General features: G+C 36.6%; 8 protein-coding genes across 11 annotated transcripts; 5 read left to right on the top strand and 3 right to left on the bottom strand.

Moving 5' to 3' along the window:
• Nucleotides 1–9,976: 9,976 nt before the first annotated feature.
• Nucleotides 9,977–11,383, bottom strand: LOC133791312 (uncharacterized). The gene has a single exon (XM_062229236.1). It carries the CDS (start codon nt 11,381–11,383, stop codon nt 9,977–9,979), a length of 1,407 nt encoding a protein of 468 aa, XP_062085220.1.
• A 2,281-nt stretch (nt 11,384–13,664) lies between these two features.
• LOC133790550 (probable U3 small nucleolar RNA-associated protein 11) lies at nt 13,665–17,136 on the top strand. Of its 2 annotated transcripts, none has more exons than XM_062228214.1 (9): nt 13,665–13,882; nt 15,272–15,357; nt 15,442–15,532; nt 15,646–15,737; nt 15,848–15,941; nt 16,025–16,104; nt 16,430–16,513; nt 16,665–16,764; nt 16,860–17,136. In XM_062228214.1, the coding sequence occupies exons 2-9, from the start codon at nt 15,302–15,304 to the stop codon at nt 16,950–16,952; spliced, it is 690 nt and encodes a 229-aa protein (XP_062084198.1). In that variant the 5' UTR covers nt 13,665–13,882; nt 15,272–15,301; the 3' UTR covers nt 16,953–17,136. The 2 variants fall into 2 exon arrangements, with proteins under 2 accessions (XP_062084198.1, XP_062084197.1); XM_062228213.1 differs by having other exon boundaries at nt 15,267–15,357.
• Nucleotides 17,137–25,276: 8,140 nt separating this feature from the next.
• Nucleotides 25,277–28,972, top strand: LOC133790548 (probable glycosyltransferase At5g20260). 2 transcript variants are annotated; one of them, XM_062228212.1, is made up of 4 exons: nt 25,277–25,653; nt 25,783–25,928; nt 26,743–27,097; nt 28,120–28,972. In XM_062228212.1, the coding sequence occupies exons 1-4, from the start codon at nt 25,363–25,365 to the stop codon at nt 28,786–28,788; spliced, it is 1,461 nt and encodes a 486-aa protein (XP_062084196.1). In that variant the 5' UTR covers nt 25,277–25,362; the 3' UTR covers nt 28,789–28,972. The 2 variants fall into 2 exon arrangements, with proteins under 2 accessions (XP_062084196.1, XP_062084195.1); XM_062228211.1 differs by having other exon boundaries at nt 25,281–25,653; nt 25,777–25,928.
• A 2,911-nt stretch (nt 28,973–31,883) lies between these two features.
• Nucleotides 31,884–33,941, top strand: LOC133789405 (probable glycosyltransferase At3g42180). Its single transcript, XM_062227245.1, has 2 exons — nt 31,884–32,250; nt 33,248–33,941. Exons 1-2 carry the CDS (start codon nt 31,897–31,899, stop codon nt 33,908–33,910), a joined length of 1,017 nt encoding a protein of 338 aa, XP_062083229.1. The 5' UTR covers nt 31,884–31,896; the 3' UTR covers nt 33,911–33,941.
• A 1,835-nt stretch (nt 33,942–35,776) lies between these two features.
• Nucleotides 35,777–39,122, top strand: LOC133790547 (probable glycosyltransferase At5g20260). 2 transcript variants are annotated; one of them, XM_062228210.1, is made up of 4 exons: nt 35,777–36,091; nt 36,186–36,349; nt 37,242–37,602; nt 38,313–39,122. In XM_062228210.1, exons 1-4 carry the CDS (start codon nt 35,801–35,803, stop codon nt 38,976–38,978), a joined length of 1,482 nt encoding a protein of 493 aa, XP_062084194.1. In that variant the 5' UTR covers nt 35,777–35,800; the 3' UTR covers nt 38,979–39,122. The 2 variants fall into 2 exon arrangements, with proteins under 2 accessions (XP_062084194.1, XP_062084193.1); XM_062228209.1 differs by having other exon boundaries at nt 35,779–36,091; nt 36,183–36,349.
• Nucleotides 39,123–39,508: 386 nt separating this feature from the next.
• Nucleotides 39,509–41,545, bottom strand: LOC133790546 (uncharacterized). The gene is made up of 3 exons (XM_062228208.1): nt 41,315–41,545; nt 40,017–40,121; nt 39,509–39,932 (listed from the first exon to the last, which is right to left on the bottom strand). The coding sequence occupies exons 1-3, from the start codon at nt 41,357–41,359 to the stop codon at nt 39,834–39,836; spliced, it is 249 nt and encodes an 82-aa protein (XP_062084192.1). The 5' UTR covers nt 41,360–41,545; the 3' UTR covers nt 39,509–39,833.
• Nucleotides 41,546–41,673: 128 nt separating this feature from the next.
• LOC133790545 (protein TRIGALACTOSYLDIACYLGLYCEROL 3, chloroplastic) lies at nt 41,674–44,949 on the top strand. The gene is made up of 10 exons (XM_062228207.1): nt 41,674–42,155; nt 42,477–42,608; nt 42,730–42,825; nt 42,968–43,045; nt 43,143–43,204; nt 43,321–43,396; nt 43,570–43,677; nt 43,973–44,148; nt 44,244–44,328; nt 44,480–44,949. The coding sequence occupies exons 1-10, from the start codon at nt 41,964–41,966 to the stop codon at nt 44,516–44,518; spliced, it is 1,044 nt and encodes a 347-aa protein (XP_062084191.1). The 5' UTR covers nt 41,674–41,963; the 3' UTR covers nt 44,519–44,949.
• Nucleotides 44,926–47,854, bottom strand: LOC133790544 (receptor-like protein CLAVATA2). Its single transcript, XM_062228206.1, has one exon. It carries the CDS (start codon nt 47,403–47,405, stop codon nt 45,210–45,212), a length of 2,196 nt encoding a protein of 731 aa, XP_062084190.1. The 5' UTR covers nt 47,406–47,854; the 3' UTR covers nt 44,926–45,209.
• Nucleotides 47,855–63,627: the final 15,773 nt, after the last annotated feature.

The raw sequence follows: 63,627 nt of genomic DNA, 5'->3' as shown, positions 1-63,627 counted from the left end.
CATTGCCGACGATGGAAAGCCCTCAGGCAAGGATAAGAAGGCTTCTGAACCCGCCAAAGCTGCCAATGGGTCCAAACCTAATGGCAACGGCAAGGGCAACGGGAACGGTAACAGCAATGGCAAGAATGGTGGAAAACAGCTGTATAACGAGCCTTCCACCTCCGACAACAAACGAGCCAAGGGAAATCGTTATGAACCTTGGTTCACCAACTACACTACCCTCGTTGAGTCTCGGGGAGAGGTTTATCAGGCCACAAGTTCGAGTGTGCCTTACAAAAAACCTGGCCCCATTCGAAAGGATATTTTGAAAAGAGACACCACCAAGTTCTGTCGTTACCATAACGACTACGGACATGACACTAATGAATGCAACCAGTTGAAAGATGAAATCGAGTTCCTTATTAGACAATGACACTTGAGAAGGTACGTACGGGCCTCGGGAAATTCCCAACGAGAAGCTCCGGGAGGCAACGAGCAAGCGCCCACGCGCTAGCGCTCGCCACCCTTACAGCCTGCCCCCGTGACTGGAACACTCTTAACCATCTGTGGAGGACTACACCTCGCGGGAAATAGCGGAAAGGCCAGAGAACGATATGCTCGGACTCTCCGCCACGACCAGGACATCGAGATGATGACTGTGGAGGACCGCGCACCAAAGAAGGCTCGGTCAGAAGAAGGAGAGACAACCTTCTTTGATGGCGACGCCCAGCATGTCAGGTTCCCACATTCCGATCCGCTGGTCGTGGACATCCAGATGGCAAACATGATGGTGAAGAGAGTACTGGTCGATACAAGAAGTTCAGTGAATATCCTGTATAAATCAACACTGGAACGCATGAAATTGTCCGTTAAGGACTTAGAGCCCTGCAATCAAACGATATACGGCTTCTCTGGAGAAGGACTCGCCCCAGCCGGATTGATCAAACTCCCAGTAACAACGGGTATAGCGCCTGCAACAAGGACATTACTCGCCACTTTTGTAGTGGTCGATTGTCCTTCGGCTTACAACGCCATTATTGGAAGGCCCATACTGGTTGATCTACGAGCCGTCATCTCTATGTGGCACCTAGCCATGAAGTTCCCAACAGACGCGGGGGTAGGATGTGTGTTGGGGAACCAAAGGGAAGCCAGGGAGTGCTACAACACTCCAATCGCCAAGGCAAAGAGTGGAACGTCGAAGAGCACTACCCCAGATAGGTTGCAGATGGCAGTTGATACGCAAGCCCAATCCGGTGATGAAGTCACCAAATAAGGTGTTGCCCAAAGTGAGGATAGAGATTTAGATCCTCGCTTTGGGGATTTTGAAGAAATTGTTGGACCTGTCGAGGACCTGGAGGAGGTCCAACTCGACAAAGAAGACCCGACCAGAGTCATAAAGGTTGGGAAAAACTTAGAGCCTACCACGAAGCACACACTGGTAGAATTCTTGCGAAAAAACCAGGAGGTTTTCGCCTGGTCGCATAAAGACATGGTTGGGATAGATCCTGCGGTAATCAGCCATGTCCTGAATATAGACAAGACCTTTCCACCCGTGCAACAAAAGAGAAGGCTGCTCGATAAGGATAGGTCAAGAGCCTTAAAAGAAGAAGTCGAGAGGCTAAAGGAGAATGGGTTCATCCGGGTGGCATTTTATCCATCGTGGGTCTCCAATCCGGTACTAGTTCCCAAGCCTAACGGCAAGTGGTAGACCTGTGTGGATTTTACAGACCTCAATAAAGCCTGCCCAAAAGACTGCTTCCCACTCCCGAGGATCGACCAGCTGGTCGATGCAACTGCAGGACACGAGATCCTCTCGTTCATGGATGCATATTCAGGCTACAACCAGATTAGCACGCATCCCCCTGACGAGGATCACACCAGCTTTCGGACCGATACGGGCTTATATTGTTACAAGGTAATGCCCTTCGGACTGAAAAACGCAGGTGCAACTTACCAACGGCTAGTCAACCACATGTTTAAGGAGAAAATCGATGTAAACATGGAGGTATATGTGGATGACATGCTGGTAAAGTCTAAGAAAGCAGAAGGGCATGTAAAGGATTTACGAGAGTGCTTTAGTGTGCTAAACAAGTACCAAATGAAATTAAATCCCCTCAAATGTTCCTTTGGAGTTGGATCAGGGAAGTTTTTAGGGTTTATCGTAAATTCAAGAGGAATCGAAGCCAACCCCGACAAGATAAAAGCCCTGATCGACATGAAGTCGCCAGAAAGGATCAAAGATGTACAAAGTTTAACCGGGAGGGTCGCAGCCCTAAGTAGGTTCATTTCGAAATCAACAGACAAGTGTGTTCCTTTTTTCAATCTACTTAGGGGAAACAAGAAGTTTGAATGGACAGGAGACTACGAGCAGGCATTCCAAGCCTTGAAAGCCCATATGGCACAGCCTCCTATCTTATCAAAGCCAATTGAAGGAGAAACTTTGTTTATTTATCTGGCGATTACTGAAGTTGCTGCCAGCGCGGTGTTAGTACGAGAGGAGGAAGGTGTACAAAAAGCAGTCTACTATGTCAGCAAGAGACTGATCGGGGCAGAATTGAGATATCCGCCAATCGAGAGGTTAGCATATTGCTTGATCCTTGCCTCTAGAAAGCTACGCCCCTACTTTCAAGCCCATCCTATTACAGTTCTAACTGACCAACCCCTTCGGAAAGTCCTCCAAAAACCGGAAGCGGCTGGACGATTATTAAAATGGGTAGTCGAACTAGGACAGTTCGATATAACCTATTCACCGCGAGCAGCAGTCAAGGGACAAGTGTTGACCGACCTTATTGCGGAGTTCACCGAACTTCCAGACAACGAGCAGTGCAAACAGCCTGAAGCGCACGTGCCTCAAGACAAAACTCCTTCATGGAAACTATTCATGGATGGTTCATCCAACGAATCCCACGCTGGAGCGGGAGTGATATTGATAACACCGGAAGGGCATCGATTTCACTGCGCCATCAGGTTCGACTTTACTGCATCAAATAATGAAGCAGAATACGAAGCACTCCTCGCTGGATTGAGAATGGCAAAGGATATGAGCATAAAGACGCTTGATATCTACAGTGATTCACAGCTGGTGGTGAATCAGGTCCTGGGAGAGTACTAAGCGCGAGGCTTGAAAATGGCGGCCTACTTAAATAAGACGAAAGATTTGCTAGCCCAGTTCACGAAGTACACCCTCCAGCAAATCCCGCGGGATCAGAATTCAAACGCAGACGCCTTAGCCAAGCTCGCAAGTGCGAAAGATGCTGACACTTTGAACATTGTGCTAGTAGAGAGATTGAGTAAGCCGAGCATACAAGCAGCTGAGTCCAGTATGGAGATTCGAGTGGAGAATACGTGGATGGCGCCTTACTTGGAGTATCTGACAAATGGTACGCTGCCAACAGATAGAAACAAAGCCAGAACTCTACAAAGACGAGCTGCTAGATACCTACTGGTCGATGGTGTTATGTACCGAAGAGGATATTCAATGCCACTACTCAGGTGCGTTACACTAGAAAAAGCTAAGGAACTCATGAAAGAGGTGCATGAAGGCTTCTGCGGAGATCACGCTGGGGGGCAGAGTTTGGCAAAAAAGATCCTAAGGCATGGCTACTTCTAGCCAACGATGAACGAGGATTCCATGGAGTTTGTACGAAGATGCGACAAATGTCAAGGTTCTCCAAGATTCCACGAGCAGCTCCAAACGAATTGAAACAAATGCAAAGTCCATGGCCTTTTGCAGTATGGGGAATAGATTTGATTGGGTCCTTACCTACAGGGAAAGGCGGAGTAAAATACGCAGTTGTGGCAGTTGATTACTTCACCAAATGGGCCGAAGCTGAACCGCTCGCTACCATCACGACCAAAAAAGTTCTCGACTTTGTTATCAAGAACATCGTCTGTCGATATGGTTTGCATAGAAAGATAGTTTCAGACAATGGGACTCAGTTTGACAGCGACTTATTCACCGATTTCTGCGAAAGACATGGAGTCATTAAAAGTTTTTCTTCAGTTGCACACCCTCAGGAGAATGGGCAGGTCGAAGCCGTGAATAAAACTCTTAAGGACACCTTGAAGAAAAGGCTCGAAAAAGCTAAGGGAGTGTGGCCAGAGCAATTGCCTGAAGTCCTCTGGTCGTATAGAACGTCTCACCGAACTGCGACAGGACATACCCCATTTTCCTTAGCCTATGGATATGAGGCAATGTTACCTGTCGAGTTAGATCCTCCCTCACATCGACGTCTAACATACGACCAGGATCAGAACAGCCAATTAATGATGGAATCCCTGGACTCGATTGACGAGATACGGGAGAAGGCCCAACTCCGAGTTGCTGCATACCAACAAAAAGTCGCCCGGTACTTTAACTCCAAAGTTAAAGAAAGAAAATTCAACGTCGAAGATTTGGTGCTACAATGAGTTTTCTTAAATACCCGCGACCCTACTGCTGGAGTGCTCGGACCTAATTGGGAAGGACCTTACCAGATTGAAGGAGTCCTTCATCCAGACACCTACAAACTTGCACGCTTAAACGGAGATCTCGTTCCACGTTATTGGAATGGAGAACACCTGCGCAAGTATTATCAATAAACAGCCCTTTCTAAAGGACTGGCTTGTAATAATTTTTTTCTTTTTACAAGTTTAGCAAAGAGGGTTAGCCACGCTGTATGGCTAATCGCTCGTATATATAAGATTCTATTTCAGAATCACTCGTAAAGACATGTTTAGTCCATTTTTAATACGAGATTATAAGGGACTGTGCGCAGCCAGTCATTCTTGCCAACCTTTGTGAATTTACATTTACAAGTATTTGTTCATTACGTGTGTTGTTTTGCTGTATTAAAAGTATCATCTTTACACATGAACAGGAATGTTCGAACAGGTCATGGTCATGGCAAGTGACCAAGGACCTAAAGCTCCTCGATCACTTGGGGGGCATATAAGGCACATCGATAGCAAAGCGTACCATGAGGTATGTAAACACATGAACAAAATAAGTGAAAGCATGCTAGGGTACTTAGAGTATTTTTCAAAATTTATATTTTGTTAAATCATGCCAAAGTACTATGTTAAGTTCGGTCATACGGACAAGTGTTATAATAAATGAAAATATTATAGCATCATGCAATCTTTTACACTGCAAGCATCACTGCTTGGATGTAATTGTTCAAGTAAAAGAAAAAAGATTTACTGCCCGTGCAGCAAAGTTTAAAACAAAAAATATTGTCTTTACATCACGACCCGTGGGTCGTGTAGCCAAAAGGAAAGAAAAAATAAACGAAAGAGTTCAAGAGGCATTTGGGGCCGGAGGGTCCTCACAGGCATCTTGGGTAGCAGCATCCTCAGCAGCAACTTCTTCTTCTACGACAGCCAGGCTTGGGGAGTCAGGGATCCTTGCTCTTGCCTCCTCTTCGGCCAGTTGGGCAACACAGCGCGCCAGCTCAGCAGTCCTAACGTCTTCAGAAAGATAGCTGAAGTTGGCACCCTGATTGTGTTTCCAGAAGTTGTAGAAACATCGGAGCGTTGTCCTCTTGTACCTCTCCAGATTTTTGGAGTTATCAAGCTCCAGCTGCTTCACTTTGCCTTCAAGAGTGGCAGTGGCCTCGTCCTTAGACTTTAGCAGCCCTTCCAACCTTTTGATTTCGTGAAGATGGGTTATGCTGGAATCTCGATACTGCTGCCTCGACTTTATTGCAGCTTCCTTTGCGGCTTTAACTTCTGACAGCTTAGTCACTGTAGCGTCCCTCTCTCGAGCCATTGCCTCCAACTCCTTGGCGTGCCTAGCCTCTGCAGCCGAAAGCTCCTCGGCTGCCTTCACCTGATACCCCTCAATGGCCTTTGCCTTAGCCTGCTCGATGGAAGCCTGGGCACGGGTATGAGCAGTAGTAGCAGACAGCAAGGCCTGTAGATAAAACAAGAAGGAGTTAGAACTTGTCGTGAAGACTAAAAGACTAAGGCTTGAGAAACAAAGAAGTACTTACGCTGAAAATTTCATTAAAGGCCCTGTTCAGGATCATGTCAACCGACATGCTTTCAGCCTCAACCATTGCATCCTTGACATGGTCGTTTTTCCCAATGTGTACAAGGCGATCGTTAGCTGATCGCAGAGTGCGGCTCAAGATTTTGGCCCCGAGAGCTTCTTCCCGAGTAATCTGCTCTCTGGTGGGCGCAGCAGGAGGTTTTGGCATGGCAGAAGGAGTTTGTTTCTCTGTAGGAGTCGAGGGATGAGCAGAAGTTTGCCCAGTAGGTGCGTCCCTCGGAGGATCTTCAGTTTAACTCTTTTTGGTGGCCCCCTGACTGGTCTCGCCGGTGTGTTTCCTTGATGGCTTTCACCGGAGTTGAGGAATTTCCTCTTCCTCCTCGGCCTGATACATGTCAAAAATGTTGGGAGTGGCCATGTCTGCATACAAGTAAACACAATCAAATGATAAGACAAGAGGCAAATGAAAATTCCTTATACAATAGAAAAGAGGTAACAAAGTGAATACCCGAGCTACAACTACTGGTCGCTATACTATTGACTCTATTAGTCATACAGTCACTATCTGGCATGAAGAAGTTTGGCCCTAATTTAGGAGTATATGTAAAGTTGCCTTCCCCGTCAAACAAGTGACAGGGAATTGGCAAACTGTTCAAAAGTAAAATGGTGTTACCGTTCTCATCAGAAGACTCCCCCAAGTCCACAACTGGCTCTTTGGCCTTTTGTTTCCCCTTGCCTTGGGGAGCAAAAGGCCTTTCTGCGGAAGGATTGCCCGTGGGCTCCCTGATAGTAACCCCCGTTGGCCTCCTCCTCCGAGGGGACGCAGGAGGTTGCTGCTCGGGAACCCCCTCGGCAGTGGAATCGTCTACCACGGACCCTCTTGTTTCATGGCGAGGAGCCAGGAGGCCAGGCCGCCTCAGGTTTTCATCTGTGACCAGGATCTTGATGCTTTTTGCTGCGTCGGTCATCCTAGCCAAAGTGTTGGACCTCAACATCATGTCTGGTGTTGGGGTCGGACGTAACCATGGGCCTGAAAAACAGATTACAGTTTGAGAAAAATAAAAGGGAACACCTCGATGAAAAGTATTGACCAGTCGAAGACAAGCACTTACCTCCTTGGGCGAAGGCCAGGTTGTTGCTAGTTATGTCCGGGGTAAGGAAGTACTCCTTACTATATTGCCCCACATTTGAGATGTGCGTGGTGTCACTCAGGAACGTCCGGTTGGTCTCCTGGTGGCAAAAGTGGAAGAAACCCGTTCCATGCTGTTGCGGGTTGGATTTGAGGTCGAAAAGATAGTTGACCTCATGAGGCGAAGGTTCTGGCCATTTCTTAAGTTTATACAGGATATAGAGTGCGGCCAGCATTCTATATCCGTTTGGAGTTATTTGGAAGGGGGCGACACTGAAATAATTGGCCACCCCCTCATAAAAAGGATGAAGAGGGAGGTAAGCTCCCGCCTCAATGTGATATCGGGACTAGGCGCTGTTTATGCCTCCGGGAGGTTAGCTCTCTGGTCTGCGGCAGGACGTATAATGGAAACCCCTGTGAGAGGGTATTTCCTGAAGTAATTAGCAACCATTCTCATGGTCACTGAGCTAGCCGGGGAAGTGTACCACTCGACATCGGGCAGATTCTAATGGCGAGGGCGGGCCCTAGTTTGGATATTAGGGTCGGGAACAAGATTTTCTCGACCACTGGTCGAGGGAGCCCTAGCCTGCGAATCATGTTGGGCAGGAGAATTTAGGCTGTTCTCGGACTCAGGCCTTTTCTTGCCTAAAGATTTAGAGCGGGCCATTGAAGTAAAAAGGTGGGATCTGGAAGAGGATCGCGAGAAAGGAATCTCGGGGACACGGTCGGCCGGTTGTTCTTCTCCCTCGAGCAGCTGGGCGAGAAGGTCGTCGTCAATGGGCCGCTCACCTCCCCACAAATCTGGCATCAATGTCTGCAAACAGAAGAATGGGGAGGTGAGGATAAAGAATTTTCAAAAGCTTTTTAGAATAACGCTGGTCGAGTATAAAAGTTAAGCTTTTATACAACAACATTCTAACAAAAAGCTAAATTTTTCTACACGAACAGTTTGAAAAACGGATCAAATGGTGAAAACAAAAAGTTTTTCTGAGAAAGCTTTTTCAAGTCCCCTTAGGGCGGGAAAAACCTATTTTCCAACTAGCGTAAAGATCGAAATTTTACTTCAATTTTACGTCCTGAAAAGCATGATCCTGAATTTTAAACTAACTCGTAATTCTATTCTGCCTACAAGCGTCTCAAACCAGAAACAGATAAACTCAAACAGTCCACATTTAGAGGCATGCACCACAAAAATCTGAAGCATGAGAATTCGGAAACTTACCAAGAAAATGATCGTGGAGATGGAAGAAAGGTCTTCGGAGATCAAGGAACTCTCGGTCTGAGTCTTGGAAGTGCAGGAGAACGGACTCCGGAGAAGTTTAAAACTCTAGTTTTTAGGGTTTCTTGCAAAGACAGTGGCGTGCGTAAAAAGAAAAAGGAAGACCTCAAATATCTTATATAAGTTTGTCTCTGGCATTAAAAAGTGTAATCATTAGTTTCCCTTTTTCAAAGTATGGGGAAGCGGGATGGCCGTCGAGATCATTTTTGGGGAGCCGAAAGGACGTGATTAGACAGAAGTGGGTTACTTTTTCCAAGAACACACGAAGGGTTCTGACACGTAAGACGGGGTTATCGAAGAGTCGTTCGTCCAAAAGTTTATTTTACTGCTCGTGATAAATAAACTTGGGGGGCAAATGTTATCCAAAAAATTAGCATTGATGACGTGGCAAGTGATCCCTGGACACGTGGCTGATACTTGGAAACGTTCTGCTAGAGTATCGACCAGAAGACACATTAGAGGCAGTGCGGACCAGTCTTACCTGCGACCAGTCTGGTCGATAGTTCCGCGTACAAAGCAACATTTATGAGAAGATCTTTGTGAATCTCGAATTTATCTCACACAATCTCCTGGATATCCGATTATTCAGGAGAGAATATCTGTAACAATATTTTGTAACCCCCCTTGAGCCTATAAATAGCAAAAGATAGCTCAAGGAATGGACTTTTGGCTTTTGAATCATTTGAGACTATAGTAATTCTCCTAGCAATATTGTATTGTTCTTCAGAGGTAAGTGAAACTCATTGAACCCTTGTTCTTTGATCACTCCTTTGACCCTTAGATCAATATCAGTCTAAGTGGACGTAGGTCATTACCAGATCTTGGGGCCGAACCACTATAAAATACTGTGTCTTATTTTCTTTTGTCATTACGTTCTTCTCATTATATTCATTCATATCAAGCATATTCTGATTCCGTGTCAGTTGGCCAAATCTTGGGTCAACAAAACTAAAAAAATATATATATCTATAAAAATAAAAAAAAGGGATAAAACTTATATAATGTAATTAAATTGTTAATCAAACTTATATAATGTATATAAATGATGTCATCACTTATATATTGTAATTAATTATCAAAAAATTAATTAATCAACTATGGTCGCATAGGGTCGTACATGGTCACATAGACCAATATTAGGATATACTCTGAAATACACCATGGTCGCATATGGTCGCACAGGTCGTATAAACCAATATTATGATACACTTTGAAATACACTAAGGTCGTACAAGGTCGCACAAGATCCACATTAAGCACTTTAATTAGCATAAATTTGATAGATAGATCTAAATAAAGTTTGCATAGATCAAATACAAGAAACATTAAATATAGTATTTAGAGAACTAAATAATAATAAATCACACATGAGTTGTGCTTCTAACATCTGATGGCACTTGTCGACTAGGACATTTTTTTGAATTATGTCCTGATTGTCCACATGCTCCACAATTATATTTTTTCTTAGGGACTTCACCTTGGGAAGGTATGCGATTGATTTTTGGTCTTCCTTTAGTCTTGTCTTCAACAGGTGCTATCACTTGTACTGCAATAACATCTTCAGGAATGTCGGTCCATTGTGAGTTTGGAGGAACAGGATAAATAGTTTCAGCATATGTTAATAACCAATATTCTGACGTGTAGTATTTTGCACACATAGAATATATGAGTTCCCCAATATTTTGGGGTTGGCCTTTCCTGCTGCTGCTATTGCATGGATACATGGAAGGTTCTCAATATCGAAAACTTTGCACGTGCAACTCTTTGACCTTAAATTTACTATTGCATCGAGTTCTCCACACATCACATTGTACTCATTCTCGTTTAACTGGAGAGTTATCAATGAACCGACTTCATCCCATCTTTTACGTAATATTTCTTCCCTCCTCGGTGTCAATGGAGTTGTCACTGCATATGCTTCCCGTCGACGTTCAAGGAACCATTGTCCCATCGTGCTTATGATAAAATCGGTCATAGCACTAATAGGGTACTCTCTTGCCTTTCGCATCAAATTGTTCACTAACTCAACTATGTTAGTGGTCATGACTTCATATCGATTACCACCAAAATGTGCTCTAGACCACTTTCTGAACTTGACATCATTCTCAAGATACTTAGTGACACGTGGATATATTTTGTGAAGTTGGTCGAAGTGTTTATTAAACTCTTCAATATGGTACGCTATTGCAACTTTCTTATACAATTTAGTCCCTGCAGCACTTTTGAAATGGTGTTTTATATTCTGTTTTACATGCCAATAACATGCCCCATGAGAAGCCATAACATAAACATGACGAACTGCATGTTTGATACTTTGATGTCTATCAAAAATAAAACATAAGTCTGAGCTATCAGGCATCAACTCCTTCAACTTCTCTAAGTACCATATCCATGAAGCGTTATTCTCACTGTCAACCAAACCCCATGCAATGGGGTAAGTAGGATATTCACTATCTTGTGTAGTTGCTACTAATAACACACCCTTATGCTTAGTTTTGATCCAAGCCGCATCAATTCCAATTACTTTCCTCACGTAAGTGGACCCTCTTATGGCCACACCTAAAGCCATAAAAAAGTACTTGAACTTATTTTCTGAATCAAGTTCAATGTCGGTAACTGTACTTGGATTTGCCCGCTTCAACATGTGACAATACGAAGGGAGCAAGGCAAAATTTTCTTTGGCCATTCCTCTAATCAAATTTTGAGCCCATTGTTTTCCTTTCCAAGCTTTCCAATAACTGACTTGAACTTTCATTTCCTCACGCATGAATCCTGCGAGGCTTCTTGGGTTGAGTGGGTCTTTACTATTCTTAAAGTGTCCCTGTACACGAGAACCAATAACACGACTGGATGCTTGTATATGATTGGCATTTCGGTTCATTAACGAGCAACTGTGAAGACTATAGTATTGTCGAATGACAAAGAAATGTGAATCTTTCATCTTTGTAGCACAGACTCTCCATGAGAAATTTTCACTAATACAACGAACCTCCTTTACAGACTTGGTTGATTTGGTTGTTCGCATTTCAAATCTCCCATTAATGACAATGATGTTAAGATAATAACTCAAATCATCCTCCAAAGTGTTGACCCACTTTTAAATCAGATCCATCATGTCTGCCACTATTTTGACTTGCTTCTCCATTAAATTGTGCAAAATTTCCCATAAACGTATCAAAATGTTGATAAGGGATAATCTGACCTCCCCCGACTATATTGTCATTCCCAATTACATCATTATTTTCTTGAACTACTTTATCACATTCCTCGAGTACATTGTTACCTCCCTCATGTACTATATCATCTGGTGTGGGATTGGAACCAATGATGTATTCACCACTTTGCGCTATATCTTCACTCGGGACATAGCTTGGATCATTTGGAAATTGATCTATTACATGACACCCAAAATAGTTATCGTAAAAGCTTCCATTATCAAAACATCATCATCACAACCAAATTCAACATCATCACCAGTGAATCCATCACCATCACCATCATTGACAAGCTTCATCTTTCCTTTATCATTATCTTTTTGACGCACACATACAAAGGAATCATTTCTTTAGCTTTGTACAACTCCTTCGACAGATCCTCTACATCAGAATCACCACAAATCTTACTTGGTGCCATCTTGTTGAATGTTTCACCAGCCACCTTATGAGTTATTTCAATTTCATATAAATTTCGATCAACACCTACTTTTTCATAGACTTTATTCACTAGTTGATGAAACTTGATACTCCGGTCAACCACAAATCCCTTGTTGCAACCAGTACCAAACCATTCCCAAATACGATTACTTGTAATCTTCCACTCACCATTATAGTCCATGCATATAAAGATGTGATCCATACCTGTCATAAAGTTAAATATTCAAATTAACAAGTGTAAAATAAGAATACCACATGTGTGAATCTGAAAATTACACTAAGGTCACATATGGTCGTTTAGTATAGTTTTTTGATTACACTAAGCGACCATGTGTGACCTACATGGTCGCATAGTATAGTTTTCCATTTACACTAAGCGACCATGTGCGACCAAAGGGTCACCTTTGGTCGCATATGGTCGCATATTACAGGTCGTCTTCAACCTCGATCTGAGGTTATTTTCACACCAGATTTTTATTTTTTTCTTAGAAAAACCTAAATTTATGCTTCATATTGTTATATAATTGTAAATAACCAATACTCAATCGTTAAACGTGAGATTATAATCAATTACTAACCTTTACAATTCTTGGATGGAATTTTCACTTCTTCTTTAATGGTTTCTTGATTTTCTTAAGTCAAAGGTGAATATGAATATCATTGAAGAAGAAAGACTTGAGTATTGTAATGGAGATGAAGAGAAGAACTCAATGAAGATGGAGAAAACTTTAGAAAATGTGGAGAGGAAGACCTTCAAGAGAGGTCATGGTCTTTTGCCCTAGGGTTTTACTCCCTATTTTTTTTCTTTAAATGATAAAGAAAAATTAATTTAATGTTAATTATATTTATTAAATTAATTATTAAGTTAAGTTTAAAAGATGGTCATTTTGCTAATAAAAATATTTGAAAAATCATTTTGCTAATAAAAGTTTTCATTATGGTCATTTTGCCAAAACACTCGGGAGAGACAGAGTTGGGGTGGGGGAAGAAACAAGGAGTGGGAGTGATTTTTTTTTAACTTTTTTTTTATTTACGTTAATTTCTATTTTTAATATTTTAAAATTTTAAAATCAATTTAAAGTAAAAATAATTATAAGCTGAGATGTATATGTTAAATTTTAAGGGTAATTAGGTCATATTGAAATATTTATTGACCAAATTTAAGGCAAATATGCTATTTTATACTGATTTTATAATTTTATAGTACTACATAAATATTATTCGTAATAGAAAGTCACAAAAATAGAAGGTAATGAATCAGTACCCAATAATCAATGAGAAATTCACATATTTATCTGAGATTTAAAAAAAATACTAAAAATATAGTCTATACAAAATTACAAAAACACGGGTGACATAAATGTAAATACAAAACTTATTTTATTTTTTGTAAATAAAGTTTACAAATTTGTAATTAAAATTTATAAATTCGTAACCATATATTATAATTTTTGTAAATAATATTTATTAATTAAATAAAAAATTATAACCGGCGATTAAAATTATTATAAATTGTTATCCGCATTTTTTATAATTTTTGTAAAATTCTATATATATATATTTTTTTTATTTACGGAGTATGTGTAATTTTTCCATAGAAAACTAAAAATTGAATTTCAGCAAAAAAAAAATAAAAAATTGAATGAAAGTAAAGTAAAACCCTAGTTGCCTAACTCGGTCTCTCTCTCCTAGTCTCCCTTCGAGTCCCGACCCTATCTCTCTTCCTCTGCTCTCTATTTTCTACGGCTACGGAAGCATCCGTCTTCTATAGTTCCCCTGACGCCGCCGACGACTCGCTGCAGTAGCAGGGCCAAGCTCCCGACGACGACAGCAGGCCATCTTCTCCGGTGCTGTGGGTTTATCATTACCAGGTATTTACACATTTGTATTCGCTTCAAAGTTTTTTGATGAAATTGTACTTGCTTTAAAGTTGTTAAGAAGCTTTTGTAATCTTCTCTGTATAAATGCAAAACTATAATTCATCTGTATAATTTTTCTTTTCTTTTGTGAGCATTAAGTTTTCGAGTTCTGGTTGCACTGAACATGCAAGCATATCACGGTGATTTTTGAAATTGAAAATTTCAATCTTGTTTGATACGTGATATTGTTTAAATCTAGCCGCCCATATAATGTGGCGTGAGAAATTTATATAACAAGTGAAATCATTTTCTTTGAATTTGCGTTTTAATTAAGAACCATGTTTTGACTGAATGTGAATAGCGTTTGAATGAGTATTGTATTGCTCTGTTTTGGATGAATAACGGGTTAACCCGACCAAACGCCCAAATCGTTGGACCTGTTCGGACACTTTTTTTTCTGAATTGGGCAGGGATTTTTGGATTGGACGGGTAAAAAATCATAAAACCCGACCAATGATTAGCCCTTACCATCTCTCACCTCTACAACCTCACTAGTCACGATTCTCTTTCTCGCTCACTCACTCATAGTCACCCAGTTTCAATCCCACGGCCACACTCACAGTGGTCATGGTCACCACAACCTCAATCAAATGTTCATCTCACACATAATATCACATTTGAGTATATGATTTCACAAAATGATTCCTTGGATATGTCTGTGTAGTTCTAATATCCATGTATACAGTAACAACAGAATATTGGATGCATTTTTTTAAACATATTTTGTAGAAACTTATTCTTGTAACATGCGAGTTGTATGTTAGTTTTTTTTTTTTTTAATTTAATTTTGATAATGTCACCATCTCCGTTTGACATAAATATATACTATTTAGGCTTAACTGTAGCCTGTGGAAGATTTGAGCTAAACTAATCACAAAAACGTCTCCTTGTTCCTCTAGTACTATAGAGTGATTTCAATGTAAATGTTGTTGTTTTATTTAGGATGATACTATTGTGGTGTGATGTTTATTTCTTATTGTGGTTGTTTTAAGACCTGTTTATAATTCAATACTATGTTAGATTATTTAGTACTTTTTTTCTTGATAATTTACATAAAAGATTGAAAAGTTAAAACCAATTACAAAAACAGAATCAGTCTAATTTCTAATTGGATTGGATTGATTAAGCCTATGAGTTTTGGATTTGAGCACCCCTAGACCAAACTACTCATTTGCGGTTATCTGTTATGTTCTGTCTTCACTCTCAAGAACTCGTATTTTGGTTTGTTTCTCTGTTAGTAATTTAATTGTGAAATCCAAAATATTTTGTATGTATGGTGATTGAAATCATTGAATACTTGTTTCATCACCCTCTTTATTTTTTGTTCTGTTTTCGGTGAAGTTTGTAGTGATACGCTCAGTAACTAATAAAATGTCATCCCTGAGGAATGCCATTAGTAGACGGGCTCACAAAGAACGAGCTCAACCGTAAGTCTTTACATAAATCTCAAATAAACAATACCCATTTTGTATTGTTTCATATTAAGGTTTGTGTGTGTTGTTTTTTGTCAGACAAGCGAGGAAAAAATTTGGGTTTTTGGAAAAACACAAGGACTATGTCGAGCGTGCAAAAGTATTTCACAAAAAGGAGGAGACTTTACGGGTAAACACTAGGATGAAATTTTGTGTATTCTCATATTTAGTTTTTTAATATATATATATTTTAATTCTGTTGGTAATACTAATGGGCTTTATTTATGTTTGGTTACTTCTCAGAGACTTAAAGAGAAAGCTGCCTTCAGGAATCCTGATGAATTTTACTTCAAGATGATCAAGACTCGAACTGTTGGTGGTGTCCATAAATTAGAGTAAGTTATATCTGTTTTGTTGTATTGTTATTTTTCTCAATATCAATATATATTCTTACGTTTTACTTTAGTACATTTACTGATCGCCTTTGTTTTTTTGGGTAATGCAGGAGTGAGGCAAACAAATACACTCCGGAAGAGCTTATGCTCATGAAGAGCCAAGATATTGGATATGTACTTCAGAAAGTTCAGAGTGAGAAAAAAGTAATAATTGTTTCTATCATCATAGCTCTATAAAAAAATGTTTTTTTTTTGCTGTGGGTTGATTGTGCTTTTTTTTGTTGCAGAAAATCGAAAAGCTGACTGCTGTGCTACATTCTATTGATAACCAACCATTAAATAGAAAAGTTTACTACGCTGAAGACAGGTTGGATCTCCCACTTCTCAATTTTTTTTTTGAAAGTCATTGATTCGTCTTCTGTATCGATTTTTATTTTATTTTATAACTCAAACCACTTTTTACTGGGAAACTTCGCATGCTATTAACAAAGTGAACATCTTAGAAGTATTTCAGTAGTGTGAATCTCATTAATTTAAAAATTTGTTTATGTGTTTGTTGATTAGAATTTCAAACTATCAACTACTTTTATCTTGTGATCGCATTCAGACAACCTTAGAATCTTAACATGATCTGTTCTCTTTTGGGGATGCACTGAGATATCTGGCTCAAATTCTTTTATCATTTCTTGTAGGGAGGAGGCTAAAGAAATCCAGTCACGTTCTTCAAAGCCTGGAATACCCTTAAATTCTGAGAACATTCCTGAGCGAATTAAAAGGTACAAAGAATTTTTTGGCGCAAGTTGATGCCATTCAGGATCTTCTTCATTGTAGAACTGACTCTTAGATTTTTAATTAGTTCTTACCTATTATTCTCCAGAAATGACCTATTATGTTCATGTCTCGTGCTATTTTATCTTTCACGGGCAGGAAAACATCGGCTTCCTACAGTGAACTAGAAGCAAGAAAGAAAAGGGTCAATGAGTTGGAGAAAATCTACATGGATATGTCAATGCAGCAGGAATTGCGGGTAATGACATCTAAAAACTTTTCCATGCCTTTCTTTTTCTATATGGTAGTACATTGAAAATTCTGGAAATAAACCCTTCTGTTTAAACTCAATAGAAAAAGGGTCGGAAGCGCAAACTACGCGAGGATGAGATTGTCACGCCAACATCCAAACCAGTTTTCAAGTGGAGGGCAGAGCGGAAGCGGTGAAAAGAATAGGAATTACAGGTGCTTGGATCACAACAATTTTGTTTATATTAAACAAGTTTCTCTTTTACATTATAGAGATATGCCCACTTTCAAAAACATGTACTTTGCGAAAACGCAGCCGCATCTTTAAAATTCTAGTTCTGCAGTGGCTTTCATAAATATATTTTCTTCTTTATTTATATAATCCTCTCCTAAAGCTAAAGCCACAAGCATATGTTATTTTTAGATTACGAAGATAGATCAAATCTGGTGGTTAATAATTTTGGAAATCTAATATGTAAATCAGTGTGTAGGTTATGCAAAGACATAAAATTCATATTGCATAAGGAAAAATTAGTCACATGTGCAATAACATGTTTGAACTTAGTTTTCAGTACGGTAAATTATACTAAATTTTCTGAAAATTTACAGGATAGTTTTAAATAGTTACAATATAAATGGTCATAACGCCGAAAACTGTTCATATACATAATTCAAAATTTTTTAATCAGATTTAATAAATTTTAAATTTATTTTTTTATTTTTATTTTCATAAAATCATCACCATGATATTTTATTTTACTTATAATTTTTTGAAAGCATAATATGTGTATCATTTATATATGAGTAATGATATGTGCATCCAAAATATACATTTAAACATTACATACAGTGATGTGGCAGTTTAATATAGTCTGTCACATCTATTAAAATTGAGATCCATTGTTTTAAAAAGTGTGTAATGTTTGGGTGTATATTTTGGGTGCACATATTATTACTCTTTATATATATGTAGCATTATAACGAGTAGCAGCAATTCCAACCACACTAGCTATTTGATAAAATTAGTCATTTTAGCTAATGATATGACACTCTTTTAGCTTTTTTCTACTCGACCATAAACCTATCATCCTATAGCTATTATTACAATTTACTTTTGGACTAGTCAAATATAGTTAGTGTGAAATGCTAACCAAATTAAAGACATATTATTTTAATAATAAAAATTACTAAAGAGGGGACATAATAGCAATGTTGGGAGCATATATATTCTCTATAAATAGAAGATAATAAAATAATTAATTATGTAAATTATTAAAATAATCAACTCTCTCTTTTAAGTTCAAAAAAATGACTGACTATAGTAGTTTTTTTAGTTATTTTGGCTAAAATTTAGCAATTAATTAGCTAGTGTGGTTGAAGATACTCTAAATATCTTAGTAAATCAACGCGTTACGTAATATTTTGTCTTATTAGCCACAACGAGCGAAGCACCACATAAAACACAAAGTTAAGTACTATTATTTTTTATTTATAAAAGTAAAATTTGTAGTTAAAATACCAAAATTTTCATGTTTTTACACTTAAATATCAAAACTTTTTTTTTTAGGTAAAAGTACCGAAACGCTAATTTTATTTACATTCCGTAGGTACCACTTGTTAAGTCTAATATTTTTGCGGTAAAAATACCTAAACATGATATTTGATTAGGTTAAATACCAAAACAAAAACAAAATCTATTGAAAAGAAAAACATTAAAATAACTAAAAAATATTTATATATATATTTTTTTTAATACATATTAGTAATTTTAAAATTTAAAATATTTAAAATTGATTTTAAAATATAAAAATAATTAAAAAAATATTTTAATTGATTTTAAAATTAAAACTAAAATTTTCCCCTTCATCCTTGTCACCTCTAATTCATCCCACCAGATCAGTTCTTTCCTTCTTCTCATCTATTCTTTTGTTTTGTTCTTCTAATTTTAATTAAAAATATATTTCTAATATATTTTTTAATTTTCAAAATCAATTAAAATATTTTTTAATTTTAAAATTAATATAAGTATTTTGAAAATTTGAAAATAATTAAAATATAGATATTTTTGTTTTTAAAAATAATTAAATATATTTTAATATAAAAACTTAGTTTTAATTTTAAAATAAATTAAAATATTTATTTTTTATTTTTAAAAATCAATTTTAATAATATTTTCATTTTAAAATTTGTATAGGATTTTAAAATAGCAAAAATTATTATTTTTTAGTTATTTTAACATTTTTATATTTTCATCAATATTTTTTTGGTATTGAATTGTCAGTACACAAAATTAAAGTATTTTTACCGTTAAAAATGTTAGACTTAACGGTGGTTACTTATAGAATGCAAGAAAAAGTGACGTTTTGATATGTTTATTGTAAAAAAAATAAAGTTTTAGTATTTAAGTGTAAAAAAAAGTGAAAGTTTTGGTACTTTAATCACAAATTTCCCTTTATAAAATAACAATTCTAAGCCAAGAAGATTTTCTAAAGTCATTATAAGAAATAATAACAATAAATGTAACATCTACTCATATGAGCTCTTGAGCAAAATTATAAGCGTCCCTCGACAAAATGACATATTTTTTAAAGTAATTTTGCACTCTAGCCTAGTTTTGACAATTCTTTGCAAAATGACATTTGACAATTTAGACAGCTAGTAAAATTTTTTAGATAGCTCATTGAAAAATTTAGACAGCTGTAACGCCCCAACTCCAGGGACCGCTACAGTGCACATTGCAAACAGTGCTAAACTCGCTAGTCGAGTCATTTGGCCATAAACGTGTAACTAAGTATGACTAGCGGTTTAGGGGTTAAAAACTTTGGTTAAGGATATAACGTTTCACTAGAACGTTTACTGTATACATTGGGATCCCAAAAATATAGTTTCAGAGTTTATTACAAGAAAGTGTTTACAACAGGCCGTTCTAAGCGGCAAAACAGGGTTCAGCCCTAGTTCCACTTTCAAACCTCGTCCAAGTATTGGTCGAGCAGCTGCATATGTACACGTCATCACCTAAGCTCTCCAACTCAAGGATGGCCCAGCTTCCTTTTGCCTCTACCTGCACCACAAAGCACCCGTGAGCCGAAGCCTAGCAAGAAAACTCATATGCTCATAAACAGTCATATCATGATATCAAATCATATCTGGCATGCCTAGCACTCATAGCTCTATTCAGCATGCAAATGAATTCAAACAGATGCTGGGGTATCCAGGACAAGAAGTCCTGGCCTTCTGATTGGAGGACTATCAAGTCAGTCCTTATCAGATGAGTGTCGCAACACTTGAGGTTCTGGTAAACCATACTGAGTGACCGACAAGCGAGTCACTAATTCAAGTGGAAGGGTGGCTGTTGGGTAAGCTTCTAACCTTCAACAGGTTCTGGTAAACCATACTGAGTGACCAACAAGCAAGTCACTGGGGCCTCAGTGCCCAAGCCATGCATATGATGATCAAAATGATCATACATAGCTCATAGCTCTGATCAGATGAGTGAATATCACTCTGAGGTCCTGGTAAACCATACTGAGTGACTGACAACCAAGTCACTAGGGGCCTAGTGCCCATAGCCGTGTAACAACACTGTTACCTAGGCTTTCCCGCAATGGCTCTTATCAAATGAGTGACTGACAAGCATGTCACTAAGGGGCCGGTACCCATAGCCATGTGACCTAACAGTCACGAGGCTTGCTGGCCCTGGCTCTAAATGACTAGCCTTTGGCTAGATAAATGCTTGTTTATATTCATCGAACTTGAGGTCGGTCTTGCACTAACGCTCTTTGAGTCATTCAATGCAGAGGGTCGATTAGGTCCAATCGACATAGCTTGCACTAAACACACTAGGGTTGTCATGACTAGTGAGTTAGCACAACGTGACCAGTGCCCAGTACCACTGCCGAACCTGACTAGTGAGTCACGGCTTCACAGTTGATACTAACATCTTTGTCAAATCTGACTAACGAGTCAGCCCTGTGTGACCAGTGCCCAGTACCACTGCCGAACCTGACTAATGAGTCACAGCTTCACAGTTGATACTAGCACCTTTGCCAAACCCAACTAATTAGTCAGTACCATACACGAGTAAGCAATGCTATCAATGTGTATCATATGCCAATAATCCAAGAACAGGGCATTCAACATGCTTACTAAACAGTCGCTAGCATAATTATAATCGTGCACAAACGCAGATACTCAAGCTCTGACCATTCTCATATTCATCATTCATGGCATGCCCTAATCACATGTTTCTCGTGCATCACATGCATCACACTTAATCATCCATCATGCCTCAGTAGTAATCATATGCAAATGGGAAAAGTTGCCAAGCATTCATTATGCTATCAATGTTTACATTTAAACATCCAACATGCATCATAAATAGCCATGCACGTCACACATGGGGTGCAGTTTTCTTACCTTGGGTCCAAGCACAAGTTACCAACAAACGAGCCACAAGAATGATCCCGATTCCAAGCCTCTAGTGATAACCTAGTCACAACCATAATATAAAACCTCATCAAAATGAGTAAATAAATACTTCCAAACCCAACCCAAGCCTCCGAGACATCGAATCCCACTCAACTAAGTAGTAGGATCGATCCCAGGCCCTTAGAGCTAAGTTTCCATCACAAAAACACACCTTTGGGCAATTTTTCCCTTAAGGGCCGCGACCCTACATGGCCATGCCGCGGCCCGCCCCCTGGCAGAGCCTCCTCCATCTTCTTCAAGCTAGGGCTGCGACCCAACTTCGCACCAGCCATTTTTCTTCGTTTTTCCCACTTTAAAATCTTCCAAAAACCCATCCAAACATCTCCAACTCATCAAATCAAAGTTCCCAAACTTTCCAATGATCCAAAACCACCAAAACCTGAAGTTCAAACAAACTAAAAACTCAACGATTCACAAAATCCAATTCAAGCTTAAAAACTTTTAAAAACTTAAAACTTAAACTTGAATTACCTCCGATTGAGTTGTTTCTGATAACTCTAGAAATTATAGTTATTTTACCACATTTTTTAAACTAAAAATGATTTAGTTCTTAAGTTTTTAATTAAATTATTAAGTTTTAATTACTTTTTGAATTTATTAGTTTCATTTTAATTTTTATAGATTTTTATGTATTTTTATAATTATTTTGTTGTAAAATTTTATATAAATAAATAAATGAGTATTGTTGAACTTAAATGTTAAATTAAGTTATGATTAATATTTTCAAAGAATTTATATGAATTATTTATAATTGAAAATATTTTATCATGACTTAATTTACATTTATTTTGTAGGAAATGGTTCTATTTTTGGTTCTTGAATAGCCAAGAAAGAGTGAAGAAAAGAAAAAAGGAATAAGGAGAAAAAAAATGTTATTTTTGAAAGATTGAAGCCAACCAAGCACCTGGGCCCAAGCCCACTCGCCAGCTTCAGCCACCCAAGCCAGGCCCATCTCCTCCCAGGCGTTACCATCATGCATCAGCCGAATCATCAACTCCCCAGCAGCAAGCATATATCACTCAGCTAGCTGCTCCTGCCTCCAACGCCAGCTGTCCCTCACATTCAGCAAACCACCTTTGGCCATCATCTTTTCAGCTCCTGAAGCCACATCAATTCAGCCCCATGGCCCAATTCCACCGAAGCATCCAGCCTCAACATCTATTCGGGCCAGCTCTGCCTTCAGCAAGTGCCTCACCAACGTGGGCCAGCCTTACATCCAAGGCCCAACATCAACAAACCAAGCCCAAATCAGGCCCAATCACTTGATACACTCCAAAGTTCAACATTTCCTCCAGCCGCCTGGACCATCAACACCACTTTGCCACAGCCACCAATATGGCTAAAAAACCATATTTGTTCCCAATGTCCACTTTTTTCTTTTCACTAAAATATCAACTCACTCTTTCATATTTTTCTCACCTAAATAAACATTCCTAATTCATTTTTTTTACCCTATCTTTTCACTAATATTTTACCCAACCAAACATTTCATCTTTCCAATACTCTTACACTTACTCTATTTATCCTACCACTTCCCAACACAATTAAATTAATCAATTTATTTATTTTAATTTGATTAATTTAATCTCCATATTTTGCCTATAAATAGTCTTGTAAGACCATTTGGGGAGCTCTTCTTCTTCATCTTTTCAACTTCTTCTACACATTTTTCTCTCTTCTTTTCACTATTTTTTCTCTACCATTTTCATCTTTTGAAGAGCATGTCAAGTATGTTATTTTGTAATTTTTATTTCAATCTAGTTATGAGCTTCTAATCTTTTTCAAAGGTTATTAAGATGATGATGAAGCAAAATGGAACTAGATAGTATTTTTTTATTGTATGTTGATTTCCCATTTGTGTAACATTGTTTATGGATTTTTCTATCAAATATATGCATTTTTCATCTATTATTGAGTGTTAAAGCATATTACACTTAGTTCTTCATTATGCAAAAATATGATATTATTTTATTAAATGTTTTTCATTAAATTGTTCACATCTAATTCTTAGAGCATAAGTATCATATTTTGCCTAAACATAATCTCTTTGATTTCTTGTAGTTTTATTAGGTTGTAACACAACTAATGCTTAGAAATTATATCTTATATAAGTGAAGAAAAATCCTACCTTTTTGAAAGAGTAACTTGTGCTTGAATAAGAAAATATATTTTGAAAAAAAGTATAGTGTGATTTATTTCAACTATATATAAACTTGGGAATCAATATACTTATAAATACTATTGAACTTGCATTTTATGGATTCTAATATCTTAATAATCTTATTTTACATATCTCATTTGAAAACCATTTTTCTATCTATTCTTAAATCTTTTTATTACTTGTCTTTTATTTTTCTAAAACAAAATCTCATCAAATATTTGGAACTAGGTTAGAATATTATTGCTTTGTTTGAAATAGTTTCTTTTGATGTTAGTCAACTCCCATGGGTTCGACCTCGTACTTACATGAACATTATATTCCGAAACGATTCGTGCACTTGCGAGTTTAAATATTAAAACACTCTCTTTTGGGACCAACAGTTTCCAACTAAATCCTCCGGCTAATATGCTTCTAATTCTCCTTAGGATTGCTATGCCTCGATCCTCGCTTGAATCCGAGTCCTAGAACTCAAGATACCTTCGAAAACGCGATCGAGAAACGAAAAGGGAACTTTTAGGGAGAGAGAACGTATAGAACGTTCTTTTTATTTTATTAAAATGTTACTTCAAGCTTAAGTAGCTTCCAATAAAAACTAATGCTCGGGGTCCCGAAAACACCCTCAGGGATATTATAGTCAAAACTTCCAGAATTTCCCCCGGTCTTACTAACCCCTAATTTATCACAAAATATTAATTCTCATTACCCAATAACCCGGTAATGCTCTAAATACCCATTGACTTACTCCAAGTCAAGCTTAAATCCTGTTGTGACTTTCCCACTAGCTTACCTCCTAGGATCGTCTTGTGCTGGGTAACCCTAGCATAACCAAATAATAACAAAGCACCACGCCCATTTCACATATATGCCAAAAATGCCCGAAATGACCAAAATATGAAAATCACCCAATTAATCACAAATGAGTTCACATGCATATTTAATACACCTAAACATGCACATTATCATTAAATAGCATAATAAATCAATTATGGCCCTTCCGGCCTCCCAATCAAGGTCCTAAACCTTATTAGGAAATTTTGGGCATTACAACAGCTAATTGAAAAATTTAGACACAACTAATCAAATTTTTAAACAAAGGCTATTTTCAAAAAATTATCAAAAGTAAGTCAGAGTGCAAAATCACTTAAAAATAGATGTCACTCTTACAAAAAAAAAAACTCGAAAACCCTGTGCGAGAAATGAACATAATATATGTTGACGTATGAAATTGTCAATCGGAGGAGGTGCACAAACTTCTACGAGAAGACTTGAGCTAAAAATAAGATCAAAACAAAATTTGTGAAAAATAAACCAAGAACACAAAGTGGTTCAGCTATAATCTTGAGCCTGCATCCACCCTTTTAACTATAGAGATAAATGGTTACAAATTGAGAATATATCTTATCTCAAGAATATTAGAATTCAAGTCTCCTTTAGAGCATCTCCAGTGCTGGCTACGATGCTAATTCTGGGAAAAATACAAAATCCAATATTTTATTTAATTAATATAATTTTTAACTAAAAATAACAAAAGAAAAACAAAGCAACGTTGCCAGCAGTGGACAACGTTGCCAAAAATTAAAGTTGAATATGTATTATTTTGTTGACTTTGTGACCCACTTTAACATAAGCACCCCTTTTGGTCACGCCCATTAATGATGCTCTTATAAATCATCTTCAACTCTATTTATATTGAACCATAGAGTTAGACTTAGTAATATAAAAAATGCAGATATTATCTTCTCATTTTAAATTAAAAAAAATATAGACTTATTTAAATTTATGTTACAAAAAATATTAATAAAACATAATCTAGAATAATTACACATGTGATTTTTCATAACAATACATAAATAAAAAGTACTACTACTTTCTTCATACGAATATATATAGGACTCACATATTTTTGTCAAAGCAAAATAGTATAGTGGAGAGACTAAAAGCCAAGTCATAGCCATAGCCATGAGTCTTATTATCAATTTAAAATCGCCATACTTACTCTCTCTAAGCTTTCTCCTCCTCTTACTTGTTACCCTCTACTTCTCTCCATTCAACCGAAAAAACCAACTCACTCTTAATCTTTCTTCTCATAATCCAAACAATGCTTCTACTAACTCATCACAGACCAATTCCCAAACAAGATATATATCACCGGCACCGGATCCGGCACCGGCATCTTCTCCGACGCCGACGACTAACCCAAACAAGCTGTCTCCCTCAAAACATGGCGTTGTTACTTCTCACCATTTCAAAGTACGTATTTTTATATGTTTATTGAATCTGAAAATACCATATATATATATATATATAGGATTATAAGTTCACTGCTTTTGAAGAACTGTTAAGTATTATATATATATATATATATTTGAGCAGAATAAGAGCAGTGAAGAGAGAATTGAAGAAGAACTGGGTAGGGCAAGAACAGCAATACGCAAAGCCATTCTCACAAAGAATTATACGTCTGATAGAACAGAGATTTACATCCCCAGAGGATCTATTTACAGAAATCCTTATGCATTTCATCAGTTGAGTAGTTTTTTTTTTTTTTTTCTTATTTACTTTTTAATTTTTATTGATAATAAGTTTAAATATTAATTATTATTTGTTTCATTTATCATTTAACATACTTTTACTTAGTTAATATCGCTTTCATTGGAATTATATAACTTGGAAAGTTGTACAAATTAATGCTAGCTTTAATTAAAATCTTTTCCAAATTAATTTATTTTCTCAGTTGTTGATAATTTCCTGATATTTCCAAGAGTATATTTTTATTTATTTATATACATAAACATGCCCATGCATATTTTCATCGTATTTCTTGTGTGTGGATAAGCCCAGCCTTTTGATAGTACAACATTTTTGGTTTTATTCAAAAAAAAAAAAATTGAAAAATGAAAAAAAAATTCTTGTATTGTATTCATTCTAAAAAATACACCATTTGATTTAATTATTTATTTATACAAAACAAAACAAAGCTGTGATTTTGATGTTATTCTGAAAGAGTCATTATTACTAATTTCATAATCACTATACATTTCTTCATGATTCCAAATTTTGATTTTGACTACTTGAATTGGAAGTTTTTTGCATATTTATTGGCCTTTTTATTCTTTTTTTCTTTCTACCTCTTTTGCTATATACGATAATGATAATGATATGCACACAATTATTGGATCAAATAATACCATAAAATTATCACATTGGAATTACATCTATCTTTTTTTAATTATATACCACAAAAAGTTCTTTCCATAAACATGAATTACAAATATCTATCATGACATCTTTTTTTCTGTTTTTTTAATTATTAATTATATATATATTTTTTGGAATTAGGAGCCACATAGAGATGATAAAGAGATTCAAGATATGGACATACAAAGAAGGAGATCTACCTATGGTTCATAATGGGCCTACGACATACATCTACTCGATTGAGGGCCAGTTTATATTTGAGATGGAAAGTGGGCCAAGCCCATTTGCGGCAATGAGTCCAGAAGAGGCCCATGCATTTTTTCTACCTTTAAGCATCTCCAAAATCACAGATTATCAGTATAGGCCACACCACGAGACCTTTTTTCATCGTATGGTTCGCGTGTTCGCTGACTACGTTTATGTCGTGGCAAATAAATATCCCTACTGGAATCGAACCAGTGGAGCTGACCATTTCTTCGTCTCTTGCCATGATTGGGTAACCTTTTCTCTTCTTAGTATATTTTTGGAGGATTATCCGGTGAACCCAAAAAAGGGGTATACACTAGGTTTTTTTTTTTTCGCTCGAGAAGTATTTTAGATATTTTTTTTATAATTGTGTATATTTTAGTTATTTAGAATATATTGTAAATTATTAGAAAATTTTGAATAATTTATAGTGCCGAAAATAAAGTTCAAACATGTTACCTTCTATGTGCATAAAAAAAACAGTCACTCTTGCAAGAAATTATATGAACTTTATTTTCTACACCCTAAATTATTTGAAATTTCCTGAAAATTTGCTGGAATCTATAAATAACCACAATATACACGACATAAAAAAATTGAGTTGAAAATACTTCCAAAAACTAGAAGGATGCATCAGAGAACTACCATATATTTTTAAATATTTAATTGGTTATTTTTATAGGGATAAATTGAGTTTATAATAAATTAATCTATAAGATTTAAATTTTTTTAACCTTTTTCAAATTATTATATTTACATATTAAACCATAAACTGATTAAAACTGGAATAGATTAAATATAAAAATAGATTAAACAAATGAAAATTGAAAGAAATTAGATGAAATTCTTAAATTTTAAATTCAAATTATTTAGAATTATATTTAAAAAAAATTAAAAATAAAACAGACCATTTATATAAAATTGAAAATTACTATGTTTACATTAAACCATAAACTTATTAAAATTGGAATTAATGAAAATTGAAAGAAATTAGATGTATTTTTTAAATTTTAAATTCAAATTATTTAGAATTATATTTTAAAAAATTAAAAATAAAACAGACTATTTATATAAAATTGAAAAAGCGACCGTGAAACCAACTTATTCGATTTTCAAACGATTGGTTTTAATTTGATGATGATTTTTATTTACTTACACTCTTTATCATAACACATATAATTAACCTATATTATATACACTATCTTAATAATTAAATTATATGATTTACTAAACTTTGTTGATTAATTAATCTCAATTAATATGGTTGTTAAGGCATCATTAATTACACGTGATCACCACGAAGATCTCTACAAAAACTTCATGAAAGTGCTTTGCAATGCCAACACTTCAGAAGGGTTCAAGCCCACAAGAGACGTCTCAATACCAGAATTTAACCTAAAGGCATTCGAACTCGGACCGCCGCATCTCGGCCAGCCACCGGACAAGCGGCCGATCCTAGCCTTCTTCGCCGGCGCGGCCCATGGTGACATAAGGAGCAAACTCTTCGAGCATTGGAAAGAAAAAGACGAGGAAATCCTTGTCTACGAAAGTCTTCCCAAGAAGTACAACTACCACCAATTAATGGGACAAAGCAGGTTTTGCTTGTGCCCTAGTGGCTCAGAAGTTGCAAGCCCTAGAGTGGTGGAGGCCATGTACCAAGGCTGTGTGCCGGTGCTCATTTCTGATTTTTATGCAATACCCTTTGAAGATGTTCTTGATTGGAGTAAGTTCTCAGTACAAATACCACCAAAGAGAATATCAGAGATCAAAACCATCTTGAAAGCGATTCCATACTCAAAGTACTTGACTTTGCAGAAGAGGGTGTGGAGAGTTAGGAGACATTTCATGTTGAATAGGCCTGCCAAGCCCTTTGATGTATTCCATATGGTTCTTCATTCAATTTGGCTTAGAAGGCTTAACTTTAGGTTGCCATATAATTAGTATTATTATTATTATTAAGTTAGTAAGGAAATTTGTTGCCTTGTGTGAAAATAATATAATAGTGAAGATGTAGATAATTGAATGAAGTTTGAGGGTAGTGATGATAAGTGTTTTCAATATTTACCTCTTACATTAAAAAAAATGTATTATCATTAATTTTAGATATATATTATAATTTATTGAATGTTTTTGGTACAAATACAATACCAAACTCATCATAACTATTTAAATAGTATATTTTGTGATATTAATTGTATGCATTTCGTTTATACTATTTTGGATCAATGTATTTTACATTAATATCGTGATAGACCTTCTATTTAAAAAAAAAAATTGGACTCTGTATTTTATAAAATGGTTATTTTTATTTACAGGGTTATTGACTTAGAAAATGTGAGCGTGCTTACCAGACATTATGAGATTATATTTAAAAAAATTCGACTGAATTTGAATTTAGAGAACCAATATTAAATTTTTTACAAAATGCATGTTCTAAAAATATATTTTTTAAAATAAAGGTTCAAACTCAAAATAGTATAAACCATTCTTTAATTGATGAACATAAATACAAAGCAAAAAAAAAAAATAGTAATATTAATATTAAATAAAATATAATAAAAGAATATCGTGATAAATTGATTTCTTTTAAAAAAATCCCCTCATACTTTAAATTTAAATGAGTTTAATTAATTATATCGTTAACTAAAAAATATCTTGTATAATATATAGTATTTGTGTGCACACCATCCTAAGAGTGATCAATAGGCTCTTAGTTTAGCCTGATTATAATATGTGATATAATAGAGGGCGTAGTATGACTTAGTTATAAATAGATGCCTATAATTTTGGGCGAGTAGATCTATCTACCATCAAAATTAGATACATATGAGCACGATCGAGCCATATATGGGTTCATCAATGAAATACTCACCATACTTAGTCCCTATAACTTTTGTCATACTCTTCTTTCTCATCTCCTACTTCTCTCCTTTAAACCAAAATCACAGATCACTACTGATCCCATCTGATCTCAAACCACCTTCATCAACATCACCCCAACAAAACAATATTATTAACCCTAATATTTCAGCACCTCATTCTTCAAACTCTACTGTAGCTACCAGCCATGTCAAAGTATGAACATTATCATTATCTCTTATATATATATATGTGTGTGTATATGCTTGTTTGATATGTGATATAATAAAATCAATTTGTTGATCTTTGTATAGCAGAATAAGAGCAGTGTGCAGAGGATTGAAGATGGCTTGGGAAGAGCCAGAGCAGCTATACGCAAAGCCATTCTTACCAAGAATTACACTTCTGATAGAGAAGAGATTTACATCCCTAGAGGATCTGTTTACAGAAATCCTTATGCTTTTCACCAGTTAAGTCTTTTCTTTATATATATCAATCTTTAATTTTTATATATATATAATATGTCATAGTTATGGTGGTGTGGCATGTTGTTTAAGATTTTTAATTTTCTTTGATGATCAAATTCTCTTTTAATTCCTTTCATATTTTTAGCTATATATAATATCTCTGATTCTCTGCCCCTGAATATCTCAAATTCAATTTTGAAGTAGCTATTTTAGGTGATTATAGGGGAGAGAGTTATAAGGGGAGAATTGCTAAGGGATACTATTGGTGCCCAACACCACAAGGTAATGTGGCGTACTGTCATTAGTGCAATCCAATATTTGGTCATACACATTTAAATTTAATAAATATTATGAGATATCGCTAACCGACTATAATGACCACCTCATATGTTGATGACACCTTAAAATGTCAAATAGCAACACTAGTTATAACTGAATGGCTTTGGATCGGCAGTTCTTTCTATGAGTTTCAGCCTAAATCCAAATCACAAGTCAGTCAAGTAGTAGTAGTTTTTATTTGACAATCCCAATAATTTTAAATACTTTTTTAGTGACTCGATCTAAATTAACACAAAATTATACACTTAAAAATTATAGTTTTGAGTGTACGTAAATTTGTTTCTCACACACGAAACTCGATCATAAACTATTAACTATTATCTTGAACTATAAGTCAACTTAACTCGTTCCTCCACTAAAAACACATGGCGGATTTTTACGATAGATTAAGGGTCATAAAACTTTATAATATATTGGTCACGATACTGTGACCATAATGACATGAAGTCAAGGATATCCATTATTAAGTTCAGCACTTGTGCCGGTAACCTTGGTATGGATATGTAAATTTTCTTCTTGAATTTTTTCTAATAGACTATGGACGAGAACAATTTTTCATTTTCAAATGTCCCTGTTTATTTTTTTTAATTTATTTTGTAATATTTTTTTTTATGTGTAACTCTTTTTTATTATTTTGAAATCATTAACATAGTATAATATTTTAATTTAAAAAAAAATTAGTCTATACGGGGATTCTCCGCCCCGTCTTTAGAAGAGATTATGGAAAGAGTAATGATATGTGCACCCAAAATATACACCCAAATATTACATACAGTGATGTGACAGTTTAATCTAGCCAGTATTTTAAAAAGCAATGATACGATCACTGTACTTAATGTTTTGGTGCATATTTTGGGTGCACATATCATTACTCTTATAGAAATAATGAGTAGGGATGGAAGTTAAAATGGTTGACGAGAATGGGGAGCACACCCCGCCAATTAATCGCCCCTCATCCCTTACCAAGGTTAGAGGTTCAATCTGAAACCCTGACCTATATTATCCTTAATTTGTTCTCATGTGCCATAACATATATAATTTAGGATAATTCTTTGGTAGGGTCATAGAAAATGTCTCTACCGTATGAGCGTTTTCTATTTCTGGCATTTGGAACAATTATAATCTAATTTTTTTTCATGACCGCCTATATTATAATTATAGCAGACATCCCACTAATATTTGGGAAATTCTGAATAATTTACAACGGAAAACAATTTAAACTCTGATTTTGACACTGTATATTACTTATAATTTCTTGAAAATTAGTGGGATGCCTGCTACTATTTTTTTAATCGTAATTTACATCTAATCCACGTTTACAATGAATGAATGTTCAATTCTTTTTACTAATTACATTTTTATAAAATGTAGGAGTCACATTGAAATGGTAAAGAGAATGAAGATATGGAGTTACAGAGAGGGAGAGATACCAATGGTCCACAATGGGCCAACTACATACATTTACTCAATAGAAGGACAGTTCATTTTCGAGTTGGAAAGTGAAGTCTCAGAGCATTCATTCATGGCAAAGAATCCAGATGAAGCCCACGCCTTCTTCCTGCCCATCAGTATCTCCAAACTCACAGACTCACTCTACCCAACCTATAGCATAACAGGAGGCTTTTCTGAAACTCTGTCTCGTGTTTTCACTGACTACGTTTATGTTCTCTCTCGTAAATACCCTTACTGGAATCGCACTAATGGAGCTGACCACTTTTTTGTCTCTTGCCATGACTGGGTACGTACCTACTCTCAAACTTAACATTACTTTCATTTTTTATTATTATATAATATCATTCATAGTATGAAAACGAAAAACGTAAGTTACGTATTAGTATATTAAAATATTAGAACACTGAAAATCTTATTAGTTTATATTATATATTAAGATATAGAAAAGTTAATTATATATATGATAATCTATAGATATAATAATATATATATATATGCAAAGTAGAGAGGTTTTTATTTTGAATGTGATTTATACTCGAATTGACATTTTCTGATTTTTTTCCTTTGTCCACCACTTACAAATAATCATCTCAATAATTAATTCACTATTTTAATAACTTATCATATATTAATTGAGTATTATTTATAAGTGAATTGATTATCTATTGATAGATAGTGGGATAAATAAACATAGTGGTGGACAGTGACAGAGCCAAGATCAAAACATAGAAGGAGCCTTTTTTTTTTAATTTTATGAGGGGCAAATTTATATTCTCACATATATTTATAATAATATTTTTTTAAAAGTACATTGTATAAAAATTTTGAAAAAAAAAATTAGGGGGTCATGGCAGACCCAATCGGATTAATTTTTATTTATTTAGTTTCATTTACCTATTTTAGCATTTAATTTATATATTTATAATATTTGATTTTTATTTAATTTTTTTACTAATACATATATTTAGTATAATTAGTAATTGATGAAAGTATTCTGATGATTAATTGGTCACTGACAGACAAGTGTGAAAGTGCATGTTGATTTGTTTTTTCTTTCTAAATTTGTGTTATCTTTTTCTCTATTAATATATGAATATAATTACCTGTAAATTTTGAAAGTTCGGTCGATTTAGTTTTATTAGGCTGACTAATATTTGTGAATGTATGTGCAACTACATATTATTCTTTTGAATTTTTGTACCTTCTTTCATTTGACGATACACCAATCATATAATGATAAAGTATGACTATATATATATATGAGTTAATTTTTTTAATGATAGGCACCAAGAATTTCACGTATAGATAGTGGCATATACGAGAACTTCATGAAAGTGTTATGCAATGCCAACACTTCCGAAGGCTTCAAACCAACAAGAGACGTATCCTTACCAGAATACAACCTAAAGGCATTCGAACTGGGACCGCCGCGACATGGCCAGCGCCCAGGTCAGCGGTCGGTCCTCGCCTTCTTCGCCGGGGCAGCCCACGGCGACATAAGAGAGAAACTTTTCAAGCATTGGAAGGAAAAAGATGATGAAATCCTCGTCTTCGAACACCTACCAAAGAACTACAGCTACCACAAGCTCATGGGACAGACCAAGTTTTGCTTGTGCCCTAGCGGTTCTGAAGTGGCGAGTCCTCGAGTGGTGGAGGCAATGCACCAAGGCTGTGTCCCAGTTCTCATATCTGATTACTACTCCATACCCTTTGAAGATGTTCTTGATTGGAGCAAGTTTTCAATTCAAATCCCACCAAGCAAAATACCAGAAATCAAGAACATTTTGAAAGCGGTTCCTTACTCGAAATACTTGACATTGCAGAAGAGAGTGATGAAAGTGAGTAGGCATTTTGAGCTGAATCGACCAGCTAAGCCCTTTGATGTGTTCCATATGGTGCTTCACTCTGTCTGGCTTAGAAGGCTTAATTTTAGGTTGCCATATTAATTAGTCAAATTTATTTATAGTTTATTTTTTTCAGTAAATGAAAAATTTATAATTTAATGTTTGTGGTCAATATATACGATGGGTATGTACAATTAAATAGGATCATTCTATTTTATTATTTGACACATGATAGTTTTGGAAACACATTATTAGCATTAACCAATCACAAAAATCAGATTCAACAATAATAATTTCAATGCTCAACAACCAATATCACATTCTATCTATGGCATTAATTGTACAATGAAAAACATACTTTTTAAGCTTCACATTGAATCTCCAATGGTCATTTTGATCGCTATGAATTTGTCCAAAACAACAACAATACACAAAATCAAATGCAAAGATGCAAGAGAGAGCTTATGAATACTAAACATCTCTTACACTCACACTTCACACATTCACAAATATGTATATCATACCATTCTACCCTAAGGGGTACATTGGGCCTATTATGCTTATATTATTAAAGATTGGAGACTATAGTTTAATGGATCAATCCTATAATTATTAGGATGCTGCCACATATCTCAAATGTAATTAATAATATTAACAATCTTATTATGGTTATTAATAATTTGTAGGCACTCCAAATTAATGACTGTGATTATAATATTATATTTGTGATTATATTAGTCCATATAATAATTCTAACAACATATAATTATTATTCATAAGAGAATTCACTTAGCATCATCCATCCTTAAAAATGCACTAATAAACCATTTTTTAATCATTTATGATAATTTTTTTTTAACAATATCGACTTACCAATTTTTAAGATAGTGTAAAAGAAATTTACTTAACACTATTCTTATAATTATATCATATATAAAGTGCTTACTTGAGCGGTGGTTGGTTTGAATTAATTATTATGACAATTCTAATTGAAAAAACTTAAAATCTTATGTTTGGTTTGACAAAACAGATATGGGAATAGCTATTTCTTCATCAATTTAGGTAATCTTTTTTTTTTTAAAATGATATGTTTATAGTAAAGGAAATGAAATAAAAAGAAATTTAAATTTTCATTTAATCTAATTAGATAAGATACTATATTGCTCGAGCTAGCTGGTGGCTTGATTAAATCTTCAAGCAACCCTAGCTTGAAACCATTAATAAACCAACAATATATATAATTATTTAATGACGTGACAATATTGTTTGATTGGGAACACTAAAGAAAACAAAAACGAATTATTGAGTGTGAGTGACGGTAAAACCGGATCTACAATTTGCAATAACTATACTATTAATATAATATGATTCACCCTTTCATATTTACCTGTACCATTTATGATTTTCACAAGCTCATTATAAAATAAATAATTTTTTGTTTAGTAAATACTATTTTGGACCTCGTATTCTGTGTTTTGATAAATGATAATTTAAATTTTGTAAAATGGAACAAAAATGTACATTGTATTACATTTCTGTAAATTTATTTTTAATATAACTAAAATACCCTTAATTTTATAAATTAGTGAATTTAATAATCTCAAATAAAACATTATTAGATTAAAAATTAATAAAAAAATGATATAATATTTTTAAAAATTAAACTTTTATATCAATATTTTTATTAATTTTTAATTTAATAATATTTTATTTGAGATTATTAAATTCACTAATCTATAAAACTAAGGGTATTTTTGTCATATAATTTTTTTTTTTTTTTTGGAACCAACTGATCATTGTTATATTTTAATTATCATTTAATAAAATAGAGGTTTAATTATTAACTTTTACAAGACACAGTAACCAAAACGCTATTTGTTTGTTATTATTATTATTTTAAATAATAATTCTTTTTTCACTCACATAAAGACAAAATCCTTAGCTACCTAAATATCTACTTATCTGCCACAAAAATATAACCAAAAAAAAAATATGGCCTTTGCATTTAAGTTCAGTTCTCCATATTTACTATCTTCATCAGCTTTTTTATGTCTCTTTCTTCTTCTCATTTATTTTTCTCCCTTTAATCAACAAACCCATTTTACTACTCTTAATAATCCTTCTTCTTCTTCTTCTTCTTCTTCATCTAACTCAGTAGTATCAGAGAAAAACGACACCGTTTCGGATGCTCCACCGCCAGTTTTAGGAGATCTTAACCGCCAAGAATATGACGATCAGTTTCCCATTTCTCCAGCTTTGGCTCCTGATCATATGGATACTAAAGTAAGAGTTTAATTATTATATTCCTAATTAAAATAATACATAAATTAGTTTATTTATATTTATTAATGTTTTGTTTGAATTGATCAAATAGAAGAGAAGTAGCAGTAACAGTAGTAGTGTAGATAGAATTGAAGATGAGTTGGCCAGAGCAAGAGCCGCTATACGCAAAGCAATTCTCACCAAGAATTGTACATCTGATAAGCATGAGATTTATATCCCCACTGGAGATATTTACAGAAATTCCTATGCCTTTCATCAGTTGAGTCTTTCTTCTTCTTATATAAATATACATATATATATATATATTATAGATGCAAATTACATGTGTGTTGTTATATATTTGTTAGAATTGCATACATACAAATTATAACATTGACAATTGGATTAATATATCATCATATATGTAGCCCATTTGGTTATTAGAACCAGAAAAGAAAACCTTAGAATACTTGGAGGGTTCTTTTCTTTTTATTGAAAAGGTTGATAAATAATTTAATTTAGGATGTTTCCTTTATTAAAAAATATTCTCAAGCCAGTCCTTTCTTTGGGAGAAAGCAATCCTTTTTCAGCTGCATTTTTCCACTAATATTCTCATTACATTTTTCTTGTTAGAAATGACTATAACAGTGGGTTGTTTGATACGAGATTTGGGTATGTGGTATTAGAGTTAAATGGGGTTTAAATTAAGTAATTGTGAAAAGTATTTAAAGAGTTAATATTACTATCAAATCAAACTAAAAAATATGACATATTTGGAAAAAACAAACTCAAACTATTAAAAATAAATTTATCAAATATGAGTTAAATTTGACATTCTCATTACCATTCCAATCAAACCAAAATCTCATACCAAACACTTCCATAGAATTATGTATTTTTTTGGGTCACTACTCACTATTATTTATTATTAGGTTATTCGCATTATTTCGCAAGGAGGTACACAAAATTCAGAGACATATTATTATTATTATTATTGTTATGCTGTGCCTACATTTAAAGCATTCTTTGACACCATTTACTTGCTAGTTTTTTAGTGTTTCTATACACGTTTACATTACTTACACAATACTCCAAGCTTTTGACTTTGATCCTTCCCCAAAATATGATTACATTTCTTTAACATTTTATATAGCATGTGTGCTTATTTTAGGAGTCACATAGAGATGGTGAAGAGATTCAAGATATGGGCCTATGAGGAAGGAGATATACCCTTGTTTCATATTGGGCCCATGGTCAACATCTACTCGATTGAGGGCCAATTCATGGATGAGATGGATTCTAGTGGGCTCAGCCCATTCTTGGCCCGTCATCCTGATGAGGCCCATGCATTTTATGTACCCATAAGTGTGAAGAGGATGGCTGATTTTCTATATGAACGGCCTAGACCTCATCTCTTCCATGGTCGAATGGTCCGAGTTTTCACTGATTATATCAACGTTGTGGCACAAAGATACCCTTATTGGAATCGAAGCCATGGTGCTGACCATTTTATGGTCTCTTGTCATGATTGGGTATGTCATGTTATTATAATAGTTGATCATTTACTAGTAGGTAGTTCACTATGCATATCCTTAATAATACATTTCACTTTTAGCTTTTATAGTACTCACAATGATAAGATATGCTTAGGGTCCCAATTGAATTTTAATCATAGAGTAAAGTGTCATTTTGATATTTGATGTTGGAATTAATATGAATGAGTTATGTCCAAATTTTTGTGGAAAGTAGATTAACTGAAGACTATATAGTTTATTAGAGCAACTCCAATAAACGTTGCTAGGAAATGAACTTGTCAGGTGGTTGGATCAAGTAAATATTTGTTAGAATAAAACAAGCAACGTTGCTTTTATTGGGCAACGTTGCTATGCTATTTTTTTAAAAAAAATTATCTATTTTTTTTATTGGTGAGATTTATTTAAAAAATAGTGGTTGGTCAGTTAAGCTACTTTTAGAATAGCCTTCCTTGCAGTTAGTCTTAGTCCAAATGTTCTAAAATATGTTAAGTTTTGTCCCAAATTTAGCTTCACTACATAATATAAGACTAGATAGCATAAAATACATTATTACAAAAGTACTTGTTCTCTAAGCTTTCATCTTTTAGTGTTTAGTTTTCCCACATAATAACTCATTCATAAACTTCACACAATACATATTTGAATACCATGCATGAAGCTTTCAGTTTAATTATCTAGTTAAGATAACATTGTTCTTGGTTTTGTAGGCCCCAGAAATCATCCGTGACGACCCAAAGTACTTCAACAATTTTATGAGAGTTCTATGTAATGCTAACGTATCCGAAGGTTTTCTGCCTATAAGAGACGTTTCATTGCCTGAATACAACTTGCCAAGGAACCACAAGCTTGGACCACCTCCTCTAGGCCAATCTCCTGAAAACCGCCAAATCCTCGCCTTCTTCGCCGGCGGTGCCCATGGAGACATTAGAAAGTACTTGTTTGAGCATTGGAAGGATAAAGATGATGAAATCCAAGTTCATGAGTACCTTCCCAAGGGACAAAACTATAATGAAATAATGGGAAGGACAAAGTTCTGCTTGTGCCCAAGTGGGTCTGAAGTGGCTAGTCCTAGAGTTGTGGAGGCCATGTATGAAGGGTGTGTTCCTGTTCTCATGTCTTATAATTATTCATTGCCATTTGGTGAGGTTCTTGATTGGACCAAGTTTTCCATTCAAATCTCACCCAAGAGAATACCTGAGCTTAAGAAGATCTTAAAAGCTATTCCTCATTCCAAGTTCTTGAAGTTACAAAAGAAGGTGTTGCAAGTGAAGAGGCACTTCGAGCTCAACAGACCAGCTAAGCCGTATGATGCATTTCACATGGTGCTTCACTCGCTCTGGCTAAGGAGACTTAACATTAGGCTACCACATTGATTTACTAGGCTTTTTACACATTGATTAACTTTGACCCCAATAGAGCATCTGTTTGTATTCTATAAATAATAGAGATCACTTCAGATTCAATAAATCAGAACAGCCGAATAATGCAAATTTTTGCAAATGGTCTTCAAAGCAGAAGATATTTTGAAGAAACTCTATTGTGAATTCTTTTTCAACTTATAATCTGTTTTGCAATAATCAACAAAGCTACTTAAAAACTAGAGTCTTTTTAAGGCACGACATCATCTTCCCAAGCACATGCCAATCTGGGAAACTTCAAAATGTAGAAGCAAAACACCAATGGAGTCCAACTTATATTACCATTCTTTAATCTCATCCTCGCGCAGTTTGCGCTTTCTATCCTTTTTCTATGAGTTTAAACAGTATGATTTATTTCCAGAAATTTTAATCTATTTCATTACCAGCAATTCCTGCTGCATTGACATATCCATGTAGATTTTCTCCAACCCTTTTCTTCTCTTCACTTGTGTTTTGTTCAAACAGTTCATAGTAAAAATAAAAAATGACAAAACAATTGTTTCAATATAAATAAATGAATCTGTAATGACATCCAGCTATTTCTCAAAGTTGTAAAGTAACAAACAAAGATATACAAGTTGGTTCAGTAACTCAATCAAAGATACTTTTATGAATCATGGTTCCATTTTCTTTAATACATGAAAAGAAATATGCAGAGCAATCTAATTTGCTCTTTCCAGCTTATCACCAATATGTGATAGCATAGCAGCAAGCAATCATATCTTCGGTCTATTTTAAATTCTTGTGTGGTAAGAAAATAAAGGCATCTGCTATCGTCGAAGACTTGACCATTAAGCATACAAAATTACCCTACTCAGTGTTTGTCTCAGCACTTTCTTTCCTGAAAGCATGTAACCTTTCTTTCAGTTTCTTACTTTGTTCAAAGTTTTCTTTCCTCTTTAGAGCTTTCTGTGAGCAATTTAAAAATCCTTACATCAACAAACCAATCAAATTTGATCACAATAAAAAGATACTAGTGGAATGAAAACTCACCTCCTGCCGAAAGCAACGATCAAGCTTTATCTTAAGATCTGTACATTCACCAAAAAATTTACCATAAGGATGATCCAAATGACACTGCTGGAACTGCTCAATTATCTGCACAAAGTAGAAAATAAATGTTGAAGTGTCAAATCTATCCTTTTCTGCTATCTCATATGAATTCTACTGCCTTTGGCCTAAACAAGTTCCCAACCAAGTAAGTTACCAAAAAATGTCTCAAGAATAAGAAATCGAAAGAATTATGGCTGCATTCATCAGTTATTTTTCAAGCAAAAGACAGTAAACAAACAAGGTCATGGAAATAGTTTGAAGCCCTATTCTTAATTGTAACAGTATGATGTAGCAGCAAGAGACATAAATCTAGTTACTCAAATTTTTTTTTAAATCTGATTAATAATAACTGTAATTCCTCAATATCCAATAATAATTATTAAGTCTTAATATAATATTAACAAACTTCTCTGTCTTAATATTCTGGAGTTGCTAGACAAAACCCAAAATCTCTACTTGGTGGCAAATGATTCGTATATGTGGAGTGCCCAGGTGCATAAACAAGGATCATCATCAATGACAATATGAATCAAGAGATATTGTTTGTTTTTTCCTCCACCTAATCAGATTTTATTTATTCCCAATGAATTACAAGAAGTTGAGGATCCCAGGCACACCTTTGATACATCAACAATTTTAGAGGACCTTAAATGTTCTTGGACAACCACATCTGCACCATATTCACAGACCAAAAAAGACATTTCCTTTATGAGCTATAGGATTTAAGATGGTGCATTTTGGGCTGTTTGAAATTTCAATTGGAGAAATGGCTAAAGAACACCCTAATAGGTGGTAACAAGAATAGAGTTAAGTGCTATTATAGTTAAGAAAGCTGTGGAAGGAAGGAGGGAACTATTGTGGAACTCTGCTTCATTGACCATTGGTTGGGCTGTATGAGGCAAAAGAGAAAAAAAATAATTTCTTTGAAAACTTGATATCTTCAGAGGAGGAAGTCTGGGAAAATGTTAAATTTTGGACAGCACTTTGGTTGAAATGTTTAAGAATTTTGCTTTAACTGAGTTATTAAGGATTTGGGAGTTACTCTAGTTGATGTTTTTCTGGGAATTTTTCGTCCCCTTTGCTTAATACCTCTTATCAATATAAATATGAATACGCACATATACATATATGGCATGAAAGTAATATGCAAAGATCTGGTGCTATGTATTCCAAGGACTAAACAACAAATACATAAACCCAAAATTGAAAGGGAAAAAGGCAATGAAAAAGGGACTCACTTCGGCACACATGGGATGCTTGTGAAGCGTCAATGGAGGATGCATTATTGTTCCTTGTATTCTATCCAATTGAATAAAATGCAAGCTCTACCACCCTGCACAAACAACGACAACAACCAGGGACGGAGGAGCTCTATTCAGATGGGTTCAGAAGCAGAGGAAGACGGTGGTAGCTTCTAGTCGGGTCGAGAGGGAGGGACTTCGTTTTATGTTTGGGCTTTTCTTAGGTATAGATTCGGGTTCGGATACAACCCGAAACTGGCGGATTTTTCGTATCCCTATTTCTAGTAAATAAATATTCGACTTTTTTTTTTGACTAATAATTAATAGCCAATTGAAAATAGTTAAAAAAGGAAAAGTTCTTCAACAAAGACCAGAGCTTTGGTTGAAGATTAAGTGTTGAAGCCACTAAGTAGTAATCATAACTTAAAAGGAATCAGCGGAAAAGAGACCAATAAAGTAGCGAATTGGGTTTTGTATGGGTGACAGACCTGAAACCCGGTTTTGTTTCGGCTTCTACTTTAAAATTCACGAGACCCCAGAATCTCTTTTGCTTCGTAAGGAGATTTTCGGTCGATAAATCGATCTGGGTCTGTTTCAAGTTGAGAAATTTTGGTGACCTAGAAGCTTAGTTGTTCTGAATAAAAGCATGGTTTCTCTGTCAAGCACAGGGGTATCTCCTCTGATTATACCTGGTGATTCTCTCCGGTCTATTCGGTTCGGAAGAACAATGCTTCATAGCGGTTCTAGGCAGAAGAAAGTGCAGGAGAAGATCATTTGTTCTTGCATGGCGCCTCCGCAGAACTTGAGGAATGATGGGTCCTTTGCTACCAAATTCAATGTAAATCCTTTTCCCCTTATTTTATTCCAGCTTTTGCTTTCTTTCTTAGCGTTATTCTTTCATGGAAATTCCATTAGATTGGTTTGAACACCTTTGTAAACATGTTTTAGTTCGAGCTAGTTTTTTTCTACTGATTGAATTCATTTATTGGTAGCCATATATGTAGGTGAATTGTGAAACTTTGATTTATATTCGGATGATTCGTTTTGCATATGACATGAAATGAATGCACACCTCTATTGACAATTCATTGATAATTTGTATTGCACTTTGATTTGAAGCGTTCTGTTCTTATTGGACTGACAAAGATTTTGTGGTTAGGATTCATTTAAGTCAGGTGAGTTGAGCAGAGTTCGGGAGCCTGATCATGATGATTCTGATGTTCTAATTGAGTGTAAAGACGTACATAAATCATTTGGAGAGAAGCAAATATTGAGAGGTGTGAACTTCAAGGTGAATCTAATTTCATCTGTTAACATACTAAATCAATGTCTATTTTATTTTCTGACTGATGATTTTTTGTTTAGTGTTGCATTACATTTTCTTATACGCATGCACCTTTTCTCTTGTATAGATTAGACATGGTGAAGCTGTTGGGATAATTGGGCCATCTGGTACTGGGAAATCTACGATTTTAAAGATTATTGCAGGACTTCTAGCCCCAGACAAGGTAATTATATGGATCTGACTTCCCTAGAGTTTCCTTGCTTGATTAAATCATCTTTATCCTAAGTGAGCTTTAGAAGTTTACACATTACATTATGTCATTGCTGGACCTCATTTCTTGACTCTACTTACTACCCAATGAGCAGGGGGAGGTTTACATTCGAGGCAGAAAGAGAGCTGGTTTGATTAGTGATGAAGAGATATCTGGGTTACGAATTGGATTGGTAAAAGTTGTTTTGAACTTATATAGCAGGATAGTTCTTTGTATCCTTAGTTCTGACATTGTGAAAATTTATAATGCCTTTGTCTATAATTTAACAGGTTTTCCAAAGTGCGGCACTTTTTGATTCTCTCACCGTTCGTGAAAATGTTGGTTTCCTTCTGTAAGAAAACCTACATTGTCCTTGTTTTATATTATAGTATCTCTTTAAGTTAGACCTTGTATTTTATATTGAAATCCTTAGACAAGTGATAGATTTGAGTTTTGCTGAATTTCTAGGTATGAGAACTCAAGCATGCATGGTGATCAAATTTCAAAGCTTGTGACGGAAAGCTTGGCTGCTGTTGGATTAAAGGTAATATTATAGCTATTAATGTCTAATTATTCTGTCAGGATAGAAGTTACATTTCCAAAAGCCCCATTACCTTGATGTGTTGCTTTTACTAGATTTTGACCCATATAATGTGTCCTGTGGTTCTGTTCCTCACATGCACTAACCTTTGATTTTTGTTCTCTATATCCTATCAGGATGTTGAGGAAAGAATGCCTTCTGAATTGTCTGGTGGAATGAAAAAACGAGTTGCATTAGCACGATCGATTATTTGTGATACTACAAAGAAAGCTATAGAACCAGAGGTATGTTTTCTGAATCAGCCTTTTTTTTCAACATGGTTGATACCTTGTTGGAAAACGCTTGTGTAGACATGCCCATTGTGTATGTGTAGGAAAGATACTTCTTCATATTTTATGGTTTTATTGTTTGTACTTGTACGCTTTGTTTAGAGGATCCAATACTGATGAACGGTGCATGTTGCTCCTTACACATACATATCCTGCAATCTACTTGATATTTACATGTTGATTTGGCCAAGGCAGCTTAAATCCTCAATATTTAGCGTTTTCTGACATTCTTTTAAATCCTTTAAAACAGGTTCTTCTATACGATGAACCTACTGCTGGGCTTGATCCTATCGCATCTACTGTTGTTGAAGATCTCATCCGATCCGTCCACATGAAAGGTGAAGATGCAGTTGGGAAGCCTGGAAATATTACATCATACGTGGTTGTCACTCACCAACATAGTACAATCGGAAGAGCTGTTGACAGGTTATGCTTTAATTTCATCAATTTCTCTTGTTCACCATATTGATATCTTTTACATGTATGCTTAAATAAACAGCTTGTTCATTGTATTATTATAGGTTAGTATTTCTTCACGAGGGGAAGATTGTTTGGGAAGGGATGACTCATGAATTCACAACGTCAACAAATCCAATTGTCCAACAGGTAATAACGAATAACAACAACCCAATACTATCCTAAAATCACATGGCTGCTAACATTGTTCTAGGTGTTAAAACTTTTCTCAACTCAAGATTTTGTCAAGCCTTGTGATGATTTCAGGCTTCTAAGGTTCTTTAGTTTTTGGTCTTTTCAGTTTGCATCCGGGAGCTTGGATGGCCCAATTAAATACTAGCACTGGCGAATTGAGTCGGTGGTGAAGTTGTTAGTAGTCATCCACTTCGATTCCTGAATACTGAAATCAGAAATGATAAAGTTGGAGGGAGCTAGCCTTTTTGCATGCTCAACAAGAAATTCGAGTTCAAGCTATCGAATTCTTGATGCTTGATGAGAAAAACCACATTTTTAGGGTGCTAACTCGATTCAGAAAGAGCCTGCTGAATCGACATTATACATAGAATTTGTTGTATTCTTACGCCTGGTAGATCTATTTTACCATTTGATATTGTTAGTTACAGTTAAGATGAACTTTTCTTTCTTTGAACTGTAGCTCTAAATGTATGAATTTTCGCAACAACTTTTCACATATGATAATCTTGTCAATGAAAAACAGTTGCATGAAAATAAGGATAAAGGGTCAAATAAACGGCCAAAGTTTTTTCTTCATTCATTCATTCAGGATGAGAAATACACAGGTGAAGAGTTCTACACAACTATGTAGCAAAAGGGGTACAACTCCATTAATAATTACAAAGACTTGTTCATGACATTGATGTCAAACATATCTATAGCTGCATTTTCACAATCAGAAACAGCTTTTGATAAACATGGAAGAACAAAATTCGTCCATCATTAGGAGATTCTATTTGATCATAGCAAGAAAACTTTTCTAGAAAAAAACATGTATGCTGCAAAACTTGTGTTTCTCAAACCTTTGTCTGGAGAATGTAATTTCTTGCTCGAGCAGAGCAAAAGAGCGTCACAATCCCAAAGTAGAAGCTAAGAAAAGTGCTTAAACCAAAAATCCATAAAGAGATCGGACCGTCGACCTTGTCGTCCTCAAATGCCTTCCCCGGAACCACTGGGAGGCCTTCAGAGTCACACCCTCCACCAGAGGACTCCACACACAAGCCTGGGTTTCCGGCAAATGCTCCAGGAAACCTCCAATATCCTTGCTTCTTGGGAACAAAACCAGAAAAAGAGTTGTATGACAGATTCAAAAGAGTCAGATATTGAAGGCTGGAAATATTTCCTGGGATATGACCCGACAAAGAATTATGTGACAAGTCCAAGGCTCTTAAGCTCTTCATCTTCTCCAAACTTGGAACTTGACCGTTGAGAAAATTGTATGATAAATTCAGATATTCCAAACCTTTCAGTCCAAATAAACCAGCTGGAACTTCCCCGCGTAGCATATTACTAGACACGTCAATTCCAACCATTGAAGACAGAAAATAAATGAACCTTAGTTCACTGCTACCAGAAACAAAGATTGAAACTTTGGTGCCCAAATCACGCCATGTGATCCTTTGATCCTTTGGAATTTTGCTGATGTCTCCTCTGTTGTTGAAGTTTAAGCTAATGTTGAAGTTTCCATCTGGTATGAAACCAGAGAATTTGTTGCCTGACAAATCCATCATTTGGATTGCTTCGAACGTGAACAACCAACTTGGTAAACTTCCATTGAAATTGTTGTGAGCTAGGGAGAGATACCTGAGACTTGTCCATTTGGTTAAGGCATCATTTAAAACTCCAGACAGATTGTTTGAGCTGAAATCTACAATCTCCAGCGACTTACAGCCTGCCAAAGTTAATGGAATTTCACCAGAAATCTTGTTGTTGCTAATGTCCAAGATCTTCAAGCCGTCCAAAGCGTCAAGCTCAGGTTGGATTTCACCAGAAAGATTGTTGTCATTGAGTTTCAATGCAAGAAGCTGAAAACAACCCACAATGTTCAGTGGAATTGAACCTGTTAAGGAGTTGTGTGACAGATCAATCACTTGGAGATAAGTTAAATTTCCAATTCTAGCTGGAATCTCCCCAACAAGAAGATTGTGTGAAAGAAACAATGCCTGTAAGCTTTTCAGTTCTGTTATCTTTAAAGGTATTTCGCCCGAAAAGCGGTTGTGAGACAAGTCAAGAAGGAGAAGCCCTGATTTATCTGTTGTCACTGCAATCTTGCTTGGAAGAGGACCAGATAAATCATTGTTGCTCAAGTCCAATACAAAAAGCTTCTCTGAAAACTCAAGTCTCGGTGGTATCTTATAAGTCAAATGGTTGAATGAAAGGTTTAGAAGGGTCAAACTCGTCAGTGAAGCAATACACGAAGGTATTCCCCCTACAAGTGCATTGTTAGCTACATTCAAGACACCGAGAGACTGAGCTGAAGCTGAAAAACAAGGCAAAGTACCCGAAAACCGATTGGAGCCAAGGTTGAGAAAAGCTAATGGCTGATGAAAATCAGGAAGACTACCAGATAAATTATTGTTCCCAAAGTCCAGATGCTTCAAAGACTCCAAGTGCAACAGCTCTTCAGGAATTTCGCCTCCAAAAGAATTAAAATCCAGTGCAAGTTTTTCCAACTTGGTTGAGAAATTACCAACCCATCTAGGAATAATGCCTCCCAAATCCTTGTTACCACTCACATCAAGCTCTGTTAGCTGGCTAAGCCTCATGAGTGTGTCAGGCAGTATACCATGAAACCGATTGTGACTAAGATTAAGACTTTTGAGACTCTGCAGATTACCAAAACACAAGGGGATTGGGCATGTAAAGTTGTTTTGAGACAGAACCAACTGTTCAAGGAAAGGAAGTCTGCAGAAATTGGTGTGAATTTGGCCTGACAAGTTCATGTTCACCAAGTTAACTGAAACCACATGACCAGTCTGGTTCTCACAGGTGATTCCAGTCCAGTTGCTACAATTAGACCCAACCCAACTAGACAAACTCCGACCAGGATCTTCCATCCCTGACTTAAACATTAAAAGTGAGGCCTTTTCATCTGAGTCAATATCAACAGACTGAGAAACGATAGAAGACAGCAAAATCACCAACATAAGTGGTACTACATGCAATTTTAGAGCTTCACAAGTCCAATAAGCCAAAACCCATTTCTTTCCCATTAGAAAAATATGTAATGGATGAAAGCTTGAACTTTCTTTCTTCAAGCAAAATCTTGGACGAGTGTGAGTTTCATCCAAACGACAAACAACAAGTTAAGGATTCACATCTATATATATATAAATATTATATATATGTAGATATATACAGAAAGAAAGACTTACATATGAGGAAGAAAGACTTACATATGAGGAAGAAAGGAAAAGGGTTAGCTGGAACAGTGATAAGGAATGTGCCTTTACTCAAGAGTGAGAGAGAAGAGAACTACATAAATTCTTTTTCTTTGAGGTTATAGAGTAAAAAAGAATAACAATAAATATCAATTACATGATATGATATGATATTTCTAAAGCTCGTTAAAAAGTAAAGTGAGCTTGGAGGAATCTAAACCTTTCTCTCTCTTCTTTTTTTATTTAAGCAGCCTGACCAGAGAGAGAAAGAGTGAGTCATGGAATTGTATATGGAATTTTGAATACATTCTCATTCTCATTGGTGTTCATCAATCCATGGATGGGCTACTACTTTCTTTTTCCGGCGCGTGGTTCCACGCTCATTTTGGGCCTACGAAAGCCTGATAATTTTGGGCCTTACTTTGGGCTCCAACCTTTTTTACTTCAGCTCCGTTTGAAACATGAGCCACGAACATGGGTTCGAGTCTCTCCAAAGCCCAATGATTGAAACTCGCCTTAGAGGAAATTACACCAAATATTGATTTTTTTTTTAATTTAAAAAATATGGTACTTTTTTTTAAAGTTTCTTTTGGCATATTTTTTTGTTAACATTTTTATAGGAGTTTTTTCACATATATTTGTAATATTTTATTTTTATATAGTTTTAGTTAGAGTTGCGCACCAATACCTGAAATCTTGGTTAACCCGTCCTACCTGTACTCACAAAAACCAAAAAACAGACAAACCCGACTGTTCCAGTTGGATCGAGTTCAACCCGACTAAATGTTCAGATCAGATTCGGTTGGGGAAGCTTACAAGAGTCGGGTTCTGGTGTAACTCGACTGAGGTTTTTTTTTAAGAATAAATTTAAAACAAAAAAAATAGAAAAAAAAACCCTAAAAAAATTAAATCCCTAAGTCCCTATCCCTCCCGACCCCTCTCTTCCTTCTACCTACCTCTCCCTCCCTGATCGGCGCCACCCACGACCAGACCACCAACCACCCATGATTGCCACCTCTTCTCTTCTCTAAGATCGAGACACACCCACACCCACCGCCATCACAAGTCCTTTCTCCTCTCTCCAACTCCATCTCTTGCTCTCTCCCTCTCGACGTCCTCACTCCTCACAAGTCCTCCGCAGTTGCTCCTCCTCTCTCAGTCTCTGATTCGCTGGCGTCGGCATCGTAGGCGGCAGCAACTCTAGCAAGCATGGTGACAAGGGTCCAAGGAAAACCCAGTCCAAATCTGAGTCGAACCCAAACCCGACGAAACCTAGTCCATTTTGGATGGGTTCGGTAGGTGTTTTCTCCCACCCGAAACCAAACAATCAGAACCCGACTAAATCCGAACCCATTTCAGGCAGGTTCGGTAAGTGTTTTCCCCATCCGAAACCCGACAAATCCAAACCCGACAAACCCGCCCGATGCGCACCCCTAGTTTTAGTAGCTAGTTTTAATATGTTTTGATATTATTTTTATAATTTTAATATATTTGTAATATTTTTTATCGTTCATATTTTATAAAACATTTTTTTACATTATTTTTTTGAAGAAAAAAACTGAGACTTTCTTCACCATATTTTATATTCCTATTTCTTCTTAATTTGTATTCAATTTTTTATCTTTTTCAACATGTTCTCCGTAGTAACCAGTTACCATTATTAAAACAATTTTTTTTTTATGAGATAATAATCATATGCCACTGTCAATTTTTTTTAGCATTGTATGGTAACTAGTTACCACTATCAAAATCAGTTTTATTTTTTAAGCGGTGTGGTGGTAACTGGTTACAACTATAAAAATAATTTTAAGTTTTTTAGTAATGTATCATTATCAAAATACCAATTGAATTGAAACTGGTTACTTAGTGAGATTTAGAAGAAGAAAAAAACTAAATTGATCTTGAAGGTAACTGGTTACAGCTAGGTCTATAAAAAAGAATTATATCAGAAAAAAAAAAAGAACCAGTTGCGATAATAACTAGTTACTTAGCCAGACTTGGAAAAAAATATGATCCAAACAAAAAATTTAAATTGATCATAATCGTAACTGGTTACAACTAGGTTTGAAAAAAAAAATCAGATATAAAAAAAAACACTTGCCATGGTAGTTGGTTACTTAGTGAAGTGTGAAAACAAAATCAAATCTAAATAAAAAAAAATCTAAATTGATTGTTACTATAACTGGTTACAACTAGGTCTAAAAAAATCATATATGAATAAAAAGAATTAGTCCCCGTGGTATCTGGTTGCTTAAACAGGTCTGGAAAAAAAAATCAAATATGAGCAAAAAACATAAACAAATTGTGATGGTAACCAGTTACAGTTAGGACTGGAAAAAAAAATCAGATCTTATGTGCAAAATGAAATTTAAAATACAAAATCAGATGTGAAAAAGAATAAGAACAACAACAAATAGAAAAAATAATAACATTAAAACCATAAGAAGAAGAAGAAGAGAAGAAGAAGAATAAGAAGGAAGAAGGAGGAGGAGATTCAATAAAGTAATTCGTTACAACTAGGTCCACAAAAAACTAAGATCTGAAAACAAAACCAAATTGTGACAATAACCGGTTACTTAGACAGATTTGGAAAAAAAAGCAGATATGAAAAAAGAATAGATCTGAAACAACAAAGAAGATGAAGAAGAACGTGAAGAAGAAGAAGAAGAAGAAGAAAAAGACAAATCGGAAAAGGCATTTGCAGTGACCAGAGGTACGACGTCCGTTTTTTGTTGCCGGTGTAAAAGAGCTCCCATTGTTGTGAGAGAAAACTGTTGGCTACTGAAATTCTATTTTTCTTAATTTATTACTAAGTAATTATCACCTTATTTTAATTGCGGAAATGTAATAAGCAGATATGCCAAACTCACAATATGATTAATCTCAATCGAATGATGATGAATCAGACTTAAACAAGATAAGCACAAGAATATAAAAATGAACACTATATTATTGTCGCACTATTTTGTATTCCAATACCAATCTTGTTTTTGCAATAATCAACACTTCACTGGAACTCCCTTGGATGATGACTGATTGTTTTCTTCCTCCTGAAGAAAGACTTGTTTGGCTCTTCTCCCGAAGACCTTAACGCTTTCTTCCTCCCGAAGAAATACTTTGATCAGCTCTTTTCCCGAAGACTGTATAAGTCATTACAATAAATAATACCTTGAATCCTAAAGACTAAAGGGTATTAACAAAAAGTGTAACATGTACTCAAATACAAGACTAAGTATTTCCACTCTTAAACTCACAAAATACAAAATTCACTCTTCAATTAGAATTACACACAATAGCCTATAGAAAGAGTATGTGTTTCTTGGCTGCAAAAGCTTCTATTTGTAGCAAGGAGAAGTCCACTTTTCGCAGCTCACAAAATTAGGGAAGATAATATCCTTGAATGGAAAGTTTGTCGAATCTGTTGGATTCCCAAATTGACCAGAGAGTTAGGCAATCAGACAGCGCAGCATGTACCTGGACAGACTTAAGAAAAATAAACAACACCAACCTTTATTTCGAAAATCACAAAGGATTTTATCAGAATCAATATGGGAAACAGCCAGAATAATATACATAATTGATTCATATATGCTGGTATAAATAGACATATTTGAAATCACACAATTTAAGGAAATAATCAAAAATATTTTATTACCATAAAAATATTTAATTAATTGACAATTTACTTTGTGAGACTTAAATAAAATTGATTGAATAATATAAAAAATGTCTACAATAAGTTTGCCAACTTTTAGATTTTATAGCTGCCATTGTTGTAAGAGAAAATGAAAAGAGTGAGTGAAAGATACACAAGGGGGAGAGAGACATTCTTTTTGTTTATGGTATTTTATTTAGGGCGTGTTTAGAAACAACTGTACAATTACTAGGGTAGTTATTACACTATATTTTAAAATGCAATGTGTAATTGGATGTCAAGTAGTAATTTCATATGAATTCATATTACATGTTCGGTAAAACAATTAGTAATTATACAAAAAAATAATAATAATAAATACTATTTAAAATTGATAGTAATTAGTAATTGTACGGGGTAATTACACCCAATTCTCATGGGGGCTATGAGAATTGGAAAGTGTAATTGAGACCCCTCAATTACCTCCAATTACATAGCTACTATGTAATTACATAGTATTACACACAATTTCAATTGCAATATGACTTTCCAAACGCACCCTTATAGTATTTTGTGGGGTTCTCATATTTAAAAACAAAATTGCTAGAGTTACCGATTTTGTGTCATTAGTTTTATGCCCATAAATATAGAAATTAAATTATTTTTCCTTTTATTTTTGTAAAGTGCACTTGAAGTAACTTCCATTGTGAATTGACTCATTCATGTGTGTGCGTTTTATATATATATATATGTTATCCCAAAAATTTGAAAAGACTGACGTGGCAGTGAAATTGACACGTGGCATGAGTTAGTGGAGTGATCTGGCCTTATAATGGCCCAGTACATCAGTTAAGGAATGAGACAGATAGTCAATACAATATGCCCGATCGAAGAGAGTATTTGGACTGGGGGTTGCTTGGCTCAGACCTCAGTTTAAAGATCCTTAGAATTCAATTGGTGCCAAGTCCAAGAAATTGAAGGGAAGGTATGAATTTTGGTTCAAGATATAAAAGCAGTAGGTCCGATCGGACCTAAGCTTAGGGGACCTCTTGTTAAGCTTGGCTCGAATGAGTTCAAAGAGAATGACCAAGGTTCAAGTTTTACTCAAAGGAAAAGGCCACATAGTGACTGATCGGGTATGATGTGGAAGAAGTGCACTTGGGCTTGAATGAAGTGAGGAGGAAAAGTTTACCTTGGACCATTTCGGACCAAGGAGATGACTATGCTCGATCGAGCTTTGGTTGAAAAAGAGAGCTATGTCCGATCGGACATGCTCATAGAGGAGGTGCCTTGGACCATTTTGGTCCAAGGAGGTGTAGGTGATGGCTCGGACCACCTTGGTCCGAGGAGAGAAGTCCAATGCCCGATCGAGCATGGGTTGAACGAAGGAGACAACTGCACCCGATCGGACATGTTCATGGGAGAGACCTTGGGTTGTTTGGATCCAAAGTGGTGATATGTGAAGGAAGAGTCCAGTGCCCGATCGAACATTGGGTGCACGAGGGAAAGCTCAGACCATGTTGGTCCGAGGAGAAGGAATGTGTGCCCGATCGGACATGGTACTTATGAGGTACCTTGGACCATTTTGATCCAAGGAGAGGTAAGGGGTGGCTCAGACCACCTAGGTCCGAAGAGAAAGGACCAAGGTCCGATCGGACCTTGGTTAAACGAAGGAAGCTTGGACCATTTAGGTCCAAGAAGAGGGGCATTGTGCCCGATCACACAAGACGCCTCCCCCGATCGCACAAGACGCCTGAAGGAGTGCTTTGGACCATTTTGGTCCGAGGAAATGCTAGGAAGAAGATGGCTCGGACCACCTTGGTCCGAGGAGCAAAGTGCAAGGTCCGATCGGACCTTGATTGAAGGAGTCAAATAGGGTGGTTTGAACCACCTTAAGCCAAAGAAGACAACCATTGTGTCCGATCGGACACAATGGAGGAGTATACCTCGAATGTACCTGACCTTTTGTCCAAGGAGAGCCATTCACATACCACCTTTGACCTACGTAAAGCTTGAAGAATAGTCAACATGCATGAGAAGCTACGTCAAACTGCCCAAAACTACTTCAGTGAGAATTGGTCCAAGCATCCGGGAATCACTCAATCTTCACTTGAAATTAGGGATCAGTTATATTTTGAATGTTTATTTTGTAATATAAATATTAGGTAAATAATGGAATATCCCTATCGAAAGGGGATATCAGCTGAGAATCCAGGTCTATAAATAGAGACTTGGGAGGATCGTAAGGGGACCTTTTTTTGGAAATTTGAGAGTGAATCTGTATTCTAGAGAGAGAAAGTGTGTTGTTCTTAAGAGAAACCCTTTTTTGTATTCTGAAATATTTGCACTGAAGAAACTCAGTTGACTCTGGTTCATCTGATCTTGAGTGTGAATACAGTAATAAAATCTCTAAGTGGATTAGGCTATTACCGATCATCGGGACTGAACCACTATAAAAACCTCGTGTTATTTATTTTCATTCATAAAAACTGTCTGTTGTCGTTTATAATTCTCTTGAAGGTTGTCGTAGTTGACGTTCTTACGTCGTTGACTAAATTCACAGTCAACAATATACATCTTCTATATAAAAAGTGTGTAGATAACGAAAATTATTGGTTTTAACGGTTTATTTTGTTAACTTTAATGAAATGTATCTTTAAAACTAATTAAAAATATATATTTATTAATTATATTAATGTAAATTCAAATGTCATAAAATATTATTATTATAATAATATATAATACAAGACAAAATATTTAATAATTATATTGATATAAATTTAAAATTTATAAAATATTAAAATAATAATAAAATATTATTATCATTATTATAATAATAATTAAGACAGGACTAGATATTTAAAATTTGATTTAGGGGTCTATTTGAACCATTTTATAAAACACATAGTTCAAAAAGTAATTTATCAAAACACATGGTCCAAACAGGTAATGAAATAAAATATATGGTCCAAAATGGTATAATCTATTTAAAAAAAAAAACATAAACAATATTTTTGTTTAATTTTTCATTTAATATGTTTATACTATTCTTTTATGTATAATATTATTTATTTATTTAAAATTTATATGACAACGATATATATTTATGATAAAAATGATTAATAAATTTTATAAAAAAACTAAGCAAACGTGCATATTGCACGTTGCTTGTATCTAGTATATATATATATATGTGTGTGTTGGCCATATTTTTCACCTTAAACACGTGACATTGTCAAGTGGGCCTTATAAGCTCTCAAGAGAGGTCAAGACCCATTGAATACTGAGCAATCAGTGGCTCGAAGGCCCCTGGCCCGTCTTAGGTCTAATAACTGGTGAATAATCGCATAGTAAAGAGCCCGAACCAAAGACATAGGCCCGAACCAATTTCATGGACTAGCCCAATCTCCATCATCCGGGATTTAGATCATTGTGGTAGACAGTCCATTCCAGGGGACGAATCCCACCATGTGGGATCCAGATGAAGTTTCCAGGTCCATCCTCACGATCAACTCGCTACCAGGATACTTCCTTCGATCTATCATAGCTAGCTGATGTCCGTCTTGGTAAATGAACCCGAGCCTTGGTGAATGACCCCAGGCTTGAGTAAACAAACTTGAACCTTGGTAAATGACCTCGGGTATGAGTAAACGAACCCGAACCTCGATAAATGAACCTGGACCATACTGATAACTCTACAAAATAGAGTTATTCATTTTTATGCTAATTGTTGCTTAGTCTTTGAGTTTTCAAGTAACTTATTAAGTTTTTAAGTAATTTTGAATTTATTAGTCTTATTGTAATTTTTTTAGATTTTTATATGTTTTTATAGATATTTTATAGTTTAATTATTTGAAATTAGTATTGTTAAGTTATAAGTAAAAAGATGCGCTTTTGAGCTTAAATGTTTCAGTAAATTAAGTTTTAAATAGTATTTTCATGGAACTTATGTTGTATATTTTATTATTGAAAATATTTAGTTTTAATTTAATTTATGTTTATTTCATAGAAAATATGTTGTAATTTTGGGCTCTTGAAAAACAAGAAAAATGAAGGAAAGGAAAATAAGTAAAACTAGAAGAAATAAAGCAAATTTTGGTAGAGGGAAAATGAGCATAGCCGCCCAAAGCCCACGACCCAAGTGTAATGCCCCTGATTCCCTAATATGGTTTAATGGCTGGATTAGTAGGCTGGGAGGGCCATAATTGTTTAATTATGCCATTAAATGTGTTTATGAGAATTATATTATAATATGATGTTAAATGCATGCATGTGAGTCCACATTTGTTTACAGGGGTGTGTTGGTAATTTGGCCCGTTGAGGGTATAACTGTATATTTGCTTGTATGTTAATGATATATTGTGAGACCACATTATAATGTGGATTGGTTCGAGTATTTCGGCATGAGACGATCTTTAATTGTGGTTTATCGGTTTGGTCATAACAGGTTTGAGCTCGGGGCTCGGGGTGAGTCTCGGAGTGTTTTTAATGATTAGAGCGTTACCGGGGATTTTAGGGTAACGGGATATGAAATATTGGTGTTTGAGAATATTGAGATTAGCGGGAATTGGGAAGCGTTAATTATGATTAACGGGATAAGTGGAAAGTACCAATTTTACCCTTAGAATGGTTTAGAGGCTTAAAGTGACTTAAGGGTATTTTGGTCATTTAAAGGATTTATATTACCCTTTAGTTGGCTGTAGAAGGTTATAGATTAAAACAGAACAAAAATAGGGTTTCTCTTCCTCTTCCCCGTACATCACTTCTCTTCATTCTTCCTTTGGTGTTTTTTAGCTCTAGGTGGGGTTTCAAGCTAGGAAATCCAAGGGCTGAGTTAGTGGACTTGGTTTAGCTATTGTTATCCCAAATTTTGAAAATGATGATGTGGCAATAAAATTGACATGTGGCATGGATTAGTTGGGTGATCTGGCTTAGCAGTAGCCCAATGCATCAGTGAAGAGTTTGGACTGCTTGAGAGATGTCATAACCAAGCCAAATGCACCCGAGGAGAATACTTGGGCTAAGGTGTGCCCGGTCGGACTTTGGTCCAAGGATGGCATTCCAAGTGGTGTGCTCGGATCTTAGTCCGAGGAGTCCAAGTGATTGGTTCGGACCCTAGTCCGAGGAGTGTCCAAGTGATTGGCTCGGACCCTAGTCCGAGGAATGCCCCAAGTGATTGGCTCGGACCCTAGTCCGAGGAATGCCCTAAGAGATGGGCTCGGACCCTAGTCCGAGGAAAGGCCACAATAGGTCCGGTCGGACCTTGATCTGAGGAGGGCACAAGTGATGTGCTCGGACCTTGGTCCGAGGAAGGCACTCCAAGAGGTCCGGTCGGACCATGTCCGAGGAGAGCCAAGGAGGGTGGCTTGGACCTTAGTCCGAGGAGAGCCAAGGTAGTTGTGGCTGAGACCTTAGTCCGAGGAGAGCCAAAAAGAGTGTGGCTCGGACCTTGGTCCGAGGAGAGCCAAAGTGTGGCTCAGACCTTGGTCCGAGGGGCACCCATGAGGGTGTGGTCGGAACTTGGTCCGAGGAGACCCCAAGGCTATGGTCCGGAGGTGAGCCCAAAAGGTGACTGGTCGGACTTTGGTCCGAAGAGAGTCTAAGGGGTATGGTCCGTATGCAGGTGTCCAGCATGCATATGTCCGACCAGAAGAAGATATTCATCAAACAAATGGATCAGACTACGTCAAATTCCCAGAAACGACTTCAGCAAGAATCGGCCTGGGCATCGTGGGAATCTCTCATTCCTCACTTAAATTGAGGAATCTGTTGTATTTTGAATATTTTGTGTAATTTAAATATAATGTGAGTAATAAAATATCCCGATCCTAGGGGGATATCAGTTTAGGATCCCAAGCCTATAAATAGAGGGTTGATGGGATCAGAAAAGGACTTTTGGCAATTTGAGATTTGGTCTGAGTTCTAGAGAGAGAAAGTGCGTTTTCCTTGAGAGAAACCCTTTTTGTATTCCTGAAAATTTACACTGAAGAAACTCAGTTGACACTGGTTCATCTGATCTTGAGTGTAGATAAAGTAATAAAATCTCTAAGTGGATTAGGCTATTACCGACTGAACGGGGCTGAACCACTATAAAATCTTGTGTGTTATTTACTTTTCTTAATTAAACTGTCTGTGTCGTTTAAATTCTCTTGAAGGTTTGTCATTATTGACGTTCTCACGTCGTTGGCTAAAAACACAGTCAGTATTTTGGTGCTTTCATTGAGAGCCTGAAGAGAAGAACAGACAGTCCCTGAAGCAATATGGCGCCTAAGAACACCACTGCCACCTCCAAGAAGACGGGCTCCTTTAAGGAGCATGCTAGATTAGAAGGTCCCAACGTTCAAGATCATGAAACTGAGCCTAGAGTCGTGCTCGAGGACGTAGCTCTAGAAGTTGAAGAGTTCCAGGAGGCCATGAGCGCATTCCAGGAGGAGATGGCTCAGTTCAACGCCAGGCAAGAGGCATTCGCTGAGGAAATGGCTAGGCAGAATGCCGCATTCGAGCAGCAAAAATGGGAGATGGACGCTAGGAGTGAGGAGATCCGTCGACAGCAGGAGGAGGCCGACAGGCGACATCGCAAAGCTGCACTCGCTCTGGAGGCAGCTACGCAACTGACCCGAGCCAATGCCCAGGCGGCACCTAGAGTGGCAGCCACCCTAGAGGCAAGGACCACAGAAGCTGGTCGTAAGAAAACTGATAGACCAGGCAGGGGTGGTAATAACCCACCTGGTCATGAGGAGGAGGGAGTCCGACCGCGCACTGCCTTAACTCAAAGAGGGAACTCCAAAACCCCCTCAAAGAGCCACCGATCAGAGACTTCCAGGTCAGGGAGTCATAAGTCAGGCAGTAAGAAAACACCTTCTGAGCAGGAGCACAATAGAGCTCGTCGTGGCAATGAGACTTCCCACTTCAAAGATGGGCATGGGCGTGATGAAGCTGACAATCATCACACCAACCGTTCGAAGGAGAAGAATAATAACCAACGAGGAGGAGAGGATCGACCAGCTCAGACAGGAAAGCCACCATGGCATCCTAACCAGCGCAATGGCAAGGAGCACGCTCCACCCAGCAGACCATCTGAGAAGACTTGGAGTACGGTGTTCGATCGGTTGGGAAAGCACACTGCTCATAAGGACCTGAGAGACGTCATTGATGATAGAAGGAGGACCGACCCGGTCAAAGGGCAAGAACCAATCCGTCCTACCAGTCGAGTAGAAATACTTGATGATGGTTTGCCGGATAGGAGTGCCCGACCAGGCAGTCCCGAAAGTGAGTCCCCAGCAGTGGCCCCAGGCATCCAAGCCCAGCTTGATACTTTGACAACAGCAGTCCAGAGTTTGTCAAAACAACCAGCTGCGATTGATCCGGTAGACCACAGGAGTGGTAGCCCTTTTTGTGCTCGAATTAGAGCAGTTCAACCACCAAAGAAATATAAAGCACCGGTACTGCCAGTTTATACAGAAAAGGCAGACCCGGTAAGACACGTTGGGAAGTTTGAAGATCAGATGAAGCTGCTCGGGGTGAGTGATGACTACCGCTGCAGAGTCTTCCCCACCACGTTGTCAGACACTGCCCAGGAGTGGTACTGGAAATTCAAACCAGACTCCATCACCTCTTGCGAGAGTTTTAGGAAGGAGTTTTGTAGGCAGTTTAGTACTGCCCGAACCCCTCCTGTTTATGCCAATCACTTGGTGGATATTAGGCAGGGTAAAGATGACTCCCTCAAGAACTACATTCAAAGGTTCATGAGAGAAGCTAACCGAGCTAGCGCAGTTGAAGATGAGGGGAAGATGGTGGCAATCTCTTCCGGTATTATCTATCAAAGTCCTTTGTGGGACAGCATCCATCGCCATCCAATTTCAACTTTACAGCAGTTTTTAGACCAGGAAAATAAGTACCTGAAGTTGGATGATGCAATTGAGAAGGGAGAAAATGGATTGAACTGTAACGCCCTAGATAACCAAGACCGTTACACTGTGCGTTTAAAATAGTGCAAGACTTGCTAGACAAGTCATTCAGACAAAGTGTAAACTCTATACCATTATCAGAGTAAGAATAAAAAGATTTTGGTCACAAACAGGCTATTTTCATTAAAAATGACAGTTTAATACATGGAGACTCAAAACAGGGTTTAGATGTCCTAGTTACAACAGATTCTAGAAGTTACAAATAGTTAAAGGCACTCTAATGGAAAAAAAAATAAACATTTTAGGTTTCCGTTCCTGTATCATCTCCCGACCGTGGCGGCCGAGCAGCTGACGATGTACACCTCGCCCCCAGAGCTCTCTAACTCATGGTTGATTCAGCCTACTCTTGCCTTTACCTGCACCACGTAGCACCCGTGAGCCAAGGCCCAGCAAGAAAGCATAATAACATAGCAAGATCAGCAACACTTATCAAATATTACACAACGCTCAACCAAGAATTCAATATCTCATAACATTTATCCAATCAGTAATAACAGTTTGTTATCCAAACAATCAACCAACTATATTCATAACACAATATTCACACTCATAATCAATAGATTGTCATATTCATCAAATAACATTCAGGGTTGGCGCCCTTAGTCGCACCCTCTATTTAACACACTGTCTTCGGCTCATTAGGGCCGCCCCCAGTGTAATACTCACTGACTCCGGCCAGCTTAACCGAGCTCAGTGATAAATAAGCTGCCTCAGCTACCAGTGGCCGAACCGCGCCCCAGTGCGCAAATATTGATTCCGACACCCTTAGGCTGGTAATCGCATGTCCCATGGCATAATAACACCATCTCACGACATGATATACAAATGTAGGGAGCTCTTAGTCCCATCGTGTCCACATGGTTAATCACATTCACATAACAATGCATACAAACATAGGGAACACTTAGTCCCAACCTAACCACATACTCAGGTGCAGCTTTCTTACCTGTATCTCGAGCTTCCGATGCCCCAACGCCGCGAGCACGGTCCTCTATCCCGAGCCTCACCAAAGACCTAATCACAACACACACGAAACATCCTTTATCACTAACCAATCCAAAACTACTTCCCGGAACCAATCCCACGCTCTCGGAATGCCCCAAATCCCTAAAACAATGCACCGGATATATCCCCCGAACCCCCGGAGCAAAGGCTCAAAATTGCAAATTCCAACATCCTGAAATTGGCCTAGCGCCGCGGCGCAGCCTTGTAGGGCCGCGGCGCCCAGTAAGTTTGAGCCGCGGCGCCCAGCAAGTCAGAAACCCCATCATGCCCAGAAACAGCCTTGCGCCGCGGCGCTCCATCGCGAGCCCAGAATTCTGGGTTTTTCCCCTGCGTTTTCCCGAACCCATAACACTCCAAATCACCCCAAACTTATAACTAAGCCTCAAAATCAATTCAGAACCCCAAATGAACCCTTTTTAACAACCTATAAACATCACAAACAACCCCAATCACACAAACACACCCCAAAATCCTATCTTGAGTTTCAAACTCCTAAAACTTTAACCATGGCTTCCAAAACTACAAATCATGCTTCAAAAGTCTTAAGCCACACCAATTACGAAATTAAACATGCTAAAGATTCTTACCTCAATCAAACTCAGCTTGAACTCCTCCCAATTCCAGCTCCCAACCTCTTTGCTCTTTATTACCCTAATTGAATTTCAAAGTAAAACCAGCCATATTCCCTTTGAGTTTTCTCACTTAATCTCTGAAAATTCAGACTTAAATTCAACTTAAACAGAGCACAATTCTTACCTTTGAGAAGTCCTAGCTTAAACCTGGTTTTGATTGCCTCAAACTCCCTTTGAGTCTCCTCCTAGGTCCCAAGTTCAGCCCCTTCTTCATTTCCCTTTTCTTTCTAGCCCTTTATTTCAATTTCAGCATAAACCAAAATATCACAAAGTATAATACGTATTCCCTTTTCCTACAGCTGAAGTAATCCTAATCCTTGCCTAATGACCATTTTACCCTTCCATCTAACTCCCACTCCAACTAAACCTCAAGGCCCTTCTTGTCATTCCTACCTCCTTACAATTCTACCACTTCTTTAACCAATCTTGTTACTCTCTATGGTTACCAGCAGTTATACAAGTTACCAAATTACCAGTTACCAGTTACCATTATCTCACAAGAGCTAACTTACAAAACTCCCAAAATACCCCTAGGCTCCTCTCGAGCCGGGTATGAAATCCCGTTGTGACTTTTGAGTTATCTAGCTCTCTAGGACCGTCTCGGCACGTGCATCGCATTAATATCACCACACCCACGTGGTACAAATCACATCACATAATTATCACACGTATGCCCTCAACGGGCTAGAATTATCACATACCATAGTACACATAATCATGCATCTCAAATACTCAAATAGTCATATAACATGCTTAAAATCATAATCCTGCGTCTTAATCATTAAATTCACGCATACTTCCCATTATGCCCTCCAGGCACGCTAATCAAGGCCCTTAAGCCCTATTAGCAAATTTGGGTTGTTACAACTATTCCCTCCTTACAGAAATTTCGTCCTCGAAATTTTATCTGTACTATCCAGAATATAAATTCCACATAACTGACTCCAACTACTCTGGTCATTCCCTGACCTTACCATTCTAGAACGTTACCTTAACTCAAGGTACAATCCTGTTCCTTAAACCTTTTGCTTTCTATCTCATAACTGAACTGGTCGCTCCCCATGGAGTAACTCCACCTTTACTGCAAATTTCTATCAATCAATGTATGAGTTTCCCAATTCAGTAAAGCGTTTCCATTTACTTTGAAAAGTGAATTTCCACGTTCCAATCTTTTAATAATCCCAATGATCCCCTGAACTATCTCCGAATCCAAATACAACATCTCACTTATCTCATTCCAGCGAACGGATGATATACAATCTTTATTACACCCCATCTTATCAAATGCTCTTCCAATATCTGGATAACTCCCTTTTTCTCTGATTTACCATCAGTCTTAATGTAATAAAATTCATCAGATTCCGATTGTCTATTCATCGCCTTCGTTAATCTTCCCAAGACCTGAGAATAAAATAAAGTCATTTCTCAATGAAATTAATCCCTAAATTCCATGGAGGCTTACCATCCATCTCCCTCAAAGTTCTGAGTACTAGTCAGTTGTATCAATTATCCCTACTGACAAAAGCAAGTTCTCCACGATACCTTTCACGACATTTCCTTATTCCCATTATAACATACTCAAAGGCTGCGATGCCTATCACAAACTACTATCAAGTTACGAATTTTGTTCCTCATTCATTGTATTCCTCTCCACCAAGACCTCCAATACAAAACCCTCAAATTATCGTACCTTTTTCCCAATGTCTGGCTGAAAGGACCAAGAGAGTAGTATGAGATTCATCCAGATTTTCTATGTAATTTCGGTGTCCATCAGAATCCAGATTTGGTCCTTATATCATGATAAACTTATACACAACATGGTAAAATCCTTAGCTAACTCAATTAAGACTTGCCTTTAATGCTTCTAACAATGAGGCGGAATATGAGGCCCTCCTAGCAGGCTTGCAACTGGCTAGAGATGTACGTGCCCAATCGGTGGAAGTAAATAGCAATTCCCAATTGGTGGTCTACCAAGTATTGGGGGAATACCAGGCAAGGGGCCTACACATGGTGGCATACTTAAACAAGACCAAAGATCTACTAGCACAGTTCGAGGAGTATACCATCAAGCTAGTACCACGGGAGCAAATTTCTAATGCAGATGCTCTAGCAAAGCTTGCTAGTGCAAAAGATGCCGAAACTCTGAATATAGTACCGGTAGAATACTTGGCAGAGCCAAGCATTGATAAACAAGAGGCCATGCCGATCACGATAGCCGACACCTGGAACTCCTATCATTGCTTACCTTGAGCAAGGGACCCTCCCAGATGACCGTAATAAAGCAAGGAAGGTTATGAGGCAAGCTGCTAGGTACACCATGATGGATGGGGTGTTGTATAGGAGAGGGTATTCCTTACCTCTACTCAGGTGCATAACACCCGACTAGTCAAAAAATCTATTAGCTGAGGTGCATGAAGGGTTTTGTGGAGATCATGCTGGGGGGTAGAGTCTATCTAAAAAGATCTTGAGGCAAGGATTTTTCTGGCCTACCATGAACGAGGACTCTATGGAATATGTGAAGAGGTGTGATAAATGCCAAAGATTTTCTAAAGTGCCCAGAGCGCCCCCAAATGTCTTGAAGCAAATGCAAAGTCCATGGCCTTTTGCAGTGTGGGGTATTGATCTGATCGGGAAGTTGCCCAAAGGAAAAGGAGGAGTACAGTTTGCGATAATTGCAGTAGATTATTTCACTAAGTGGACTGAGGCCGAACCATTAGCCACGATCACTTCGAAGAAAGTATTGGACTTTGTGGTTAAGAACATAATATGTCGCTATGGTCTGCCTAAGAAGATAGTGTCTGACAATGGCACCCAGT

Source organism: Humulus lupulus, chromosome 7 (genome assembly GCF_963169125.1).
Source record: "Humulus lupulus chromosome 7, drHumLupu1.1, whole genome shotgun sequence".
Taxonomy (NCBI): Eukaryota; Viridiplantae; Streptophyta; class Magnoliopsida; order Rosales; family Cannabaceae; genus Humulus; species Humulus lupulus.
The sequence above is the reverse complement of the archived record's forward strand: the minus strand, read 5'-3'. Positions and strand labels throughout refer to the sequence as shown.

What these genes read in the sequence shown, in the direction of transcription:
- LOC133790544 (XM_062228206.1), bottom strand. Translation starts at nt 47,405, where the DNA reads ATGGGAAAGAAATGGGTTTTGGCTTATTGGACTTGTGAAGCTCTAAAA.
- LOC133790550 (XM_062228214.1), top strand. Translation starts at nt 15,302, where the DNA reads ATGTCATCCCTGAGGAATGCCATTAGTAGACGGGCTCACAAAGAACGA. An exon ending in GGTGGTGTCCATAAATTAGA is followed by an intron (nt 15,738 to 15,847) that starts GTAAGTTATATC and finishes TGGGTAATGCAG; the next exon opens with GAGTGAGGCAAACAAATACA. An exon ending in CAATGCAGCAGGAATTGCGG is followed by an intron (nt 16,765 to 16,859) that starts GTAATGACATCT and finishes TAAACTCAATAG; the next exon opens with AAAAAGGGTCGGAAGCGCAA.
- LOC133790548 (XM_062228211.1), top strand. Translation starts at nt 25,363, where the DNA reads ATGAGTCTTATTATCAATTTAAAATCGCCATACTTACTCTCTCTAAGC. An exon ending in TTACTTCTCACCATTTCAAA is followed by an intron (nt 25,654 to 25,776) that starts GTACGTATTTTT and finishes ATATTTGAGCAG; the next exon opens with AATAAGAGCAGTGAAGAGAG. An exon ending in AATCCTTATGCATTTCATCA is followed by an intron (nt 25,929 to 26,742) that starts GTTGAGTAGTTT and finishes TTTTGGAATTAG; the next exon opens with GAGCCACATAGAGATGATAA.
- LOC133790547 (XM_062228209.1), top strand. Translation starts at nt 35,801, where the DNA reads ATGGCCTTTGCATTTAAGTTCAGTTCTCCATATTTACTATCTTCATCA. An exon ending in CTGATCATATGGATACTAAA is followed by an intron (nt 36,092 to 36,182) that starts GTAAGAGTTTAA and finishes TTGATCAAATAG; the next exon opens with AAGAGAAGTAGCAGTAACAG. An exon ending in AATTCCTATGCCTTTCATCA is followed by an intron (nt 36,350 to 37,241) that starts GTTGAGTCTTTC and finishes TGCTTATTTTAG; the next exon opens with GAGTCACATAGAGATGGTGA.
- LOC133790546 (XM_062228208.1), bottom strand. Translation starts at nt 41,359, where the DNA reads ATGCATCCTCCATTGACGCTTCACAAGCATCCCATGTGTGCCGAA. An exon ending in AGCATCCCATGTGTGCCGAA is followed by an intron (nt 40,122 to 41,314) that starts GTGAGTCCCTTT and finishes TACTTTGTGCAG; the next exon opens with ATAATTGAGCAGTTCCAGCA. An exon ending in ATCGTTGCTTTCGGCAGGAG is followed by an intron (nt 39,933 to 40,016) that starts GTGAGTTTTCAT and finishes AATTGCTCACAG; the next exon opens with AAAGCTCTAAAGAGGAAAGA.
- LOC133789405 (XM_062227245.1), top strand. Translation starts at nt 31,897, where the DNA reads ATGGTAAAGAGAATGAAGATATGGAGTTACAGAGAGGGAGAGATACCA. An exon ending in TTGTCTCTTGCCATGACTGG is followed by an intron (nt 32,251 to 33,247) that starts GTACGTACCTAC and finishes TTTTAATGATAG; the next exon opens with GCACCAAGAATTTCACGTAT.
- LOC133790545 (XM_062228207.1), top strand. Translation starts at nt 41,964, where the DNA reads ATGGTTTCTCTGTCAAGCACAGGGGTATCTCCTCTGATTATACCTGGT. An exon ending in CTGGGTTACGAATTGGATTG is followed by an intron (nt 43,046 to 43,142) that starts GTAAAAGTTGTT and finishes ATAATTTAACAG; the next exon opens with GTTTTCCAAAGTGCGGCACT. An exon ending in TGGCTGCTGTTGGATTAAAG is followed by an intron (nt 43,397 to 43,569) that starts GTAATATTATAG and finishes ATATCCTATCAG; the next exon opens with GATGTTGAGGAAAGAATGCC.
- LOC133791312 (XM_062229236.1), bottom strand. Translation starts at nt 11,383, where the DNA reads ATGCGAACAACCAAATCAACCAAGTCTGTAAAGGAGGTTCGTTGTATT.